A 72089-nucleotide genomic window follows, 5' to 3' on the forward strand; every position below is an offset into this window, starting at 1 on the left:
TTACAAATATATCTCCTTTTTTGACTGGTTGTCAAATGTATAGCCATACTGCACATATTGCGTACCATCATAATATTGAACTGCTATTGATGAAGTTACTCACTGTTCCCACTCATTTATAGGTCACTTCACGGGAGAGAGAGAGAATAATGTGGAAGTATTGTCTCCGAATTGGGGAGTCATGGAATATATAATTTTGGTTTATATTGACATAGTACGGTATCGTTATTATTATTATTATTATTATTATTATTATTATTATTATTATTATTATTATTATTATTATTATTATTATTATTATTATTATTATTACCATCATCACCCCGGCTCCTTGGCTGAATGGTCAGCGCAGTGCTCTTCCTTTCAGAGGGCCCCGGGTTCGATTCCCGGCCGGGACGGAGATTTCAACCTTAAGTGGTTGATTCTCTTGGCTCCGGGACTGGGATTTTTTTGCTGTCTCCAACATCCCTGCAACTCACACACCACGCATAACACTATACTCCACCACAATAGCATGCAGTTTCCTACACATGGCAGATGCCGCCCACCCCCATCGGAGGGTCTGCCTTACAAGGGCTGCACCAGGCTAGAAATAGCCACACGAAATTATTATTATTATTATTATTATTATTATTATTATTATTATTATTATTATTATTAGTAGTAGTAGTAGTAGTAGTAGTAGTAGTAGTATTAATATTATTACCGTACTATTATATAACTGAAGTACCCTTTGCCCTGTAACATTGAGAGTGTTGGTGATGATGGTAAGTAAAACTCCATAATTACTATCCATAGCTCGCTGACGACGAACTGTCCTTTCTGTTTAAGGGATGCACAAAAGGGCGTGCATCAAAGGGCATTACTGTCCAAAAGGAAAGAGTCCACATCATAATGACTGTGTTCCGAATGTTATAAATGGTAACGAACTCCTACTCATATGTGTATGTCAAGTTGCTGTGAGAAGAATTCTTGGAGTTAGCATATTAGCTTCCCTCCCAGTGTGATATGGCTTTCATACTTGCCTTGAATAACATCTGATGAGGGTAGTTCGCTAAACCAGCGCTCTTTATCTTCATAAATTGAAGACTTCCCCAGAATAACAATGTAACCAACAAATTAGTAATTGTTCAGGGGAGAGGAAAATTATTTTAGGGGTTTATTTAATTGCATATACTACTGGAACCAATTTCATATGCACCTGTATAAATGGTTTCAACTATTAAAACTTTTTCAAACAATTTGCTTTACGCCGCTCCGTCACAAGCGACGATGGGATACGAAAGGCCTAGGTGTGGGAAGGAAGCGGCCGTGGCCTTAATTAATGCCTGGCATGAAATTGGGAAAGCACGGGAAACCATCTTCAGCGTTGCCGATAGTGGGGTTTGAACCCACTATCTCCCGGACGCAAGCTCACAGCTGCGGTCCACTAACCCTACTCGCACGGTATTAAAAAAAAACAATATATTATTTTTATAACTTAAAGTTTCAAAAATGATGTATGAATTGGAAGTGATCCAATGGAAAATAATCTGCAACTATATCTTACGTTTTTATACAACAGAAGAGAAAACCTCTAAATGCATTTGGAACACAAATGATAACAAATAATATTAACATAATAATAAAAATAACAATAACAATGATCATGTCAAGAAAATATCTCAAAATATAGTTGTGATTTCGTGTATGGTCTTTATTTGAGTTAGTTATTACACCTGGTGATGAACCAACTCTAGCACAGTCCACCATATTGACTGATGTTTCATCCTTAGACGAAGGAGGACAAAGTTCTGCTGGCAGTAAATCGACTTGAAGTTCAAAAGTAAAACATAAGATGACACCACAGCATAGGGCGTGATTATACACCCTATTTACACTCAAATCTCACCAAAAATGTGGTTACATCCTTATTACGGGGAGGTCTTCAGTTGGTCTCACATTACTTCTTCACATAAACCCGTAACAAATGCAAGAGATGGTGCCCGACCCATGGGCCACGGCCACTTCTAACAATGTTAACCCTACTAGATATTAAATATCACACCATTGCACACATCATGTCAGACATATATTTGGACTTATGAACCGCTGGGTACAATTTCACCTTTACTTCACTTTAAGTAACCGCGACAAATTTCCGTGGTCTGGGCGGTGCAGACCTGAAGAATATGAACTCAGCGGAAGATATTTTTAAAAACCTAGATCGTGAGTGGCACGATAGGCGAGTGGCATTGCCAATGGCTTCTAAAAAATGCACATGGAATTACTGATATGAAATATCGCGTCCCTATGATTCAGATTCCACTCAAAATTGGTGGTCCAGTGGCTATGACTGCAATATCAACAGTCACCTAAAATTACGTCAGTAGATACTTTTGGATGGTTCGGCGGCATCGGGAATCCGGTGGCCCCTGGACGAGGTCTGATCCGGTGAGTTACGTCACAGCGCAGTGCGGGGCTGATAGCTAAGAGGACGCCCTTAATCTCACAAGACCTTACACTCGCTACATTTCTAGGCTTAACCTTAAAGACCCCTGGGTTAGACCCCAGGGCTAAGATCGTTAACCGTACAGACCCAAGTTCGAAGCACGTGTCTAGACTTAACCTCACAGATCCCACGTTCGACCACAGCCCTCAGAGCGTTAACATTACAGATCTAAGTTCGATGCCGAGGCTAACAGCATAACAGTGTAGGTTTAAACTTATGTGATGTTAATGGCTAAAAGTGCGGCATAGTCTTACACTGACCAGGAGTTAGCGTAATTTATCTAGACTAGAAGCCATTAATTTAAATGTATCTAAGAATCGTAATGTTAATCCATTTTCCACAATTTACGAAATGATACATATTTGTCTTCATTATTTTGTATTGCATCAATATCATTTTTATCAATTCTTAATGAATAAATGAACAGCAGAAGTGGCTAAACTAGAAAGGATGGATTTTTATAATTAATATTACAGCTTTCGTGGGACGCTCCCGTAAATTTTCCTGTTAAATGATCATGATCTCGTCTCGTACTCGGTATTCCTCACTTAATGTATCTTCACAGATAAAATATGTTTTCGAAATTTTAAAATTTATTTCATCTTTTTTGTCATTATTAACGGTTTATTTTCTTTACATTTTTCATAAAATACTTGTGATTCTTTTGTAAGCATTTCTAGAAATGTTTAGGAGCATCTTCAACAACATATTCAACTGGAAATTTATAATCACCATTAGCATATTTTATATAATAACTAAAAGATATGGGCTTATGTTTTTGATACTTATTAGTATATTCTTTTTTAGGATTTGGTTGACTAGAACTAATATTTCTTAATAAACGCTCAAAAACAGCACTAACTAGTAACGGAACTCTTAATGAGTGATTACGATTTTTAAGTTTTGTATGTTCTCCTATTTTAGGCATATATATTTTAATTCTCTTTCGTAATTGCAATTGTTTTCATGTTTATCTAATTTTTCTTGAGAATTTTGAAATCTTAAACATCTATCGCAAATAAACACCCAATGTCCATGCGTATTTGTTTGATTTGAAACTAATATAGATACATCTTGGATCCAGCAATAATGTCAGTAGTTTTCATTTTTAATCAAAAGCTAATTAACATGATTTCTTGTTTATTTTTTGTATGATAAAGTGGATATATAACATAATTATCATTTTCATCATAAGTATGTACATTGATTGATATATTTTATTCCTTTTCAAATTTGCTTATATTTGTTATTGCTACAGGAAACTAATTTTTTAGTTTTTCACAAATTTCATCTAATTCTGGAAATTTATTTATATAATTATTACATCTATCTACATGATCTCCTGTTTTACTTTGAAACACATGCGCGAACTCCAATGGAATGTAATTGCAAGTATACTATGTAGTTTTAGGTAATTGTAATGGCGTATCCCCAGAGAGGCCTGGTGCAAGTCTTTTACGAGTGGCCAGCCTATTAGCGACCAGCATATGTGACCATGGGTTCTTACCTATCATGAATTCTAACGTCGAAGACATCACGAACTCCTAGACCCTCAGCCAGACGATTTAACCAATTAAGGTCAAAATCTCAGAGCTAGCCAGGGATTGAACTCGGGACTCCTTGGACCAAAGGCCAGCATGCTAATAATTTAACCATGGATCTGAACGTAAGTAGGGTATTTTGGAGAGTTCGGCCACCGCATCCACCTCCGGCTCCTGGGAGAAGCCTGATCCGTTGAGTGCCGTTACAGCGTGGTGAGGGCTGCTAGCTAAAAGTGTGCCCTTAACGTTATTTGGCTAAGAGCGTGCTCTTAACCTCACATGACATTATGCTGGCTACTGGTCCAGGCTAAACCTTATAGACCTTGGGTTCGACCATAGGCTTAAGGCCGTTAACCTTAAAGACACAAGTTTAGTTACAAATAGTAAAGTTTAACCTAACAGCCAATGTGATTATTGCTAAGAGGGCAAGCTTAACCTTACAGGCATGCCGTGTTTAGACTTAACCTCGCTGATCACGGGTTCTACCCCAGGCCTAAGTCGTTAACTTTACAAACCTAAGTTCGATTCCAAGGCTAACCGCATCACAGTGTAGGCTTAATCATACATGATGTTAGTCGCTAACAGTGGAGGCTTAGCCTCACGCTGAACAGGCGTTAAACTAATCCGTTGCCCTTCCCTACACCCTTGCTAGAATTGCAGGTCAAACGTTACGCTGACCATGCTTAACCTAACCTAATTCACACCCTGGCAAAAGTGTAGGCTTAACCTTGCGCTGACCAGGAATTACACTAACCGGTTGCCCTTCCCTACACCCTGACTAAAAGTGCAGACTTAATCTTCCGCTGACCACGGGTTAACCTAACTTAACCTCCCCGGATTTGGACTGAATTCGGGACAAGATAGCGTATGCTTTATTCATAGGGTCGTAACATTAGAAACCGACCTAAGGGAGCTTTAAGATTAACTTAGAAAAAGATGGCGGCTATAAGGCGCAATACGTATGATTTATTCATAGGGGCGTAATATCGGAAGGTGACTTCGGGGGCTCAGAACTGAACCAGGAGCAAGATAACGGCTGCGCATGGGACTAGGGAGACGTTTTAAGGCTTAATGCGTGTACTTTATTCATAGAGGGTGTAAAATTTGGGAAGCATGTTTGGGGCTCGAAGCTAAACTTTACCTCCCAGGTTAACCACATAAAAGTGCAGGCTTAGCCTTACGCTGACCAGGTGTAAACATAGCCGGTTGCTCTTTTCAACACCCTGGCTAAAAGTGCAGGCTTTATCTTCCGCTGGCCACGCTTTAACCTAACTTAACCTCCGCGGAATTGGAGCTGAACTTGGAACAAAATGGCGGCTACATATGGGACTAGGGAGATGGCGTAAAGCTTAACACATGTGCTATACTTACTGGGGTCGTAACGCTGGAAGCTGAACTCGGAAAAAATGGCGGCTACACATAGGGCTAACGATATGGTGTAAGCCTTAATAAATTTGCTTTATTGATAGGGGCCGTAACGTTGGACGCTGAACTCAGGAAAAGATGGGGGCAGGGGCCTAGGGAGAAATAACTATTTGGACAATCGAACCGTCCTTCGTACTGAATACTCAACATGTATACCCCATTACGAAAAATAATCTTGTGCTGGAATTAAGTCCCGCAGGATTTTGCTTATCATCAGAATTACACAATAAACAAGAAAATCCATGACCCAGTCGGGAATTACAAAATCTAGAATATTTATATCAGCCTGGATTATACACCTACACGCACACACGCGCACATTACTATTTCCCGAAGATGTTTTCCAACTTCGAGCAGCCAATTGTTTCTACTTTCATTGATAGGGCAAGGTTCAAAATTATTTCGGTCAATTTCTGATTACTCATTCTGAAAATATGTTCGTTAAATTTCAAACGTCTCTACCTAAATGTTTCTGAGATTTTCTCTGAGTGTTGCTTCAGGCCATGAGATTTCCTTATCATCCACATTGTCCCTGTACAGAATGGTCCAAAAATGTTCCTGAATATTTTTCATTCTTCCTTTTCTCAATGATCGGCCCCAAATGATCAGTGTTTCAGATGCATATATTATTATTATTATTATTATTATTATTATTATTATTATTATTATTATTACTATTATTATTATTATTATTAATTTCAAATCCAATCAAGAGTTTTCAATACTAAACCATAACCTACCGGACATACATTTTTCCGTTGCACTCTAAATACAGTGCCTTGACTTCACATTTACTTACAGTTACTTTGGTGCTGTCTATCTCACTCTGGAAACACAGTTTTCTTCTCTACGACGATGGCGTTTGAACAAGTTTCCGGCGTTGCTCATTAAACAGTGTATTCCCGTGGTCTATGCAGCGCAGACCTGAAGAGTACGAGCTCAATGGAAGATCTTTTAAGCTGCTTTACCAGTAGACTATTTGCACAAAGACTTTCCACTGCTTTTAATGAGGACTGCATGTGCCGCTCAAACTCGCCATCATCTCCCAGCTCTCCCTTCCATCGCAGATAACCTGAACATGCTAACAACAAGTAAGCTGTTATAAGCTCGTATTACTAGAAGATCTCGCATAGAGATTACAAACAAAATTCATATTTTTCCCTTCATTCAGTAACTGTTTTCAACGAGTAATCAGCAGTACATTATCTGGAGATTGTATGTTACCGTCATAATATATGAATGAGGGAAGTGTAATTTGGAGTCTGTCGGCAGCCCTGAAGATGGTTTTCCGTGCTTTCCCATTTTCTCACCAGTCAAATGCTGGGGCTGTACCTTAATTAAGGCCACGGCCGCTTCCTTACAATTCCTAGGCCTTTCCTATCCCATCGTCGCGATAAGTTCTTTCTGTGTCTGTGCGACGTAAATCCCCTGGCAAAATAAATTGTCAGGCATATGCAGCTATTGGCAGAGGTGTACAAGTATGAATTTTATGCGGATATGGCACCTTAGTAGATGTGAGAGGAAAAAGTAATTTCAACTGAGAGCTGTTTCTGAAAGGTACAAAGGAGAAGTTAGGGAAGTATATTCTAAGTTATTATTAATCCAAGTTTGAATTACCTTTTAAGTCAGTTTCAATCTACTTTGTGCCCACCTCCGTAGTGTGACGGTTAGCGTAATTAGCTACCGTTCTGGCAGGGATGAGTTTAATTCCCATTACTACCAGAAATTTACGACTGGCAGGTGTGCTGTTCTCTGTAGTTTAAAATGTACATGCAGTTCACCTCGATTTTGGGTTTGCATGAAAAGAGCTCCACCAGCTCGAGGAATACGAGGACGCGAGTTTACTTTAGTTCAGTCCACCCGCCGCCTCCATGACACTACAGCCCTAAAGGGCCTTGGCCTACCAAGCGACCGCTTCCCAGCCCGAAGGCCGAAGTTTAGTCTATGTTGGAAAATTTTATTCATGGCTATATAAATCAGTGAGGAACTTAATTCACTTTTAGAGTATGTCATCATTCTTTACATGGATTTCTTAAATATTCACCATTTTACAAAACATCGCACCTCAAATGCAGTATCGAGTAATTTTCTTACATTTTATAAGGTTATTGCTGCCGCATTGCGAAACTAATCCGTTATGTCTCACTGTATGCGTTACCGATCAATTAATACATTATTTAGGTTACAAGCCTCAATTTGTTAGGCCAACATTGTAACTTAGGTTTGAGATTTCATCAGTCGACTGTAATGCGTTCATTGAAGACATAAATTAAGATAATTAAAATATATTTGTTATGTTAATTTATTTACTCATTCATTTAGGCAATACAGTGTTAGAATGAACTCTGACGAAGTACTGCAAAGTGCAACAATTTTATTTTTTCCATGTTCAAAAAAGATCTCGGAAATATAATACTTACATAATCAATATAATTTTTGCCGTTCAACTTTGACATGATATTATTTTACAATGAATTCTATTAAATATGGAGTTGATTTGTGGCATAGTTCACGGGGAAAAGGTTTTTGGCTAGTGGTTTAACGCGTCACTAACACGTTGAAGCGCACAGCCCTAGCATTTGCCTGGTGTGAAAATGGGAAACCACTGAAAACCATCCTCACGGTGCTGGAGGTGGGATTCGAACCCACAATCTTCCAAATGCAAGCACACAGCTACGTGACCCTAACGGTACGGCCAACTGACTGGGTTGGATAATTACAGAGCCAATACAATAATTCATTTGTTTGAAAGAGGTATTGAGTAACTACTTACTGCAACAAGAGAGAGATGCTTCCTTCTAGACAGTGAACATCCAAATATTACTTCATATTCATCGCAATATACAAATATACTCTTCTCAGAGAGGTTCCAGGATTCCCACGGTCATTAACAAAAGAATGTAGGCGTTAACTGCAGTAGACCTGCAATCTAATATTTTCCCGCATATGTGTACAAAACAGAACCATGTTTGTTGCTTTATCTCTGATAACCTTGAATACCCCCACCTCCCCGTCTTACACGGATATCAAGATAACCTAATATAAATTACATATATTCGTATTATTCCTGATAATTCCATTGGTATACTACAGTAATAGATTAATAAGTTATAAGGATTTGCAGTATACCTTGGCAAAATATTAGAAAGCTATCTCTTTATTATTCTTTCTATAGTTATAAATTTACATTGAATGGAATAAAGAGTTCCGTCCCGTAGGATTTCTCTAGCGTGCCAGAAGTCAACGTGCAGTTCTATCTTGCTTGTGAATCCTCAAATAATTCCGATCTCAGCCAGAATCAAACCCACTCTCCTGGTAACAAAAGGATGACGAATAACAGACTGCGCTTGTAAGGTTGTTACCAGAAATAATTTACTGACCAAAAACAAGACACGTAAATCTGCCTACATTAGTTGATATAATGTTCCTCATACTGTTTGTGTGCAACTAGGCTTCTAAAAAGAACAGACTATTCACGCTTTTTAATGTATCATAGTGGAGTATTTAATGAGAGTTTCCTTTCATTCAAGACCAACAAGTACTCTTGATCAAATACGTAACGAGATAAAATGCGCCGAAACTATATCCAGTAGCATATCATACTGTGACAGTAGTAAATTTTTGAGAGACCTGTGGCGACCGGTAACCGGTGGCCGCTGGACGAGGCCTCATCCGGTGAATGACGTCACAGCGCGATGCGGGCTGCTAGCTAAGAGCAAGCTCTTAACCTCACATGACCTTACGCTGGCTACGTGTCCAGGCTTAACCTCAAAGACCCCGAGTTTAACCCAGGCTTTAGGGCGTTAACCGTAGAGACCCTAGTTCGAAGCATAAGAGACTCAAATTTCAACACACAGGCTAAATGTATAAGAGTGAAAGATTAACCTAACAGACCCGGGCTAACTGCATAAAAGTACAGGCCTAACGGTACGCTGACCACGCGTTAACCTAACTTAACCTGCCAGGATTTGGAGCTGAAATGGGAACAAGATGGCCGTTATAATGCTTATTACGTATGAATTTACACATAGGGGCGTAACATTGGAAAGCGACTTAAGGGAGTTTAGATCTGAACTTGGAACCAGATGGCGGCTATAAGGCTTAATACGTACGCTTTATTTATAGGGGCGTAACATTGGAAAGCTACTTAAGGGAGCTTGGAGCTGAACTTGGAACAAGATGGCGGCTACAGAGCTTAATACGTATCTTTTATTCATAGGAGCGTTAACATTGGAAAGCGACTTAAGGGAGCTTGGAGCAGAACCTGGAACAAGATGGCGGCATTGAAACAGGGAGCTAGGCTTAATACATTGCTTCTTTCATAGGGGGTGTAGCATTGGAAAGCGACTTACGGGGGCTTGGAGCTGAACTTGGAACAAGATGGTGCCTGTGCTGACGCGTAACGCCCTGTTCGTTTTTTAGCGTCCGGAACATAATTTTTTTATTTGAACTTTAGAGCGTATAGATTTGAAACTTAGGGTCGTACAGTAGCTTAAAGTATTGCTAATATTACTAGGCGACTAATCGCTTGTGTTCAGATCCGAAAAATGTTTTGCACTACTTACCGGGTACCCAACAATAAAGGTTAGAACTTACCTAATAAATACTAACGACATTTCCAATATATGTAACTAGAACATATATAATAATATTTACCTGTAGCACGTTGCAAAATTATGATACTGGAAGGCTGTGCATATGTTCATTGATGAATGTAGAAAGTATATTGCGGTATTAGGAGTGGTGAATAAAGGCATATAGGCTTACTGAAATAAATAAATAAATACAATTTTATAGTTTATTACATATATATATACGAGGTGGCTCGCGAACGCCGTACTTTCTGCTTGTAAATGACTCGCATGCATAAATGATGAATGGGATGTCTAAAACATGATTTTCACAGGGGCACTACTACCAGCGGGCAGGTTATGTCAGAATATGAAGACATAAGAATCAGCCTGTCGTTCCCAGCATGTTACTCAGCGCTACAGGTCTAATGCACTCCTTGGATTAGTAAATTTCGTTTTCCACCGCATAGTTCTAGTCTGGTGTATGGTACAGCCGCACTATATTTGCTATCTGCATATCGGCAATGGCTAGTGTGTTCAGCAGCGACGTATACACCAACATCATTTTGATCTACTGAGAATCTGGTCGCAATGCAGCCGAAGCTCCAAACAGACATCTGCTTTCTACACACGCATTTCGCCGAACAGTATTCGTTTTTGCTTCATACAAGCAAATCTTTCATCGGGTCGAATGTCTACACGTGTATAAATTAATAAGTTATTACGTTTTCCTTTCTGCATCTTTGGTGTGCTTACAAACGGCAGCGGCGATTAGGGGATGGGGCGAGGAGGGACCGTCACACCCCACGCACTTATATTTTTATTCAACTTTAGCCAGATGGAACTAGACATTATATAAGAAAAGCTATTTGTACATGCCTTTTTGCTTTATCTGCTGATTGTTTCCTTTATTTTCTTTAATTATTAACATAATAATTGGAGGAAATACGCACAAACTACCATTCGTCGCGGCTAACCGATTTGTATAGCACTACAGCAAGTAGGAAAGTTTGTTGTGCTATGAGGAAGGGTAGTAGGGGTACATATTTTTTGCCAAGGTCGTGGATACTGAGTTATAATTCGCCCGCTTGCCTCGCGCACTCGTCAGTCTGGCAGGCTCTTTAGTGCCTGTTAGTTTCTTAGTGTGTATTCAAATACTAAATGATTTTTAATTGCATAATCATGCCTTACTTCTATTTAATTGTACCGGGCGAGCTGGTCATGGGGTTAGAGGCGCGCAGCTGTGAGCTTGCACCCGGGAGATAGTAGTTTCGAATCCCACTTTCGGCAGCCCGGAAGTTGGATTTCCGTGATTTCCCATTTTCATACCAGGCAAATGCTAGGGCTGTACCTTAATTAAGGCCACGACCTCTTCCTTCCCACGCGTAGCCCTTCCCTGTATCATCGTCGCCATAAGCGCTGACTGTGTCGGTGCGACAAAAAGACAATTGTAAAAAAAATTAATTGTAATTGTAATTTCAACGGGAGATAGTACAAACATTGCTTTCACCAGGCTAAATTCTTTCGTTTGTGTTACGTTATTTAGTATGTAAATGTAATTAACCTGCCCCGAGGTTTATTTGTAATAATAAAAAATAAAATTTTCATCAGGTCTCATAAACAAACCACGGGGCAGGTTAAATACATTTACTTAATAAATATCATAACACAAAAGAAGTAATTTAGCCCAGTGAAGGGAAGTTGGTATTATCTCCCGTTGAAATCACAATTATAAATAATTTTTTTACAATTGGCTTTACGTCGCACTGACACAGATAGGAATTATGGCGACGATGAGACAGGAAAGGGCTACGCGTGGAAAGGTAGCGGCCGTGGTGTTAATTAAGGTAACGCCCCCACACTTGCCTGGTGTGATAATGGGAAACCACGGAAAACCATCATCAGGGCTGCCAAGAGTGGGATTCGTAACTACTATCTCTCGGGTGCAAGCTCTCAGCTGCGCGCACCTAACCCTCCGGCCAGCTCGCCCGTTACAATTACTTAAAGTACGGCATGATTATGCAATTAAAAATCATTTAGTATTGGAATACATACTAAGAAACTAACGGGCACTAAATAGACTGCCAGACTACAGAATGCGCGCTACAAGCGGGTGAATTATAACTCAGTGTCCACGACCTTGGCAAAAAAATATGTACCCCTACCACCCTTCCACATAGCACAAGCAAACTCTCCTACTTGCTGTAGTGCTATACAAATCGGTTAGCCACGACGAACGGCATTTTGTGCGTTTTTACGCCAATAATTATGTTAATAATTAAAAATAAAGGAAAAAATTAGCAGGTAAGACAAAAAGGCATGTACACATAGCTTTTCTTACATAATTCCTAGTTCCAGCTGGTTAAAGTGGAATAAAAATGTAAGTGGGGAGGGGGTGGCGACTTGTCCTCCTCGCCCCACCCCCTAATCGCCGTTACTGTTTGTAAACACGCCAAGGATGCAGAAAAGAAAATGTAATAAATTATTAATTCATACACGTGTAGACGTTCCACTCGATAAAAGAGTTGCTTGTATGAAACAAAAACTAATACTGTTCGGCGAAATACGTGTGTAGAAAGCAGATGTATGTTTGGAGCTTTGCCTGCATTGCGACCAGGTTGTCCAGTTTAAAATGATGTCTGTGTATTCGTCGCTGCTGAATACACTAGCAATTGCCGAAATGCAGAGAGCAAATATAGTGCGGCTGTACCATACACCAGCCTAGAAGTATGCGGTGGAAAAAGTGGTTCACTAATGCAAGGGGTGCATTAGACCTTTACCGCTGAGTAACATGGTGCGAGCGACAAGCCGATCCTTATCTCTTCATATTCTGGCGTAACTTTCCCTCTGGCAGTAGCGCCCCTGTGAAAATCAGTTGGTAGACATTCCATTTATCATTTGTGCATGCGGGACATTTATAAGTAGAAAGCACGGCGTTCGAGAGCCACCTGGTATAAACACGTCCGAGATACAGTTTTAGAAGTACATAGCTTTAAAATGCATAGCTTAATTCGCGCATACACAGCCTACAGTACTTAATCATTGGATTTAATCCATTCCAACCGGTATTACCGTTTTTACCTCGATTCTCGTAGTGCTGCTTGCAACGTCTGCCTGCGGCTACCTCTAATGACATCTTACAATGGAAAGGTAGAATTCCCCAAGCGGAATCTATATCGTAAGCAGAGTACGTTGATATAAAACCATATGGTAAATACATAATCAAATGCTGTGGCATACAGCGTAAACGTTTATCTTTATAGGAAGGTTTAATAGCCTCACTTACTAGTGTACCATTAGGTTCAATGCATGATTTGCACAAACAAGATTTTCTTACTTCAACGTCTCTGCTTTCTTCTTTCCTATCCACAATCCTCGATGCAGAAGCACACACACACTAATAAGAATAAAAATGTTATTTTAATAGCCTTTTGACGATATTCGATAGTGGATGGTAAGTGACATCAGTCCTGTGAATAATAAGACAATAGGCTGTAGTGTTACCTGGAATATTTTTATTGTCTCAAATTCTAGACGAATATCGACAGGAGATTCTTTAATAGACTCTTCATGACAAGAGCAGTCTATGACAACAATCGGTGCTTTATTTTTAAATTCTTCAGGAGAAAATGGAGGGCGATATATTTTCTGGCAATATGATGATTGAAATTTACACAACATATAATACAGAAAGCCAAATTTATTTTTCTCGAAATGAATATCCATGTTTTCGTATTGGTATTAGAGTTAGCTCTTGTTTTTTCGTTGACAATAACACGTCTATAGACTTCAGCGAAGTCAAGAATATGTTTCAATAATAACATACCTGTAAAACTACCGTCCTCATTAATCAACCAGTTATTAGTAGCTTTTGGACGCCATCCTGCCATCCGTAAAAGATTACTTTCACCAACACTAAAAGAAGGGGAGAGTTTCATTGCACTTGTAATACCAACATTCTTCGATCGATCAATTTCAACACTATTCGCTTCATGACGTGCCTACGAAGAGAGATAAGCTAGACCGTGGTTGTATATTTGAGATATGCTCGGTCCACTCCCATCAGCTTTATCTATCCGTCCCTCGATATAGATGTAGCTTTCACGAGGTAGGATGCATTAATCTTGCTGATTGATAATCATGCGAATGTCTTCATTGTTATTAAGTCTAAACGTAAAAGTTTGATAAGAATGTAACTCATTTTGTACTAAACTTTCTTGAGTTTCTACTGTGTTCATGATGTCTAGTATCTCTTCAATATTGTTGTTCTTGTAGCGTATAACCTAAGTCTTGGAAAATCAGCCTATGCACATCTGTTAATACGATAAATCCTCGCAAACATACGGTATTTTTCCTCGATGTACAACGTGTTTTATAGATTTGTTTCATATTGATTCAAGCTGAAGTTTGTAAGCTACATACTTGTGACGATCTAAATGAGCTGATTTTGTTGATTCACTAGTCTAAGGGTAATGTTACTGATCTGTTTTACAGTCACTGGATGATAAAGCACAACTGACGGTTTCTCACGAATACTGTAAGCACCTTCTTCTATAAACGTAAAGTCGTGCAGGACGCATGAAATTTGTTGATTAATATACAAGTCTGTAATGATATCAGAAGTGATGCTTACGTGATGATCATCGAAACGTGTTATAGGTTGATCAGACTCATGACGTACGTTCGGTGTTAGTTCTCTTGATGAAAATCCCAGCAACGGTCCAATCTAATCAGGTTGTGATTTAAAGTCAATCTTGAAAGAAGATTCTATTTTTTGCAAGTTGCTTTACGTCGCACCGACACAGGTCTCATGGCGACGATGGGACGGGAAAGGGCTAGGAGTGGGAAGGAAGCGTCCGTGGCCTTAATTAATGTACCTCCCCAGCATTTGGTTGGTGTGAAATTGGGAAACCACCGAAAAACATCTTCAGGGCTGCCGACAGTGTGGTTCGAACTATCTCCCGAATAGTGGACACTGGCCGCACTTAAGCGCTTGCAGCTACCGAGATACAATAACACATTTATGTGTATGTTGCTTACTGAAAGGGAGAACTTGAAATTATTGTTACTAAAACTCTCATCACCAAAGTGTTAAATCAACACACTTTCAATGTATTCATGAATATCGTCTACAGAATAAGTGCTTAACGGTAGGGTTAGGACATACTCATCGTAGTAGAACTTGTTTGCGCCATTTCGCAGTTTTATGGATTTTATTGTAGCTTTCAAATGATACCAGTCCAAGACTATGTAGCCGACGATTGAGTTCACTCAGTGGATTTAAGTAGACAGTTGTTTCAGGCCCTTCTCTGCGTACAGCAAACGTTCTAGCGAAGTTCGTTATCACGTGCACACTAATGCCTTTTGTCTGAAATCTGGGTTTGATATATGAACGCCCACACATGCTTGCATTGAAATTTTGCACAAGGTTTTTATTTTGAACAATGTCTGCAACGCTTCCTAAATATCGTATGAGCTCAAATGGAGGGGGTAAATCTTCATAAGTATCGAAATGCCATACTTTTGAGTTACGTTTTACGTAGGCAACGTAATGATTTTCAGTTCCGCGAGTGTCGTCTACGATGATTACAGTACTCTCAAGGTTCCGTAGGCATTCTGGTAGCTGATCTCGCATATACACACTACAAGAATCGTGATCCTATTTATTTAGCATATGTAGCAACTTCTTCGTGGGTTAGAGCTCGATGTGGCTGTGCATTTATTAGACTCTTTTGGCGATATGTAGATGCCAAGCCCTTTTTGTACGGTACCAGCTTCATGTGCAAACCTTTACCACGCAATGCAATGACGCTCACATTCTATCACCTGCTGCTTCGCCTCTTCTACAGCCTTGACAGTCCATGCTACAACGCTGAAGCCACCTAGCAAAGATCCTAAAGCCGCCAGTCCTGGAAACATCGCTGGGAGGAATCCGCCCCGTTTCTGTACAGGAATAATTTGAGCAAGATTACTAAACATTGCTTTACACTTAGGAGAAACTCTCGCACTAGCTGCGCGTAGTACTTTAGTAATAACTACTCATGGATTGTATTATAATCGAATAGCTCTTCGCGCAGCCTTGATAGGGACCCTTTCTCTCCAACAGTCTTGGTTTTCTTCTTCATAATCTAAGAGTACCGTTGTTTCACCATTCTATACACGACTTCTCTTGCCAACAGCGATTTACGAACCGATAGTTACTTGTTGTTAGGTTATTCGTTATATATTCTTATTATGTGCCACATATTCATTTAGTCAGCATGAAAATTATAAAGCAGCAAGACACACTACCTATTAGTGACATAGTGTCACATCTGCTACCGAGTCCTGCTACAACTACTTAAGGTCGTCATTGAGCATTCTTCAGCTCTGCAGTTCGCTGTGTTATAACTGGTCCATCAGAATGCGGAAAGACAAATATTTTACTTACGCGTATTACCTCATTAAATAGCACACGTAACCAAAACCTTTACATTTTCGCAAAGTCACTCTATCAGCCGCTGTAGACTATTCTACAACTTTGCTGTCAAAAGGTTAAGTGAAAAAAGTTAAAAGAAGAACATAAATTTATAAGGATGTTCTAAAAGCTAAGTTTAGGTGATGTGGACTCATTTGTGGACATGAATTTTAAAAAGGACTTGCAAGTCGTTATTTGGTATGGAGGACGTTGTAATAAGGTATGTTGATACAACACGTTCAGAAGTGAGGAGAAGGAGAACACGCACTCAGCAACAGTAGAACAGCTATGGCTCAGTCAGCTGACGTAGTAGAGTAGGTCAGGTACGAAGTGTTTATAGTATGGACGTAATAGCTGGCTAGCTGACTCAGCCAGGCTGGAGTAGATAGGGAATTTGGCCTCCTTGTGGATCGTGTGTAATTAATTATATTAGTGTGGAGCCACACTACCCTGGGCTAACTCAAGTTGGAAAGAGAGTGATGGATGGTATACTTTCCTATAGTAGTGAGAGGTTATACAGTGAGAGTAGATGTAAATTAGTAATTATGTATGGTAAGAGGTTGTAGGGAGAAATGGGAAGGTGGAGGGCAGGACATAACCGGAAGAGGACAGGATAGGGCGGTTCTAGCCCTAATGTATGTGGTATAGGGTAAGTGTTAATCAGAGGATATGACGGGGGTTGACAATGCAGCTGCGAAAGAATGGTCGAGACATATGTCGAGAAAGGAGAAAGGAAGGCGGGGAACATGAGGAGCTGGATTTCCACCCACATGTTGCCTGCCATGAAAGGAATGGCGAGGAATTAGCATTTTCAGCTGCTAGGGTATGTGAGGTCTTCTTTTGGGGCCCAGGGGGCAGGGCCGGGCTTGTGATACCTGGCAGGGCGGCTCCTTTACTCATCGGAGGGATGACACGCCCGGACAGTAGTTGTAGCGGTGGCGCCATGCATGTGGACTGGTTTTCCAGCCGCCTGGGTGCCACAAAGTTAATTTAGGATTATAGGGTTTAGTTAGATGTAGGAGTGGCCCATACATGTGGTCTGGTTTCCCACCCATGTAAGCGGCAGCATCGTATATTTTGGTTTTTTTTGTTTTTTCAGTGAGAGTGGCGTCTCACATGTGGTCTGGTTTTCCGCTCGTGTTTGTTTGGAAATTGGTATTGGGAACGTGTACTTGGGCGAAATGCCTGTAATATTAAATTATCAATATATATTATTCTACACTTAAGATGCATGATCTCGTGAAAGCTAACATGAGGTATTCTTAATTTAATGCGAGTGAGAAAGATTGCCTCCAGATGGTGTGCTACCGAATTCTCTTATGATCATTGACTATATCGCTACAGAACAGCGAGATGTTATTCGTGCATACTTTAGTATGGGAGGTCATAAACATGTAGATTGTTTCTATTTATGTCAAGCCTGATATGACATTAAAATCAACTTCATGTTCCGTATCGTACTTTAACAGATTCACAATTAATTATTTTTGATTAACCACCTTGTCGATACATTAGCTTCTTCAGGCAATTTATTAGTTGACAGTAGTAGATGTTTATGAAAACATTTACAATGTTTGCACTGCCTTGAGAGAAAGTGTCCTTAAAAATAGTATAACAAGATCAAATGACAGCATTAAAAGCAAAATACCAATGAAAAAGCATATATAGTCACTTTACAATTGAAAGCCTTGTAATCAATCGGTTGTCAAGCAAACACTTGTACAATAGTCCACATAGGACCTTTCCTCAACATATCGGTTACAGACTGCACTTGACATAAAACCGGAATCACGTGGATATCACGCAAGGAGATTACACGACGTATTGCCCGTGCGCTGGGCAATATTCGACGTAAATTTAAAGAACTTAAATGTATTCAAACATATACTGATTTCTTCTTTAAAACGCAAATCGGTGCACCACTAAAACGAGATTCTTAATTCTACGTCATCGTCTGAGTCTACTACAAGTTCTGGTACTATGCAAATATTTAAAAACAATGAGAAGCAAGAAGAGAAGAAGCCTGAAGTAGAAGAAGAAGAAAAGCAAGATGAGGAAGAGGCGAAGGATGGTTACGATGAAGAAGAAGAGGACGAGGAAGAAAAACTTTACCATCCAAGCGAATAAAGATTTTAAATACAGACGTTATTGCTGAAGCACCTACTACACCAAAACACGGTTTACCTTCCTTGTCTGAGGTTCTAATGACAGCGGGGTAACGTCATCAGTTAAAGACTTATTCAAAACACCTACGGCTCACTCTTTGCACCTTATATAGAAAAACTCCTTACAGGACAACCTTCGGTATTCGCTATGAAGAGGACTGATTTCGGATAGGTAATGCAAATATTAAGATTACTGCTAAAAGTCTCATCGTAAAAGGCATAACTTATAAACCTACTAAACGTCTTTTAGAACTCATGTTTCTCTGATACCTGATAAAGATATAATTTCGCAAGATGAACTTAAAAACTATAGAACAATACTTCTTGCTGCTGACGCTACTCAACATAATTACAAGAGGACTGAAGCTATAAATGCAAATAAGAGTCGCAAGTACCGCGATTTTATTTCTGAGCTCTTTTCTCATCAGCTGTCTGCACGTGGTCTTAAACTTGTCTACAAGCCTCCGTTACACTGTGTAGATGTAAGGTACTGGAACGACCCTAACTTACTCGTACAACGTTTCCAACTTCTAAGAGCTTCTCCAGATGCCGGTTACACAGGTCATGAGTCAGAGATTCTAGAAATAGAAGAGGAATTATGTCATGCTGGTATTATTGAGTAATGGCTCCTCAAAGCAAGACCTCGCCTGTATAGCTAAGCATAGCTCACGAGTTACATAAACTAGCTCGTCGCACCTACCATCGCAGACGTATCTTTACAAGTAGAAAGGATGAACTGGCAAGCTGACTTATTAGAAATGATTCCGTATGCCTCTAGCAATAAAACCTGTAAGTATCTACTTACTGTCTTCGATGTGCAGAAACAGTGCGTTCTAAGACAGCACCGCATTTCAAAGTACTTTTCAAAGTATTGTTCAACAATAAAAACGCTGCGCAGGGCTTCTTCAAACTGATCAAGGTAAAGCGCTTTACAACAACGTTCTTTCTACTTATATCATGTCAATTGGTATTCATCTCTATTCAACGTACAGAAATCTCAAAGCTAGCGCTGTAGAACGCTTTAATCGTACGCTCAAAACTATAATGTGGCTAGAATTTACAGTTCAAGGCTCATATCACTGGATTATCTCCTACCTAGACTTGTGTCTACCTACAACGATACTGCCTTATCGAACCATCGGCATAAAGCCAAAGAATTAACCATGCTTAGAGACTATTCATCACATAATCAAAACGGCTGATCCAGGTCACAATTGCTTCCACAAAGGTGATTTTGTTCGTATGAGAAAACACAACTCTGTATCCACAAAAGTGTACACCCCTAACTGGAGCACAGACTTTTTTGAAATCAACAGTGTTAAGCTTAATAATCCAGTTAAATCGTTACTTCACGATCTTTCAGGACGGCCTATCAAAGGAAGATTCAACACCGAATAGGTGCGAAAACAAAACATCCTAATCTCTACTTAATAGAAGGTGTTATTCGTTGCCATGGTAATAAACAGTATGTCATATGGCTTGGTTTTAATAGCACCTTCAATCAATGAATTAATAAAGAGGATGTACTTTAAAACGTTTGTTGATTTTTCTTTTTTTGTTCTAGAACCTCTACCTCTCCTGTATACTATTGCTTAAACTTGTTATTCAGCATTACTATTACTAGTTTAAGATTGCGTAAACTCATTAGCGAACATCACTACTACTAGTTAAGTTAGGAATTGGAACAGTGATGGAGAAGGGACAAGTTTAAAATAATCAAGAAAAAACCGCAGTATGTTTTACAAGTCTTATTTATTTCAGCGTATGTGTACTAATTCTTCTTTCACAAAGTAAATATATTTCGTCCTCAGCTGTTTCTCTGCTGTTTCCGTCTTTTAAGGCCTCCACCAAGCAACAGTTTTCCTTTCGTTGCACCGGACGCGACAAATGCTGTTATATTCTCAGAAACTGTAGCATTAGGTGACGTCACACGCTGCATAGCTTTACGAAGCAGATTTTCATCATCTACACGTCTTAGTTCAGGTGTGTTTTGACGATAAGCAAATTGACGGATGCTCTTTGCAGACAGCATCTACTATATTAATACCAGGATCACCGCATGCCAAACGGACGTGAAGTCGAGTTCCAGGGCCACAGTACTGCTAACTAGGAAGGTGAAGCTCAGAATGAAGAAGGTCAATCACCCGTTTGATGAGTCCATGCCCATCATGCTTCCTCACCTTTCTCCAAGCACGTTCCTTCACCTTTTTTTCTGCGACAGCTTGCTCAATATTTTCGCAGCCATGATAAGTTTTATAAGCGAAGTCAACTCATTAGTTTTAGGTCCTTAATACAGTTTAATGAGTCGATATGTACGGCACTGTCTCACTGAATGTCTCGTAGCTAAATTCACTTGTTCGTGATGTAAACTACACGTTTGAAGCTCTGACAAAACAGCGTCTTGATTCCGCTCATGAGGCACCTTATTCCAGACCTTTTTACAGCATTCGCAGCTACATTGACCAAGAATGCCTTTGGTAATGCATAATCTCTTCTTCAGTAAAAGTGTTTAGTTTTCTTTTTGCAAGCATAAATCTTTACGATTGCATTTTCACCTGCGTTACACTTAGTATCAGATTGAAATGGCAAGATGTCTTTACAAAAATGTTTCTTTATCACTGTCGACTTTTGAACACTGAACTCCGATTATGTAGCTCATTTGCCGGCATGCATTACCAGCGACCAATCAAGAAGCGTACGCACATGACGTAGAGGCTGTTTCCGCGTTTCCACACTATGTTCTTTCAGAAGAGATTTTCATGATGGGCATCCTAATTCATGCAGATCGAAAACTTCACATGTTGATCGTATATAATCGTGCAGCCATTCCTTCTTTTCACAACCCCTTACAAACGCTGGATCTGCTCTTTAGAAATGAGCATTCAAGGTCATAGCTAGAAAGCGATATGGAATTCCTTTCTTCCCACCGAATTCCTATAAGTTTTTTCACCCATTGCGCCTGCCTTTATTCTTCATCCGTTTGCGAGTAGTGAGGGAAAGTTGGACTAAATAATAAACTCACGACTTATGGAGCCCACAACACAGTACAGTCCAACACAGCTACCTCATCGAACACAAATTTGTTTCCGTTTACCTTAAAGCCTTTAGCATCAACTATCGATGTCCTTGCCATGATGAACTACGAAGCGAGCAACTCTTTGTTAGAGTAAATTATCGACTAAGTAAACAATGCCTACTCGTAGCATATATAAAAGTTGAATTTACAAGAGATAGGGAGCCTAATATCGAACAAGTCTAAACATGCATATCCATGACCACGTGATCACTGCGTGTCCAAAAACGTGTGGCCTCATAATGTTACATGCCGAGCCCAGTTAGGTTACGCTACCACTTTTATGTGATTAGTCCGGGTATCGAACTTGTACTCTGTTAAGTTACACTTACACTCTTTCTGCAGTTAGCCTGGGAGGTTAAGTTCAGCTTCGAGCCTCAAAGATGCTTTCTAAATGTTACGCCCCTCTGAATAAAGTGCATGTATTATGCCTAACAATGTCTATTTAGTCCCATTTACGGCCACCATCTTGTTTCTAGTTCAGCTCTGAGCCCCCAAAGGGATCTTTCGCTATTACGCCCCTATGAATAAAGCATACGTATTGAGCCTTATAGCCGCCATCTTATTCAAAGTTCAGCTCCAAGCTCCCTTAAGTCGCTTTCCAATGTTACGCCCCTGTGAATAAAGCACATGTATTACGCATTTTAGCCGCCATCTTGTTCCAAGTTCTTCTCCAAGGCCTGAGAGTTTAAGTTACGTAAACGCGTGGTCAGCGTAACTTTAGGCCTGAAGTTTTATGCAGTTAGCCCAGGTATAGTACTTGAAATCTGTTAGGTTAAGTTTACACACTTATGCGGTTTTCCCGTGTGTTGAACTATGAGTCTCTTAGCTTCCGAACTAGGGTCCCTAAGATTATCGCCCTTAAGCCTGGGGTTGAACCCGGGGTCTGTGAGGTTAAGCCTGGACACGTAGCCATCGTAAGGCCATGTGAGGTTAAGAGCGTGCTTTTAGCTAGCAGCCCGCAAAGCACTTTGACGTCATTCACCGGATCAGGCCTTGTCCAGGGGCCACCGGTTAATGGTTGCCTCAGAACTCTCAAAAAATAGCTACTTGTGACGGCGTCTACCATTTCATTGTACGGGCTTTGGAGGAGGAAGTTAGCCTGCCATGGCCACGAGTGACGTCACCGAGTAGGGCTCTGTTAGCTAGTCACTACGTCATCCAGTCGGGATCAAGCCAAGCGCACAGGGCCAACCCCCTCTCTCACATTTCAGGCCTCCCTGATGGTGGAAGGAAGGACTACAACATTGAACCCAGAGCTTTCCGTTCCTGAGAACGCAAGGGATTTCTCCTCGTCCGGCTTAACTGGAGGGGATTTCCTTCCTATATAAGGCAGGCCGGACGAAATTCATTGCTTTAGTTTCGGTTGAGATCCGTAAGCAACTGAGGCGGTTCAGTTCTGAGTCCAGCTGTGGAATACTGGGTCAGTTAGTTACAGTGTCGGCTCAGTGCTGTTGTGCGTGAACTGACGGTGAATGCGGAATAGTTTAGCTTAGTGACGATAGACTATGGACGAAGACCGCCGCGAGTGTTCTGACTGCGTATCACGTTTCGAGTTGTGAGACTGTGTTGTGGGCGCGAACGGTGAACTGTGAGGCCGCGATATTTATACAGGGAATCCTGAACTGCTCTAGGATCCGAGTGACAGCTGCGTAAGTGAGTGTAGTGCAACTGTTTTATCTTGTAAATATCAGAGTGAGTAAGTAGTGTAACTGAACAGTGAGAACGGACTGAGAGCGCAAACTAGTGTAAATGTGTGTTGTGTGTCTGTGTAGTTGTATAGCAATTAATGTTAAGTAATAATTTTTTTGCTGGGGGCTTTACGTCGCACCGACACAGATAGGTCTTATGGCGACGATTAAGTAATAATAAATTCTAGAATTCAACGCTTCCCTACCCGCCTTTACGTTAAAATACGTTGTCTCTGTGATTATCTCTATTCAAATCCGACAACATTGTACACTTGCTATTTGCCTCTGAATACATTAAATAACGTTCAACGCATCGACCATAGGTCTTGCTCGAGCAACTGAAGGTTTTCTTTTTACACGTTTTTACGACGTTCGAAATGAAATTGAATAAGTGGTTGAAGACGTTGTTAATACTTCGCTGAAATTGACCATGACATTTTCTGCTTTCTGAATTTAAGGAGAAATTGAATGACTTTTCTAATTTACCAAGCTCCCGAAAGATCTTATGGAATACCAACACAATCGGGTTTTTTTTACTATTCATGGGACCTGCAATAGCCATATTTACATCTTCTAATAGCTCCCTTTCTTATCTTTCATCCTTTTTTCCTGTTTTATTTACACCGGTTTCTAGAGATGCTGCGAAAGGGAGGTTTAGAACTTCATTAAGGCACATCCTTATCATTTAACTTGTGTGAAAATGGGAAACTACGGAAAAACATCTCCAGACCTGCCCATGATAGGGGCCAAATTCACTATTCTCCGAATGAAAGCTTCTTTAAATATATTTGTTTTAAGTATTTTTAAGAATTAGTTTTAAGCAAGTTTCCAAAATGTTTCAGCCTTACGGCCAACTATAAAGCACTAGTGTCCCAATCATGGAGAGCACTTTAAAATGTACTTATTTGAATTCGAGGACTCGAATATATGTGTCAAACATCATATTAGGTGTTGCTTTTCAGTGCCGAATTCTGAATACATTAGACTCACTCCATGTCAGTTCACATTCAAACTACATGAACATTAATATGGTTGATATAGTGCGATTGATCGAACTTAAATGTTGTGTTAAAAGAGAGTCTTTTATTTAACCCATCAGGAATCTGGTATTCAGTACTTTTGTACTATTTTCCAGTACTTCATCTTAGCTCACAACTTTAGCAACATTTTTCGCCTGTTCATTCACTTTACCCGTTTCTACTTTTCGTAACGTATCATAATATGTTGAAAATAGGACTGCAAATGGACAACAACTTTTAAACTTCCTTAAGCATGCATTCCTTATGATAATCCAAATTACTCTGATTCATGGATTAATAAATGCTGTTTAATGTAATAGAACAGACCAGTCGTCCAGTTGGAAAACTGAGAAAATCCAAATGATAATTTCTTCCGGAGTGGAAAAGAACTTCTCATATTGTGTCCTTCATCATTCCGAAGCGCAGATTTTAAGTTAATTTACTTGTACCAATTTAATATTAATTGTGGAATTCTTAAATACATTGTTCTCTATTATCCTGACATAACTGAGAAGTATTACTTGCATATAGCATTTTTACCACTGTATTAAGGATATACTGCATTCGCCTATTGGGTGCAATACAGAGCATTATTTCAATGTAAGGGACTAGTGTAAACAAAATTCCATCTACAAAGAGTTAAATTGATTTTAGTTATTTGTTTAATCCCACACTAAAATAAACTTGATTGCATTACAAATAATATCAAGCATCCAATTCAGTGTCTTCGTAAGATTCTTCGAAGTCTGAGTAAATGTTATCATTGTAATTTACATCTCCTTGCTCATCTACAGTGGTCTGTAAAATCAAAAAGTGTCTATTATCTTCCAGTCTCTGTTAAAATGTTTCTGTATTAAGAAATCTAAGTCTCGCACCTTTCTACTCTTCAGTGTTTACCTATGTCATTTGTTGTAATTATTTTCTTGTTTACAGATGCCCTTTCTTCTCAGATATTGGTACTGGTGATGTAGTGAACCTTTCTTGATAACCAATGTATTACCCAGCTGAGATGTTGTGATAATGATAATTTTATCAGAGAAAAATTTAAAGTTACATTATCTTGGAAAAATTATAACATGAGGAAGTGCGTTTTTCCAGTTGCTGTTGTTAAAATCGTGATATGAATATATGCTTGCTAAAATGTTTAAGTGCTCTTGAGGCTCAATGAAGGATCCCTTCTCCAACAACTTTCTCAATTCTCCCCAACACTCGACGAAGAATATAAGACTGACCAACAAAAGGGAAAGTGATGCAAAGGTGGGAATCCGCAATGAGAATAAAAATATCAGCAAGACAGATAGAAAATAAGTATACTGGTGTTAATAGAGTATTCAATGCTCAGACGGAAATTGTCAATGGATTTATTCTCAGCTTCGGTTCAAGACTGAATTTTGCACCGGGTGAATCACTTACATACAGGTCAGTATATTGGATAGCCTAATGTGTTTTACGTTTGAGAATTGCACTTATGTGAGTAAACATTTTAAGCATTTAATCATTTATATTGATGATGATTATGTTTATTATTATTATTATTATTATTATTATTATTATTATTATTATTATTATTACTATTACGTTCTTTGATACCTTGTTTAGCAAGCATGTTCAAAGAACGTAGTATTGCCTTGATTCCGAGTGATTGCTTCAACCAAGTCGATTCATCACAACTTCTACTCGTTGGCTGAATGGTCAGCGTACTGGCCTTCGGTTCAGAGGGTCCCGGGTTCGATTCCCGGCCGGGTCGGGGATTTTAACCTTCATTGGTTAATTCCAATGGCCCGGGAGCTGGGTGTTTGTACTGTCACCAACATCCCTGCAACTCACACACCACACATAACACTATCCTCCACCACAATAACACGCAGTTACCTACACATGACAGATGCCGCCCACCCTCATCGGAGGGTCTGCCTTACAAGGGTTGCACTGGGCTAGGAAATAGCCACACGAAATTATTATTATTATCACAACTTCTGCATGACTGAAACAGTTTGGAACGATTTTATCTTTTTTAGTGATTGGCATGAAGAATAGCACAATTTCCTGAATTTTGGGGTCTAACTCTTTGAGGGAAATAGTATGAGGATTTTTTAGACAACTTGTTCACTCAGTGGGGTCTACATCATAGCCGTAGACATGAAATTCGCAAACGCCCAAGACATTATGCAACCCAACATACTGACCTGTATGTAAGTAATTCAACCTGTATACCAAGTATTGCTTCTGTTCTGCACATGGATATGTCGCCTTTTGCTACATACACGTTCTTTAGAATGAAGGCTATGATGGATAGCCAAATTGCTACTTCAAATTAATATTGCCTTTTATAGCAGAAAATTTTACAACCATAAAATAGCGCCATAATTAAACATTTCTTGGCCGTGAATTTTATCAGTTTTGGAACTGGACATAAATTACACATAGCCGTAAGTGGTCAGAAAGACGTTGACTTCATTCAGTTCAATTTGTGCATAAACCTCTACAATATTAATGTTAATAAAACTAAAGGCAAAATGTTCCCCTAGGTAATTAAAGTCTTTGGAGGAGTAGACGGTAAGATCTACCTTTACCTTTTGCACCTAGAAATCATATGTATTTCTAGTGTGAGCTAATGAAGCTCTGGTTGCTGAGATTATACAGAAGTGGAAGTCTCGTATCTGACCGGTTTCCCGAGTACGACTTCTTAACCTTGGCTAGGCAGCCTCCCAGCAGCGAAAAAAAGAATAACGGAGGAAACAAAAATATTTTCTTCGGATGGATCATGCTCCCTGTGTGCTATATCAGAAAACCTAATACCTTGGAAAATCATTTCTCAACCTGAAGAGAATGAGTTCAAAACCTAGTGTTTACACTAACTCACTTTTCTTTTTAACTAATTACAACCAATTCCTGCCGATTAAGAAATATCCCTGCAAAGTCGCTAATTACACCAGATTAAAAACCAGACCGTAAATAATTACTGCTGTTCCTCACGTATGGGACTTCGAACATCGCAGTCTACAGCCTCGTACACTAGGAGCTTGTGAATTCTGCCATAATCTAGGTAATAATGGTGCCCATATTGTACCATCTCGCCATTCCTCTAGAACTGAAGTCGGATATCATTACAGTCGCCGAGAATGAGATTTAACCAGGCTCTCTTATGTGATTTTTTGAACGTTTTCCACCGTCGAGGCTGTTTTACATCCATGGAAGTGTGGAAGATACCATCCAGGACAGTCAGGAGGGGAGCTAAATCCTTATCCTTAGTCCGCAATGGAGGACGTGAATACGCGTAACTGTTAGTAAAAATGGAGGTTAAATATTTTATACTTTCTTGATATAATATTAAATTTTAATCTTGAGGCAAGGATACTTTAAACCTTATCAAATTATCTACATTATATTGCAGTGTGACTAAATTAGTTTAGACCGAATAGAATGGACTCCCGCTTAACAACGGCTAGTTTTGGCTAGATTGGCAACATTACATTAGGGAGGCGGAGGGAATGGTCTCCACAGTCGATTGTCCTTAGAATGGTTTTCCGTGGTTTTCCATTATCCTGCACTAAGGCGAATGCGGGGTCATTTCATATTTTAGGCCACGGACCCACCCACCTTACCTTCTCAGCAAATCACATCAGCGGCAAAAGAATCCCTGACCTGAGAGGTGGGGTACCGTCTAGAAGGTCCGCCATACCCTCTCAGGGTGAAAATGAAAATGAAAACATTAACCCACCCATCATAGCAGTTTATTCCACAGTGTCGGATATTTCCTTGTAGGTATATTTCACTCTTAAAGTTGTACCCCCACTTTCTATGTCCATACGGTGTAATTGCTTTTATTGCATGGTCCCTTTGCTAAAGGGTCAACATAGCGCCCATCGATTCAGAGGGCCTCAGGTTCCATTCGCGCCCAGATAGGAGATCTTAATCTTCAATGGTTAATTTCAATGGCTTGTATATTGGCCACTTATTCTCTTCCCAACATCTCTGCAACCCACAACACACAAAACACTAACCTTCATCACAATAACATGCAGTTTCCCACACACGGCCAATGCCACTCACCATCGTCGAAGGGTCTACCGTACGAAGGCTGTACCGAGTTAGCAATAGCCACGTGAAATTATTATTATTATTATTATTATTATTATTATTATTATTATTATTATTATTATTATTATTATTATTATTATTATTATTATTATTAGCTATTTGCTTTACGTCGCTTCACACAGATATATCTTATGGCGACGATGGAATAGGAAAGGCCTAGGAAGTGGAAGGAAGCGGTCGTGGCCTTAATTAAGGTACAGCCCCGGCATTTGCCTGGTGTGAAAATGGGAAACCATGGAATACCATCTTCAGGGCTGCCGACAGTGGGGCTCGAACGCACTACCTCCCGATTACTGGATACCGGCCGCACTTAAGCGACTGCAGCTATCTAGCTCGTGATTATTATTATTATTATTATTATTATTATTATTATTATTATTATTATTATTATTATTATTATCTTAAAGCTAACACGTTGCACCAGTATTCGGGCTTGAATCTTCAGTACAGGAAACGAGCCGTTAACTAAATGAGCTATCGCAGCCAGTCTATGACATGTGAATGCATCGACTGGTAATCATTGTGTTAATGATGATGTTGAGAACAACCTATCTTCTTCACAATATCCTTTTCACTTTCCATGACTCTCATTTTCAACATTAACGGCACTGAAAAATTACGACACTCTTAACACAACTGCCTTATTATCCAAGTATCAAAATCATCGTTGTTACGGGAGTATCATGATTATATTAAGGATCTTGAGTGAAGGGAAGGAGAAACGGTCTCTTTAAGTGCACGAATTGTACGAAACTCCACGGGGTAGTCTCATAAGGAGAAAGCAGATTCTCTCCAACGGAACTAATGAGTTCGGATTGTTCGCAATATTCGTTCATCCATGCACACAGTGCTGATGAGGTCACCAGATGTGGAGGAAATTCCCAAACGCTAAACGTAGCAGGACATAAACGGAAAGTAATATAGATAAAGCCAGCTTTCAAGAGGAAACATTTTGTTATACAAGTAGCTTTTGGGAATAGCAAAATCTCTTTTTTTTTTCTTCGTTTAAGGTGAACTGTGTGTGTAGAGGGTTATGCACAACTAACCAGCGCGATAGGATCTTGGTAAAGTTAAAAGTCATTTCAAAGAGAGTAAATTCGAGAGCCCCATAAGTGAGGAATTTCTGACATATTAGTTAATCATTTTAGGGCATAGATTCTGCACTCTGACTGCCCTTAAAATGCATGTATGAAATATAATCAAGATTATATGCGTAAATAATAATAATAATAATAATAATAATAATAATAATAATTTTACGGACTTCTCCGTGGTTCTCAGACGGAAGGAAGCATGAGGGGTGAATTGCTGGAAAAAGCAAAAATCAATGTTTGAGAAGACCTAATAAAATTTGAGAAATTTGTGTTTCCTTTCTTTTCAACATAATAAATTCTTTAACCCCTATATGAAGAGAACAGCAAATTGAGCATAAATATTCGATAATATCTACATACAGTAAGTCGTAAACAACGAAAAGGGAGATCGTCAACTCCGAACCAATTTATACAAAACGGAGCTCGAAACCTTGTTAAGATTATTTAGACATCGAGCTCAAAAGCTCAGGATAACTGATAACGGATGAGCACAAAAGCTCAGAACCATTAATATTCCACGATCAGAGTATTCTGATCTTTACAAGATTGTTACATATTTGGGTTTAGGCTAGCCTGTGCAGTTTTACCTAGTTAAGTTGAAAACCACATATGAAAGAAGCCGAAGCTTCTGGAACATTGACACATCGGGTCTTGAACCCTGAAGTACAGTTTAAAATGTTTAAAAATATGCCCTCAAATGGGCCAGCAGTTTATGCTAACACAGGAAAATCAACAATACACTGCTTGAAAAACAGTTCGTACCTTCGTTATATACAACGACAGGGAAGTACATGAAAGAGGATCTACAGATCCATAGTTAGCAAGGGCAGAAAGCCCACGCTACACGGCCACCGGAGTGAAGAAAGGTTTTTAAAACGTGTATATTTACAAGGCCGAAAACCAAAATGAAATGGAGGCACAACCCCAGCAATCCAAAGATAAATTTACGTGATACCTAATGATGTATCCACAAAGACGCGCACAAAATGCTGTCAGTGGGTACACTTATTTTTAGAACTGTTTATCTACACATGACACATTAACACGCATATAACCTAATTTACTGCCGTCACAACAAAACACCATATCAACAAACCACCATTTTTAACAACTGCCTATCACGGAGCACATGCATAATACTACCTTGAAACAGATGACTGCTTACAAGCAAGTCGTGCACAACACGAGGTCACAAGTACAAGTCCTGTTAAACCATAACTCGAACTAAGCAATAACTCGTCTCCACCATCAAGACCACCTCCTTATGTATGTGCCTGGCCAGGCTTCTAGAAAGATATGCCATAACAGACCTCGTAAATTCTAGAGTGCTTAAAGCCCAGATATAATGTAAAGAATATTCTCCATAGTTCTCGTCTACCTAGTGCTATTCTGGATGTTATAATGTGTTTGATAATACTGTAGTGGACTACAAGTCATATATACAGGTAATAATAAATTATGTACTAGTAATTACAGATTCTTACATTCACTAAACTTATACATATATACAGCACATGTTTCATGACATAACATCACAAATAATCCGATCGTATCGTCTGTACATATGACGTAAAATAATAATACTAAATGGATGTAAACACTTTATAGCCATACATTACAAGTAATAATAATAATAATCATAGTCGTAAAATAATAATAATTCGAGCTCGATACTTGCATTATTTATCCACGAGTGAGAGAATATTGTTTTCAAGTTATATCAGTTTATCACACTCGCATCACAAATAGGGCATAAGGCCCGCGGAAAGAGAGGCTAAGTCATACTACGAGGTGACTAAGTTATGAAAAAGAAATTCAAGGCTGAACAGGACAAATATAATTTAAATATTAGGAAAGCCTAATCACAAAGGAACGAAGTTGAGAGGAAGGTAAACGAGGGTACCCATTTGTGCTTCCTTACATTTTACAAGTTCCCATTAGGGAAATAAATTTGTATGTTGACAATAGAAAACTCTACAATTAAAATTTAATGATACAGAATGCTCTTAGGGTTACAAGCTTAATAAGAATTTAGAAATGTTCCCAACTTTAAACAGAGAATTTCACATGTTTAATATACTGTTGTACTTTTAATTGCTGCCGTCACGATCAATCAGTCCGCCATCCCAACCAACCATACTTCTCCCAAGGAGAGAACTCACCGCCGTAACACACTCAGCGATCTATTGTAGACAGATCGCCGCTCAAGAAACACGCGTTTTATGTAGGGGTGCTGGGGATCCTTCCAGAATAATGACGTAATGTATTTCCTGACTGATTTCAAAGTTAATAGAGAAGAAGAACATTGATTGGCCGAGAGAGGTAAACAACAGTGACGACAACCGAAACCCAGTTGAATGGCAAACTAGGTTATCAACCTTAAAGCAGTTTCTACCAGATAGTTCTTGTTCATAAACACAAGGAGGCGCTACAAACTCGATGTTGGAAACATCTTACCTAAAATGTGCACATTTCTACAATATTAAGTGTTTCAGTGTTTTCTGGATAGGTTACGGTACTGTAGCAATTAGCAGCAGTTTTAAACAGCCGGGGCTGCCCAGTTATGGCACAATAATAATAATAATAATAATAATAATAATAATAATAATAATAATAATAATAGTACTAATAATAATAATTCGTGATGTGGGTTACTGTAGTCACGTCGTAGTTTGTGAAACTTGGGCAACGTTTGAGTGGCTTAGTAATTGGTCCTGAGAGTCGGGAAACCAGTTGCTATGGAATAGAAGTGGGCATCTCGGATATATTTTGTGTCGCGACCCTCGTTTTGCTCAGGCGTCTAGGACTATAAAATCCACTGCTGGTCTCTAACCCATTAGAGCAGAGATCCTCACTGAGACTATGTGTAAATAATGGTAGCATCCTTCTTCACTGAATATTCACCAAGCACATTCAAGACGTTTTAAACAAGCCTCGGGCCTATGGAGCAACTGAGTCCCAGTCCCATTTGAGGGGCAGAAGACTCCTCGGAAACAACTGGGTAAACGACATTGAATTCTATGGGGAGCTATCAGTATTAATGGGGCTTATGGGATAAAAACGTAGAACTGGCTGAGTCAGGAATGGGAATGCGTCTGGATGAGTTAGGTGTTAATGATATACGGGTAAGCAGAGGAAACAATTAAGAGATAGGAGGTTATAAAGTGTACTTGACGGGTGTTAAAGAGGGATGGGCACGGTACGGGGTAGGACTGTTTATCATGAATACTTTAGCAATAAACATAGTTTCTGTTAGGAATATAAATGAGTGAATGATGTGGTGGGTTTTTATGCAATTGGAGAAATTAGGTCGAGAATTGTCTCATTGTAATCACCATGTGAGGGTAAATATGGGAATGAAGTTGAAAAGTTTCATGAAGCATATTAGTCAGGGTCAACAGCAAGGATATACCGGGCGAGTTGGCCGTGCGTGTAGAGGCGCGCGGCTGTGAGCTTGCATCCGGGAGATAGTAGGTTCGAATCCCACTATCGGCAGCCCTGAAAATGGTTTTCCGTGGTTTCCCATTTTCACACCAGGCAAATGCTGGGGCTGTACCTTAATTAAGGCCACGGCCGCTTCCTTCCAACTCCTAAGCCTTTCCTATCCCATCGTCGCCATAAGACCTATCTGTGTCGGTGCGACGTAAAGCCCCTAGCAAAAAAAAAAAAAAACAGCAAGGATAGAAGAGTGCTAATGAGTTATTTCTGTACGAGAGCTGGAAACTGAACCAAAGGATACGAAAAGATAATTGGTAAATGCGGGGAAGGTATGGAAGCTAATAGGAATGGAAAGCATTTGCTGGACTTCTGTGCTAGTATGGGATTAGCAGTTACAAATACATTCTTCAAGCATAAGGCTATCCACAGTTGAACATGGGAGGGTAGAGGCATCAGATCCATAATAGATTATATCTTAAACGAATTTGAATTCAGAAAATCTGTTAGGAACGTGGGAGTTTTCCGAGGAGTTTTCAATGATACGGACCACTATCTGATCTATAGTGAACTAAGTATCTCTACGCCTAGGGTGGAGAAAGTGAAATCTGTCTGCAGTCTGGCCTATGCTGATGGCTCAGTCTTACTGGCAGATTGTGCCAAATGCCTGCAGTCTAACATCTTAGAGTTTGAAAATTGGTGCAATGATTATGGTGTGAAAATTAGCCTTTTCGAGACTAAACTGACGTCAGAAGGTAATAAATTCAAGAGAAATGAATGTCACACTGGGGATACAAACCTGGAACATGTAGATAATATCAAGTATCCTGGATGCGTGTTTTCCCAGGATGGTAATATAGTATGTCAGACTGAATCAAGTTGCACAAGAGCTAAGGCAGTTAGCTCCCGGTCGAAACCATCTTCACATCATCGTTTTTCAGACCAACGTTGCTTTACGAGAGTGCAAGCTGGATGGACTCTGAATATCTTATTCATTAGTTAGAAGTAACAGACATGAACTTAGCGAGAATTATTGCTAGTACAAGCAGGTGGGAACAATGGCAAGATGGTACTCGGAATGAGGAGATAAAGGACAAGTTTTTTTTTTTTTTGTTATTTGCTTTACGCCGCACCGACACAGATAGGTCTTATGGCGACGATGGGACAGGGAAGGGCTAGGAGCGGGGAGGAAGCGGCCGTGGCCTTAATTAAGATACAGCCCCAGCATTTGCCTGGTGTGAAAATGGGAAACCACGGAAAACCATCTTCAGGGCTGCCGACAGTGGGGTTCGAACCCACGATCTCCCGAATACTGGATACTGGCCGCAATTAAGCGACTGCAGCTATCGAGCTCGGTAAAGGACAAGTTGGAAACGAATTTGATGGATGAAGCTGTACCTATAAACAGGCTTCAGTTGTGGGACCCTGTGAGCCGAATGGAGGAGGTTAGGTTAGCTGGGAAAAAGATAGACACTCTTATAGAAGGTAAGAGAAGTAGAGGGAGATAAAGACGACGATAACTAGCCTCAGTTTCTAACGATTAAAATATAATAGGTATACAAATCAACGAGGCTAAGATACTCGACTCCCTTCACTCGCGACTGATCTTCACCGTTCACCTGAATTGTTCCAAATTCTTGTAGATCTGACGTCATATATGCTGTACTCCCTTTGCTGAGGCGCAGACCGTAATATTCCTACGAATTGCTCCTTTCTTGAATCTGACGTTACAGGTCAACCTCGGTCTCAGAGGCCAACGTGGCATCGTCAGCATACAGAAGCGTCCATGGAAAAGGAAGGACGGTACAGATCTGATGTTACAGTGTCCATCACTAGAATTAACAGGGGTGAAGACAGCGCTGAATCAATGTGAACGCCGACGATAATGGGAAAGTCAATGGATGCTCCTGCGGCAGCCTGAACGTACTTCTTTGAGTGTATATAAAGCAGCTACACTCAGTTGACAAGCAATTCTGGTATGGCATGCTCTCGCAATGATAGCCATGTTAGGTTATGTGGTACGCGATCAAGGTCCTTGTCGAGGTCGAGGAAAGTAAGATGAAACGACTTGTTCTTCTCTCGAAATTTTTCAACGGGAGCCGTACTTCATGGATTACATCGGTTGTACCACAACCCTGCACAAATCCAGCTTGGTTTCTGGGAAACTCTACGATCTCGTGAATACTTTTATTAGGAATACGCACGAAGACCTTCATTCCATAGCTCAGAAGTCGTATTCGGTAACAAATGACTCATTCAGCGGGACTCTCCTTTTTCAGAAGGTGGGAACGCTGATCCTCCGTTGCCAATCGGTCGGTGTTGGACATTCTTTGATGATCTGTTTGAGGAGTCGTGCTAATCATCCGACTTTTGAGAGCACCAGAACTCTGCTGGAAGATAGTCCAAGCGATTGTTTTCCCTACTTCATTTCGTTTTAGAGCAACTTTGGCCTCCTCGAAAGTATTTTTATTATTATTGTAATTATTACGTTTTTACGGATTAAATTAGTGCAGTTTCTGGACTGACTCGGTCTTAACTGGTATTCATGCAACTGCATTCATAATTTACACATAATTTCATAGGTACAATACATTTATAGGGGGCCCACGGATATACACTTAGACTATGGCTTGATTCACTTTTACAGCTATATCTCTTGCTAATCACTGGAACCTCGTGATGGCAAGACGTCTGATCAATCGAAGAACTCATACTTAGGAAGTTCCTCATAAAGTGGCAGATATCCAAGAGAGGAGCCTTTGAATTTCCGTATAGGGGAAGGTCGGGAGGTATCGGACGGCGGCTGGTATCGGACAATTCACAGATGTCTTTGTTAGCAGCATGTGGCAGAACCTGTTTAGCTACTCACAGGTCCGCCTGCATGTTTGAAGGGTGGGTACATCCTATTCAGTCGAAAGGCAGGGTCGTTTACGAGTTGTGGTGTATTTTTGTTCTTTGTGTGATTTTCGGCCGGCACGGATTTATTTTTACCAAGAAGTAGCAGCAACAAGGATAAGTTGCATTGAACTTTAAGTACATTAGCAGAAGCAATATTCCTTACTCTGTAATATCGTGGGTTTAGAATCAGTTTCTTTTCGAACGTTCTCGTTCAGTTCCAGTTGTTTCTTAAGGGAGTCATTCGGGCGGTATCGGACACGAAACTGGCGTGCGGTATCGGACACATAGGTTGCAGTTCCGTCCGGGTTAATGATAGTACTATCCTTTGTTTTAGGTAAGCATGGGGAAGATATGAGGATAATGGGAAGAAAGCAATATAATATTAGCCGTGAATAGTGTCAGGGACAATAGAATGAGTATTAGAAAGGCCAGTCAATTTTCCTCTGTTCCACAAAATCACGTTAGATGATAGAAGCAAAGCTCTTGAAGCTGGTAAAGAGATTCCAATAAAAGTGTGTACGGCGAACAGTGAGACTTTTCAGAGAACATTCTCAGATGAAGAAGAGAATGACCTGTACATGCATATCAAGACCCCGACAGTCAGCTCATGCCACTCATCAAAACAGAATTTTTAAAACTTGTGTATCAATTTGCTGAGGAATTGAGAGCTGAACATAGGTTTAATAAAACTAAAATTATGGCAGGAATATGATTTTATGAAGAGGCATTAAGACCTCCGTTTGAGGACGGCTGAGTCTATCAGCTTGCAGCGAGCAGTAGGCTTCATCAAGGAGCAAGTGGACATATTTTGGATAAATTAAATGACCTTGTGACTAAATATTTGTTTAGTCCATCAAGAATCTTCAACGCTAATGAGTGTGATATTTTCAGAATGGCTAAACGTTAATTTGTTTTATTTTGAATGTGAAAACAATAAATTTTTGTTAAAAACGATTGACCGTCCGATACCACCCTCCATTTTTCAAACCTACGAAAGTGTAATGACCTCCTTAATTTGTTAATATTGTCCGTGTTTTTAATTGCGATTAAATATATTCTAGTGAGTACGTTGATACAAGAATATAGATGCTTATAAAATGCATTACATGATTTTTTTCCTATTCCATAAACAAATTATGGCAGAAAAGTTAAACTGTCCGATACCTCCCGACTTTCCCCTAAGTGGACGCGTACAGATTGAGTGTGGCTGATGAACTATGTAGAATCTTAGGAATGACACCAGTGCATGATATAACTGTTGTAAGAGTGGTTCAAAAGTGAAGTTTCCGCAAACATTGCATTTCCAATGCCAGTTATGAGTACTTCGTCTTTCTTGTTGCTATTGTTGTCTGCATGATACAAGTGCTTGGGCAAGCAGTCTCTGAGAAACGAGTCTTCTTGGTCTTAACAACAAATATGACACATGATCTATTGTGAAGGATAGCGGTATAACATCTCTTCCGCAAAGTAGTTTATAGCTTTAGTTTTCAAGCACTGTTTCTGGTGAGTATTTCCAATCGCTAGAGGATGCTGGAAGACGTTTACATTAGAGGGCAAGTTATTAGGGGATAATGCTTTTTTTCGCCGTGTCGATATTCGTAATCTGAATTCAGAAAAGCAGCTCTATTTGTTCTGGGTGATTTCCGACAAAAGAGTAGCGTTACAAAATTGTTGCGAAGTTTGGGCTGGGATGACTTGGGAGAAAGGAGACGAGCTGCTCGACTAAGTGGTATATTCCGAGCTGTCAGTGGAGAGATGGCGTGGAATGACATCAGTAGACGAGTAAGTTTGAGTGGTGTCTTTAAAAGTAGGGAAGATCACAATATGAAGATAAAGTTGGAATCCAAGAGGACAAATTGGGGCAAATATTCGTTTATAGGAAAGGGAGTTAGGGATTGGAATAATACCAAGCAAAAGCAAAGTCATCTCCGTACAGGCCATGAAGGCCCTTGGAGTGGTGAAAGGTAAAGGCTTCCACTATCTGTAACCTCGGCACTTGATGGGGTAGAGTGGTTAGCTCTACGCCCGGCCGCCTTTGCCCCCAGGAATTAACCTGGTACTCATTTTCGATGTAGGCTGAGTGAACCTCAGGGCCATGTGCACCTTCGGAAGTGGAAATCTTGTTTCTTAAATTTTACCACTTCCTGACAGTGATTCAAACACACGTCCTTCCGGGCTAACCGAGCACGCCTTTACCCCCTCAACCAGGCAGCCCAGCTTACCAAGGGAGAGGTTCAATAATTTTCCCACTTTCTTTGCAATCATTTAAGGAAAGGCTTGGAAAACAACAGACAGGGAATCTGCCACCTGGGCGACTGTCCTAAATGCAGATCAGTAGTGATTGAATTCCCTAGATATGGGCAACCTGATTTAATGTCATGAGTGCTTTCTACTGATATCAAAGCAATGATGGTGCCCACCTGACGAAATGGATGAATCGTTTTGAGATATACTTTGGTAGCGACTATAACCAAAATATGAATGGCTAAGTCAAAGTGTTCATTTTGTGAGAAATAGAAAGAGTGAGTTAGCCATGCTCGACGTGCATGCTGGGGCATCCTGAAAGAATCCGTTCTCCGGTGAGATGACCTACCTAGGAACGTTCCCGAATTACGGGGGAAAGTATTTCATTTTTATGTCCCTGCCGCAACATGTGTTCATCAACATATTAGACGCTCTGCATGACCGTTGTGAACAATGCGTGAGACGGGAAGGTGCACGTTTTGAACACATGCTATACAGACGCAGTATATATGTGTTGTCATCGACACCTTGTATGTGATAATGGCGTATATCTATGTTCAGAACATGCTTGTAAGATAAATAATCTGCACTGATCATAATTTAGTCCTTGCTAATACTTGGTTCAAACACCACAATCAACGGCTGTACACGTGGACAAGACCTGGGGTACAGGAAGGTATCAAAGAGACTTCATTATGATCAGGCAGAGATTCAGAAACAAGGTGTTAAGATTGCAAGACGTTCCCAGCAGCAGAGGGAAGTGTGGGCGATTAAAACGGCCAGGACAGTTCAAGGTATGAATGTGAGAAGCAGAATAGAGTAGATGTAGGATGCAGTAGTTATGTAGAAATAAAAGGGTTAGCACAAGATAGGGTGGCATGGAGTACTGCATCAAGCGAGTCTATGGACTGATAACCGAAACAGCAACAAAATATTATTATTATTATTATTATTATTATTATTATTATTATTATTATTATTATTATTATTATTACATTCTTGATGCATAACTATCAGTGTGACTGATTACTCGGTAATTAATAGATCCACAAAAATTTACACAATTGAGAAACTGTGCACACGAGACTGATAATTCTTGATTGTAAAGAGCTTAGTGGATCGAGGTAAGGTGATAGCAATTGACGACTACCATGCAGAACGGAAACATTGTGGATCGTTAGCTAAATCATTCTAGGTCACTGTCGCGATGTTATCATCTGCTAAATCATGAAATATACATACTCTATCCATCGGCCCTCAAAATGAACTTATGTTGTTAGTATTAAACATTTTAACAATCGTGCATCACATGACATCGCATCATATCCCTCATTAAACGGATAACGGAATAATATCAGTCCACCAGCCTGTATCGGCAGCTGGAGAAGAATGTATTCTCATTTTGTCTGTTTTGGAGGCACCAACGATATTCCGTGTTTCGCGTAAATGACTGAAATTTACAGCACATGTTGCCCACGTCAGAACGGAGCACTCTGTGCCATACTAATGGGTACCGGGCGAGTTGGCCGTGCGCGTAGAGGCGCGCGGCTGTGAGCTTGCATCCGGGAGATAGTAGGTTCGAATCCCACTATCGGCAGCCCTGAAGATGGTTTTCCGTGGTTTCCCATTTTCACACCAGGCAAATGCTGGGGCTGTACCTTAATTAAGGCCACGGCCGCTTCCTTCCAATTCCTAGGCCTTTCCTATCCCATCGTCGCCATAAGACCTATCTGTGTCGGTGCGACGTAAAGCCCCTAGCGAAAAAATACTAATGGGTTATGCGCTCAGTGAAATTTCTGGTTTTGAAGATACCGCGTATTCAGACGCGAGTCCACTTTACCTCCTGAGTGACTTTCAGGTAGCCTCTCCACTGTTTGCTTCTTTTGTTTAAGAACGTTCGTGATGCTATTTTTGTTGTTGTTGTTGTTGTTGGTGGTGGTGGTGGTGGTGGTGGTGGTGGTGGTGGTGGTGTTGGTGGTGGTTATGTCAAGGACGCCAGCACTGAGATCACTGTTTTTCCCATGTTCTTTGATCCTCATTCCTTGTAGTTAAGAGGAACGTATGGCCTATGTAACCTCTACGAACCGCCCTCATCATGATTACGCCTGTGTATCATAGAACAACCATTATTCTTTTCATATTATGTTTTGCACTACCATGCCAGAAACATGCATAGATTTAGAAAAATGTTACGTAGACTACATAGATGACTACTTAAGTGTACAGTAGTCTATATGTGGTACATCTCAATAATGAACACTTACTGTAATACTAATTAGTAAAATGCTCAGAGAATTCAGTTTCAAATTTTAGACTTTGAAGGTACTGAGTTGTTCAGAGAAATACACGTTTTTCCTACTTTCACACCAAACAAATGCTGGGGATGTATCCTTATTCAAACCATGGGTGCAATTTTCCAGTTATTTACCAACCGTGCTTCACTATAAAAGTGTTTGTTTAAGTGTGCCGTAAATCCTCTATCAGAAACAAATATATTGTACAAAGTATGGAAATAGTAATGTGGAGGACCAAGAAAAGTATCATATTCTCTGTAAGGCGTATAACAATGACTAGACAAAAGTATGCAAAATATTTATTTGATTCCCCTTCCGGGTTGAACAGTGTTGTTGCTTTCTGTGCATTCAGTACAGTTTGCCGACGTTTCGAACTCGTACTTGATTACCTGCTACGGAGTTTACCTCGGATCAAATAGAGGTATTTCGGTCGCTTTGACAAAGAACACTGCAATGTATTAGAAATGCCGGCAAACTGTATGAAATGTACAGAAAAGAACAGCACGATTCAACCCGGAAGAAGAACCAAATGACTCTACACACCGTGGAAGCGTCACATCTAGAATATGCAAAGTATTTTCTTACTAAAATAAACTGTTACAAGCAAGTTGCTTTCCTGACCAAAAACTTAGGAGCCCTTCAGTGAAGATAAACATTAGTGGAAAGTGAGATTAAGGATCTCTTACGAGAGAAGCTGACTTCGATCGGCACGAATCATTGAGGGGTGTATGCGTAAGAAAAACAGGAATGAATTATAGCACTAGAGAATCACACTAAACCTCCAGAACATAGAATTAGGCAGAAAACCACCACGCTCTTAGTCACACACAAAGTACCTACGGTGGCACTTAGAGAGAGAAGTTGGATACAATAAAGTATCTAGATTTTTGTTTCTTACCGTAGTGGGATTATGGCGAGAGTGATCAAATTACTTAAGTGTACAGTAGTTTACAAGTGGCACATCTCAATAATGAACACTCGCTGTAATACTAATTGGGAAAATGCTCAGTGAATCAAGTTTCAAAATTTTAGACTTTGAAGGTAATGAGATGTTCAGAGACAAAAAAGTTTCTCCTATTTTCACACCAAACAAATGCTGGGGCTGTACCCGTGTGATGAATGTCACTGCAAGCATAAGGAGTTACTGTGGGTACGAACAATAGAAACAGAGTGTTCGCAATGAAGATACCAGCTGTCGGTCTACGACATGGGAAAAGGTACCTCCAGTATAAAATAATTCATATTTCAATTTCGTCGTCATATGATAATGTGATGTGGATAGGAACAGCATTTAAACACTAGTGAATTAGTGACTAGAATACTATTGTTTGAAGTAGGCCCAACAAAGCTGCTTCGAGTAGCCAGAAACATACTTGAACCATAGGAAATCGTTGTTTTAGTGTATCACTTCCTTATAAACTATATTCTTACTGAATATCTTGCACTTCCTTTTCAGAAAACACCTTAACTTTTGCCGTTAAATATTGGACTTTGACCTTACCTTGTCTGCGGAATTCTAAATAACGTTAGTCTTATATCTCTTTCTAGTCTAACGACATTCGCTTTCTTTTGTGGATTTCAGTGACTTGAGTTCTGATTTCCGATCCAGTCATGAGTTAAACGGATATTCTTATCTGAAATCATATCTAATGAACGTGTTGCGCGTTTTCTAAAACAATCCATCAATTCAGGATCTCTTCCCCCATATTATGTATACATTTTGAGAGAAAAGGCGCCGCTTCTTATTTTATTTTTAGAAAATTGGAAGTTATGTTCACTTCACAAATATCACAGCTGGACGGTGCTTTTCCTCATCAAATGAAGACGAACTCATCCATTAAAAATATCACTGGTTAATTTACGTTCTGAACACAAATGTTATTATCAAATAGTGCTGTTCATTGCTACACTGTATGCTGCGAATAATGGCACCCGTTCACTGACTCGGCTATGGATAGAACGTATATGCCTAAACATAAATTTGAAACACCGTGAGTTATGTTCGCTCGACAGTCATACGCATTCAGGCTGTGGTTCAAAGTCATACTGCATTAACCCATTAACCACCAACATTTTTGTTATATTTCATATTCCTGATATAAAATATGGATTGAGTTGGAGGCGTTATAACATAAACTGAAGGGTATTTTAATATTCAGTTTATTCTTTTGAACGAAATTAAAGTTTGAAGGGAAATCCCCACTTGGGAATGACAACAGTACCTGACTATTTCTTTGAATCTCAGTCAAAGAATAATTCCAATGGTCTTGGCAGGAAGGAGACTTCGAAATATTTTTAACAGGAAGATATTATGTGATAAAGTACTACAAATGAAGAACACACTCTGGTGGAGGTGTGTGAGGTGAGTGCAGTCACTTCTTATGCCAGATCTTGAAACATTCCAAGTGGAGGCCAACGCCATACGTGTCACCCTTCTTGCAAATTTCACATTTACGTTGCTTTCCTTCGTAGGTTCGCAGTTGGTGGCCAACAGTTAAAAAACGGACAGACATTGGTACTCGGCTGGGTCCATATGAAGGAATTCCCATTGTTTTTTGATCTGACAAGTCAGATGTGTGTGCCAAATAGGCAGCTGTTACTGACCTTCGGAAGGATAGCAAATGCATTTAACGATTCAGCAAGCCATAGATGATGTAGTAATTAACCAAGGCCATTTCAATGGCACTACCATTCCTTTCACATGATGTTCGTCCTGTATTTATTGACATTCCGGTCCATTTTATCTATCCGCGCCCAGGAACTGATTGTAGTCTGCCGAGAAATCTGGCAGAGGTAATTCATTTCTTTTTTCTTCCAGATCAATTAATTGCAGTCCTGTCTCCTGTAGGTTACTTTCGTTTACCTACTCCACAACCAATATAATATCTACTCCCTCTGGTGCCAACTCTACGATGTCAATGCAAGCAATCTACAGATCCGTCCAATACATCAGCAAGAAGCATATCTGCAATTTCTTGCAAGCAAAGATACTTTCAGGAGTCTGAAATAAATAAAACCGCTATATGAACTGTCAATGTCACGAAATGTTATGATCCCCAAATATGGATCGCAGTTTCACATGCCCTGAGTTTGATAAATTATTTCTGTATACAGTAAAGTAACACATATTCAAATCATGTATGTTGGACCGCATTTAAACATTCTCCGGAGAGTCCGAAAATCTTGGTCCATTAAACGCATCTCAAATAGTAACAGTAGTGTCGGATATGGGGATAAAATTAAATCAAATAGCGAGCACTGTAATCCTTAATGAGTCTAGCGACTACGGTTCCCCTCGCTGAGTCTATATACTATAGATCACTATGCTGAGTCTAGCGAACACGGTTATCCTAACTGTGTCTAGTATTATATCAAGCTGGATAGGGATAATGGTTCTCAACTGAGTGTAGCGACCACAATTGCTTTCGTAACAAAGTCTAATAACTGCCTTTCTCCAAGCCGAACCCAGCAACTACGATACTCCTACATGAATCTTGCATTATCCTACAGGTAGTTTGGATAGTGACTTCCGCTATCGTAAATTAATCTAGATGCCACGGTTCCCCTTGCTGAGTCTAGAGACTCTAGTAGAAATGATTAATCACATCAAAGTTCGGAATTACCTATGAAATGAAGAAGTGTAGAACAGTCATAAAACTGCAGCGCGTATCACAAACAAATGCTGGTGTGTACAGAGGTAATTATAATCCCATAAGACATGATTACTAAACTCAAACTATCTTTCTCTAGTGTTAATAAAATTATATGTGTTCTATACAGTATACTATACTCTTGGTATTACACAAGTACATTCATTACATTTTATTAGTAATGTTTTTCATTGCTCTCGGATTAAAAAACTAAGCACTACAAAAATGCAAGCAAATGTTGGGGGATGTGGGGAAGATAGAAGTGATTAATCGCATCATATTTCGACACTATTTTTTTAAATACAGAATCAGAAGGGCAAAGTATTTTCTAAAACAATGGGTTGTGTGTCAGAATTTTCCCACGCTTTTTGAGTAGTATATATGAAGGCTCTAGGTCATTGACCTAGTAGTGAAGCTATGTATGTACTTACCCGCGTTCAATGACATCTCGGTGAGGTTAAGACGCGGAATAACGCCATGACCTTGTGTACGAGAGCAAGCTTAACCTCACATACTCCCTTGGTGGGGCAAATTGGTCAGGGAATGATCTGGGGTGCTCCTGACACTTACGTGAAGTTATGACGTCATACCAATACGTACGAGGGCAAACCAAACCTCACTGGCCAAGCTGGAGTGATTTTGACCCATAGGCGAGGTTACGACGCCATACCCTTACGTACGAGGCCAATGCTAACCTCACGGGCCACCTTCAAGGAGCCGAATTGAACGGAGCCCCTTGGAGGAGCCGAGTCGGAAAGGCCACGGACCCCTTTGGAGGAGCCGAATCGATCGGGCGCCCTTGGAGGAGAAACAAATCGGTTAGGTGACCTGCAGATGTCGTTAAGACGTCATTCTGACGTGTTAACCTAACCTTGTGCACGAACACTAACCTAGCATCACATACAGGCCCTTTATCGGCTCCCCTTGGAGGAGTCCAGTCGGTTAGGTGACTGGTAGTTGAGGTTATGACGCCATGATGACGTGTTAACCTAACATCGCTACGAGGAACGCTAATCTAACCTCAGACAGGCTATTTACGGGCTCCCCTTGGAGGAGCCGAACTGGTTAGGTGACTTGTAGGTGTGATCAACACGTGTGTTAACCTAACCTTGCGCACGAACGGTAACCTAACCTCACACAGGCTTTTTGCCCTCTCCCCTTGGAGTAGTGACGGAGCTGTGGCGTAATAAGCGGGCACGATTTAAAATGCATGCTTATCTTTACATAAAGGAACGCACAGGCCTTCTTTGACAGAGCTGTGACGTCACAGCGTGGGTGATTTGAAATGGGAACTCCTGACTAAGGGTGCATGACGTTATAACCTAACGTGTACAGGTGGAACCTTACCGGTCCTGGGTTCTATTCCTTTCCCATGCTTGACTTTACAAGGGCGTTAACGCGTCTGCTATCCGGTGGGCCCTAGACGAGGCCTGATCCGGTGAGTGAGGTCACTGCGCGGTGCGGGCTGCTAGCTAAGGGCGTTTCCTTAACCTTACTTAGCTAAGAGCGTGCTCTTAAATTTACATAACCTTACGCTGGCTGCGTGTCTAGGCTTAACCTTATAGACCTCGGGTTCGACCCCAGACTTAAGGGCGTTAACTTTACAGATCATAGTTCGAAGCCTAAATGTGCAAGCTTACTCTAACAGCCAACGTGAGTATGGTTAAGAGGGCAAGCCTAACTTAACAGGCATGACTTCTCTAGGATTAACCTCGCTGATCCCGGGCTCGATCCCAGGCCTAAGGGCATTAACAGTGGAGATCCTAGTTCGAAGCCTAAGAGACTCAAAGTTCAACACACGGGCTAACCGCACAAGAGTGGAAGCTTATCCTAACAGACTTCAAGTTTGATACCCGGGCTAACTGCAGGCCTAATGTTATGCTGACCACGCGTTAACCTAACTTAACCTCCCAGGACTTGTAGCCGAACTTGGAACAATATGGCGGATATAAGGCTTAATACGTATACTTTACTCTAGGGGTGTAACATAATAAGAGAGGTTGACGCAGAGGCTAATACGCAAGCAGGCCGCTATACAAAGGTTCTTATGGCACTAAATCCGAACAATTGCAGCTACATCCTATATCAAGGTATCAGTCAACGCAGGAGACTCGATTTCATCAGAAATATATCAACATATTGCCCATATGAACCATTACGGCAAGGCTATCAGACACAAAATTTCACCAGCTAAAATATTTTTACCCTTTTCCCCATCATCAGATCATCAGTATAAAGGTGCCATTCGAAAGGCCAACCCTTACTTCGATATTTCTATCGAAACAGATGAACCATTTTTGACCCATGGGTGAGGTTATAACGCCATACCCTTACGTACGAGGTCAATGCGAACCTCACGGGCCACCTTGAAGGAGGAGAATCGAATGGGGCCCCTTGGAGGAGCCGAGTCGGAAAGGCCATGGACCCCTTTGGATTAGCCGAATCGATCGGGCGCCCTTAGAGGAGAAACAAATCGGTTAGGTAACCTGCAGTTGAAGTTAAGACGTCATTCTGACGTGTTAACCTAACCTTGTGAACGAACGCTAACCTAACATCACACACAGGCCCTTGGAGGAGTCCAGTCCAGTCGGTTAGGTGACTGGTACTTGATGTTATGATGCCATGATGACGTGTTAACCTAACATCGCTACACAGTATATCAAGGTGTCAGTCAACGCAGGAGGCTCAATTTCATCAGAAATATATCTTCGTCGTCTTCTGCTTCTTTATCTACATGTGAATTTATCTCTGTTTTACAAGTGCGGCTCAATGGCTAAATGATTAGCATGCTGGCTTTTGGTCACAGGGGCCCGGGTTCGATTTCCGGCTGGGTAGGGAATTTTAACCGTCATTGGTTAATTTCTCTGGCATGGGGGCTGGGTGTACGTGTCGTCTTCATCATCATTTCATCCTCATCACGACGCTCAGGTCGCCTATGGGCCTCAAATCAAAAGACCTGCACCTGACGAGCCGAACATGTCCTCGGACACTCCCGGCACTAAAAGTCATACGCCATTTCATTTTCATTTCTGTTTTACAATCGAATACCCTTCTTGTTGCTTAAACACCTACCCGTAAGACTGCGACCAGAGAAAATAATTAAGAAGGACATCTAACCGTACAACAGAGTCAAAACTTATTTCAATTAACGGTTATAACGTAGGTTGATGATCGAGTAGACATCGATCCATAAAGAAAAAACTTAAGTAGGGCATCTAACTGTAAAAGCAGAGCTCGCGTAAGTTGTGAGGGGAAATTCTATGGTATTAAAACTTGAAAATTTTTTTGCAAGTTGCTTTACGTCGCACCGATGCAGAAAGGTCTTATGGTGACGATGGGATAGGAAAAGGCTTGGAGTGGGAAGGAAACGTATTTGGCCTTAATTAAGGTACGGCCCCAGCATTTGCCAGGTGTGAAAATGGGAAACCACTGAAAACCATCTTCAGGGCTGCCGACAGTGGTATTCGAACTCACTGTCTCCCGAATACTGGATACTGGCCGCACTTAAGCGATTGCAGCTATCGAGCTCGGTATTAAAACATGATTACGGTAGAGGTTTGAACTCAAACCACTACCTAAGTACGCTAGATAACTGGTACAGTGTTGCTAGTTCACTTCCCTGAGGGCATTGAGCTAAGGATAGACACCAAACCGTAAAACTCTAACAGAGCTAATACTTCTCTCCATTATTATCACTAGATCCCGATGTTCAAACATTTATTTTGGTTAAAATAGGCAGTCAAATAGGCACTTGAGTTTAGGATAATAGACAGAAAATGAACAATGTTGGATTATAAAAATCACTCAAATGTGTAGTAAAATCACGAATATAACCTACTTGGTAACCTCATTATCGCGTTTGAGTACTTATTATTTTCTTTATTACACGCCAAAAATATGTTTTATTTTTCAAATTTTCAACTGTCACAGAGAACGGTCGTTTCACTTCAACTGAAGTGATTGGAGAATACTATACCCTTCCCTCCTATGAATTGGGCGCCGGCTGCTCATCCCAGGGTCGACAACGGCTAATCCTAGGTGATATTTCGAGATAAAATAAAAGATAACTAATCTTAATTAACTAGGTAGGGAAGGAAATAGAGTTCAAAACTATAAAATAATGAATTAGAACTATCTTTCAATACTAAATTTATTCTATTTTTGGCATTAAAAAATCAACACTTAGACAAATTAAACGGGAACTCAGTAATAATTACAAATCATTAGGCTCTGACACAAATGAATGGACGTACCCCTCGGATAATTAAAGCTCTCAACGTCCTTCAGATATTATTGTCCATCATGGTTAATTCAAAATAATAAATTATTCCTTAGTTCGTTTCACATTTCAGAAACATAAACATTAATTCATTACTTCATGCATTACACTATAGAGAAATCCCTACCTCAATTATGTGTGCACGTACGTCACTTTCAATCTCCTAAACACCATTGCTATTGTTGTATGATCATGGCATTACATTATCTTTATAAATTGTTGTTTGGGGTTTCTTACTGAAGGTAAACATTCAACATAACTATAGATTCCCTACTTTTAAATGTCCTGTGTTAAATAACTTAATTCACCAATAAGAACATTGTTCTGCCAAACCATTCACCCTACTAATCAGCTAGAACTGGACCGCAATCAACCGAGGACTTCACACATAAAATCGGCCCTATGAGCAAGCATCGTCGAAAAATCATTACCAAACAAACGCCAGTAAACAGATGGCATATTTAACATAAGGAACTTCATTTTGATTTGCCCGTATTGAATTGAGGTAACAATTGATTTAAAATCTTATAGGTTGCACCTTTTTCAATACCAATACAATGTTGTCTGATGTTTTTTACAACATATTTTTAATTACAAAATTAGTTCCGGCGTTCATGACGCCATCATCAACTGCGTAACAAGTGAAGAGAAACTTGGCGATACAACAATATGCAACAACATATCAATACAATTAACTCCTTTCTATCCTATACTAATTTCATGATGAGTTAGAAATCTCTAGTTTACAACAAAATAACACTTATGAGTGAAATTTTTTAAAATAATACAAAAAATCTCATCTCAAGATGACGAGTTAACTTCAATTATTTGCTACTATCTAGATTTCTTTTATACACTCGCAAGCATAGAATCTCCAAGTTCAATTGCAACGTTAGTGTTGGACAAATAGATATGAGTCCAGATGTATGTTATTAAAATGTTCATTTCAAAGATACAGTGCTAGACGGTTTTATGGATAAAAACACATTGTGTTCTGTTAAAATATTGTAATAAAATGCGCCGTCTTCTGGAGCTTGTTGAATTGTAGAACCGTAAATCTTTTGTTGTATATCTCATTGGTTAGAACTATGAATATTTGCCCTGAAGATGATAACGGGCCTAGCCTCTCAGTTCAATACCAATCCCTCATCGGCCGTGTACTTGGCGCGGTGACTGTTGCGCAACGAGTGTGTCTGCTCGTGTCATGTGTTGCGCTTCGTCTCATAGACTCGAAATGGACTACCCAAGTAGAGATTACTATCCCTGAAGACCGCTACTACATTTCCAGTCCTTATAGAGAGAAATATTCGCTGTTTTGTTCGTTTCTGCTTGAGCGCCATTGTTCATTTATGGTACACTTTCCTGGCTAATCTGACAACGTTCATTCATTACATGTGTTGCCTCTGGTAACTGCACATAAGTTAATTATAGTACAATGGAATAACTACTGGTCCTCTATCTTCAGTAACTCACTACGACATGACGATTTTTAGCAGCGTTACCCGTTCTGTATAAACGTATTCACTTAGCCTGCAATAATACTACCTGTCTGCATTCACTTACTGAGTACTGAGATTGGTATTTCACATACCGCAACTGTAACTTCATACAAAGAAATGTAGCTGCACTATGACTGCGTTTCGGACTAACGTAGAGTAAGTCTTTGGCTGTCCGGCTCGTGGGATGAATGGTCAGCGTACTGGCTTCGGTTCAGAGGGTCCCGGATTCGATTCCCGGCCGGGTCGGGGATTTTAACCTTCATTGGTTAATTCCAGTGGTTCGGGGGCTGGGTGATGTGCTGTCCCCAACATCCCTGAAACTCACACACCACACATAACACTATCATCCACCACAATAACACGCAGTTACCCACACATGCCAGATGCCGCCCACCCTCATCGGAGGGTCCGCCTTACAGTAAAAGGGCTGCACCCGGGTAGAAGTAGACACACGAAATTATTAATTATTAGTCTTTGGCTGGCACCATACCGAATATACTGAGTATCGTGGGTTCTCGAAGGGTGCCTTTTATGGAAAACAAGGGTCGTCGTCTGTGGAGAGGGAAATTCCACCCTCATTGGAAAAATCGCTCCGCTAATAAGTGTCTCTCAGTGTTAAATAGGTATAACTTTAATAGATCCTGACATCTTCTATTTACTGATTTATTTTCGTTTCAACCGCATCGGAAGTTTACTGGTGATTTCTAAAGCGTCATCTTGCATTTTAGCGTGTGATGGAGGGGGGCTATGGGGACTCCTCTATCCGTGCTGAGATTAGTACTAAAACCATTTGGCTTTCATCACCGCACGTTTGTCTAAATTGCGTCATTAAGAATGCGCTAGATAAGTAATTCATCTTCTTACATTATCAAATACTGCTAATTATGCTGAGTTCATTGATTCCTTACTTGTAAATTTCTTAGGCTTGTACAGAAATTTTCTCATTATTGTTATTATTATTATTTGACGCGCGAAATTTGTGGGTTGGTATCCAAGAATATGCAGGTAAATTGTGAGAATATCCAGTTCTCCAGTTAAAACCCTGTAAACTTAACTCCGCCTCCTGACGTAGACATCAGTTAAGCGTAGCGTCCTAACTCGCGCTCGCTTCCACAATAGAGAGCGCAAAACCAAGACCATGTTGTACTTAGAGCTCTCCCTCTCTTTACACGTACTTAGAGCTTCTGCATTCGAACTCGCCCGGCGTCGTTCGTATCCCGGACCGGGCATGAAATGTTGTTACAACCAAATATTTCATAGAACGATGCGGATAAGGCACATATGTCCTGCTGAGCTTCATGACATGTCTATTAGCATGGTATTGAACGGTTTCGATATCGACAATACATCCCTGCATTGTCACAAAAAGAGCGGTGTGAAAAGAACTAGAATACTGAAGCAGGAATGTGGGTGCAATAATAGAGACACATATAATGGAAGACATACCTTGACATACTTCTCTCGTCCCTTCACCTTCCCTGGTTAAACTCCTATAACCGCGCATTTTTCCAGAAAGGAGGTCTTTGCCACTTACAGATGTTTGTTATGTTATGTAAGGCTGGGATGAGGAAGATAAGTTTACAACTTCTTATAATTTTACTTTAAAAAGTTTAATATATACCACTGAAACAAAAATTATACCAAACAATCTAAAATTGCCAATTTCGGATAAAACTACTCAAAATAAATAATTCGTATTTAAAACATACAAAATAATAATATACACAACAATTTCTAAATTATGGATTGTTTGGAAACATTTAACTTGATGTGTACCATTCATATGTATAAAATGCCAAATAAAATAAATCAAGGTTTGATCAACTGAAGTACACTAGCTGACTAATGGGTTGAGAGTCCGGTCGGTCATAATTCCCTGCGATTGTGTGTGTTTCTTAAATTAAGTGATATATTGTATTTACATCGCGTAAATCTGTATTGAGAATGTCATGCCCCGTAAATACATTTATTTATCTGTTTCCATACTATTATCAAACAGGGAATGCGACTGGGCGAGGTTCAGGTTCACTCACAAACACGCAGCTTACACGCGCGCGCACATTGTCGATATATTTAAACTAGCATCTACACAACAGGAAAATTCTGAGATTGTACCTCAACACAGATTTTTGCGCAGTGCAGAAATCGCTAGTGTACAAAGAAGTGAATTAAACACACTAACTGTAGCTTGGCGGGGATGAAACGAGATTCTTGTATCTTTCCCTCTTTTTTTTTTTTTTTTTTTTTTTACGTCGCACTGACACAGATAGGTCTTATGGCGACGAAGATTATTGTATCACGCACCTCTTTAGTACGTCTCACAAGGCCGTGTCAATATTTTGCTCTAAGATCACTTACTGAGCTCAAGTCAGCAGGTTCGAACTTGACTCACTCCGGTAGTAATTGCAAACGCCCAAATACGTCAGCCTCCTGGCGGTAGATTTACCGGCATCTGCGGGAAAAAATATTGGCTCCTCAAAATCTCAGGCCGCTGAGCTCAAGTTGGCAGGTTCAGTAGTATAAGTGGAGAGTTCGGCAGCCTCAGGCGTTCGGGAGAGGGCTCCACCTCAAAGACTGCGCTGGCTAAGACTGCATGCCTAACCTCACATCCGCCATCTTGGAGGGGCTCAACCTAACTTTTTACGCGTAAGACACCAAGCCTGACATTATGGAAGGGCCTAACCGCAGTCTTACGGCCAGATGCCCTTCCGGACGCCTTAGAGAGAGTGAGCTTAACCCTACAGAAGCTATCTTAGAGGGGATTAACCTTACTTTTTACACACACAAGACAGCAAGCCTAACCTCATGGAAGGGCCTAACCTCAGTTTTACGGCCGGATGCCCTTCCTGGCGCTATTGTGAGTAATAGGGCAATGGGTATTCTCGAGACGTTATTTGAGTAGTAGGGCAATGGAGATTAGCATTAGAGAGCACACTTAACTTCATGGAGGAGCCTAACCTCATTTTAAGGCCGGATGCCCTTCCCGACACAAATTGCACAAGATGGCATCTATACAAAGCTCCTTATGAGACGGCTTAAGAGCGCTTGCGCAAGATGGCGGCCGCAATTTGGCTGCTATACATAGGCTATTATGAGACGCCCTAGGGACGCTTGCGCAAGATGGCGGCTATCTAATTCTACAAGTTGGGGCTATACTCAGCTCCTTATTAGACGGCTTAAGGGCGCTTGCGCAAGATGGCGGCTATACGCAGGCTTTTACGAAGAAAGCTAGCTTTGAGGCTACTGCACAAGATGGCGGCTGCTGTTATGAAGATGCTTATGCATGCGGTGGAGGGCAATTTTAAATTCCACGTCATTTTTAAAGCCAGGTGATTTTTGACAGCGGTCATCTTTAATCAACAGAGCACGTGCTGCCATCTTTAGCTACTACCTTTGAAATGTGGTAGCGGGCAATTTGAAAAATTCCACGTGCTTTTTTGACAGCTGTCAGCCGCCATCTTTAACTACATGCACATGGCTTACTACTACTATCTTGACGGAAGTAAAACATTATAGCGCGGCACTTAGCCACGCAGCAAGCAAGCAAGCTGCCCTTCTTACGATCATAGTTATAAAGCAAGTTGCCCTTCTCAACATATTATTAACTTGGTTTTTAAACTAAGATGCTGTTAGAGATACCGGCCATGGGCGATTGCACAAGTTGGCGGCTATACGCAGCTCCTTATGGGACTCCCTAGGGACGCTTGCGCAAGATGGCGGCTATCTAATTATACAAGATGGGGCTATACATGGGCTCTTATGAGAAGACATAGGGGGCGATTGCGCAAGATGGCGGCTATACACAGGCTCTTATGGAGAAATCTAGTTTAGAGGCTGCTGCACAAAATGGCGGCTTCTGCTATGAAGAAACCTAGCTTAGAGGCTACTATACTACATGACGGCTATACATAGGCTGTTATAGCCTTCTCCTCTTCCTCCTCTGGCAAGGCAGATCTCTATCGAATAAGTTTAAGCACGCATCGCGAAGGCTAGAGTGAGCACGTGCTATTAACCTGCAGCGATGACGTCATCATAGTTGTGCACGTTTAGACCTGATCGTTTTCTCAAGAATGAGTAGGTGTAAAGAGGCAAAGGAATGCAATAAGTACAACATTTTGAATGCAATGTAATATTTATTTACAATGTACAACGATAGTGTTCGTTTTACTGCTGACAAGGTTGTTATGCTCCTTAACAACGTTTCGCGAAGAGGTAGCATGCTTCCGAAATTGTAATGCCTCCTGCAACGTTCAAATTATACAAAATATTTAGAAATGTATTATACTAAGTATGTTATGCTTTACAAAAAATGATAATGCAGTTCTTACATTGTTGTTATTCATGTGGTTTATTCCTTTTCTGAATCATCGTCATCAGGTACTGGAAAAGTTCATCCATACACTGTGTACAGTGTTCAGTCCTCGGATTTGGTCCATCCCAATCATCATCACCATTTTCCTTTCGATGCTTGTAATGACGATGACAGGTTCTGCATAAAGCTACATCGATTGACATCTTAATGTGTAGAGGAAGGATGTCCCAAAAATCATGTACGTAAGGGGCAGCGTACGTAGATAAAAATCCTGGCGGTAAGTATTAAATAAGATGTTTTGGCATCTCATATGAGGTTCTATGTATATAGAACATCTTAATAGCCTCACTTACTCGTGTAAGATAAATAAGATGTTGCGTATGAGCATGCGAAGTTGACATGCTGCATGTCTTTATCCGACAAGACAAAACATGTTGACTATTAAACAGAAAACTTTTATCGCTACTGTGCTTCATCAAGACAAGTTACAATTAGCACACACTAGAATTGATTGTAGAACAAGACGAAACATGTTGGCTATTAGTGTTCAGAACAGAAAACTTATAACGAAAAACATTATAAGATTAATCTCTCTCTGTTGATACAGTCGCACTCTTATGCAATCAATGCGCACACATAGAATTGCAAATGTTGTACATCTCCATCCAACATACAAACATACTGCAGACAAAATAATTACTACATAGCAGAGGATACCTTTGTCCTTAAGGATATGGATTTTTGTGGGATTCGAACCCATGCAACAGAAAAAATCTGTATAGATTTCGAACTCTGAAGGATGAAAGGACTCTTCCTCCTCCTAACCGCACCTTTCTCGTAGGGCTAAGGAGCTAATAATCTAATAGGCTAAAGGGCTAATGGGCAAAAGCGCTAAAGGGCTAAAGGGTTAAAGGGCTAAAGGGCTAAAGGGCTAAAGGGCTAATAGGCTAAAGGGCTAATGGGCTAGGATGCCTCTCCTCTCTTTATCCGGGCTTGAGAACGGCTCTACATTTAGAGGCGGAGTTAACGCCCTAAGGAAGGGTGAATGATGGAAAATAATGTATACGAATATAGCTACTCGATCGACTATATACTACAGAATGATGACATAGGTGAGGGTAAGCCCTGGGATTGTAGGAAGGTGTTGAAGCTGTTTTACTGTAGAGAAGGAGGAAGAGGAGAAGGCTATAACAGCCTATGTGTAGCCGCCATCTTGTGTAGTACCCTCTAAGCTAGGTTTCTTCATTATAGCAGCCGTCTTCTTGTGCAGTAGCCTCTAAACTATCTTTCTCCATAAGAGCCTGTGTATCGCCGCCATCTTGCGGAATCGCCCCCTATGTCGTCTCATAAGAACCCATGTATAGCCCCATCTTGTAGAATAAGATAGCCGCCATATTTCACAAGCGTCCCTAGGGCATCTCATGAGGAGCTACATATAGCCACCATCTTGTGCGATCGCCCATGGCCGGTATCTATAACAGCATCTTAGTCTTTTTTGCTATTGGCTTTACGTCGCACCGACACAGATAGGTCTTATGGCGACGATGGGTGAGGAAAGGGCTAGGACTGGGAATGAAGCGGCCGTGGCCTTAATTAAGGTACAGCCCCAGCATTTTCCTGGTGTGAAAATGGGAAACCACGGAAAACCATGTTCAGGGCTGCCGACAGTGGGGTTCGAATCCACTATCTCCCGAATACTGGATACTGGCCGCACTTAAGCGACTACAGCTATCGAGCTCGGTGCATCTTAGTTTAAAAACTAAGTTAATTGTATGTTGAGAAGGGCAGATTGCTTTATTACTATGATCGTAAGAAGGGCAGCTTGCTTGCTTGCTGCGTGGCTAAGTCCCGCGCTATAATGTTTTACTTCCGTCAAGATAGTAGAAGTAAGCCATGTGCATGTAGTTAAAGATGGCGGCTGACAACTGTCATAAAGCACGTGGAATTTTTCAAATTGCCTGCCACCACATTTCAATGGTAGTAGCAAAAGATGGCAGCACGATGCTCTGTTGATTAAAGATGGCCGCTGTCAAGGAAGCACGTGGAATTTTTCAAATTGCCCGCCACCACATTTCAAATGTAGCAGCTAAAGATGGCAGCACGATGCTCTGTTGATTAAAGATGGCCGGTGTCAAAAATCACGTGGCTTTAAAAAGCACGTTGAATTTCAAATTTCCCTCCACCGCATGCATAAGATCTCCGTAACAGCAGCCACCATCTTGTGCAGTAGCCTCTAAGCTAGCTTTCTTCATAAGAGCCTGCGTATAGCCGCCATCTTGCGCAAGGGTCCCTAGGGGTCTCATAAGAGCCTATGTATAGCAGCCATCTTGTGCGAGCACCCCTAGGACGTCACATAAGGAGCTATGTATAGCCGCCATCTTGTAGAATTAGATAGCCGCCATCTTGCCCAAGCGTCTCTAGAGCGTCTCATAAGAGCCTATGTACAGCAGCCATCTTGCGGCCGCCATCTTTCGGAAGCGCCCTTAAGCCGTCTCATAAGGAGCTGTGTATAGCCTCCATCTTTTAGAATTAGATAGCGACCATCTTGCGCAAACGTCCCTAGGGAGTCTCATAAGAGCCTATGTATAGCAGATATCTTGCGGCCGCCATCTTGCGCAAGCGCCTTTAAGCCATCTCTTATGGAGCTGAGTGCAATTGGCGTCGGGAAGAGCATCCTGCCGTAAAACAGAGGTTAGGCTCCTCCATTAACTTAAGTGTGCTCTCCTATGCTAATCTCCACTGCCCTACTACTCGAATAACGTCTCGAGAATACCCATTGCCTTACTACTCATAATAGAGCCAGGAAGGGCATCCGGCCGTGAAACTGAGGTTAGGCCCTTCCATGAGGTTAGGCTTGCTGTCGTGTGTGTGTAAAAAGATAGGTTAAGACCCTAAAAGATGGCGTCGGTAAGGTTAAGCTCGTTCTCTTAGGCGTCAGGAAGGGCATCCGGCCGTAAATCTGAGGTTAGGCCCTTCCATAAGGTTAGGTTGCTGTCTTGCGTGTAAGAAGTTAGGTTAAGCCCCTCCACGATGGCGGGTGTGAGGTTAGGCATGCAGTCGTATCCAGCGCAGTCAATGAGGTGGAGCCCTCTCCCGAGCGCCTGAGGGGGAGGTGGCTGCCGAACTGTCCACTTACACTACTAGGTTCTATCCTGGTTTAGTCTAGTAGTCTAGTATTTAAAGGTGCAAAAATACATTAGCCACGTTTCGGTGGATTTGCCAGCACGCAAAAGAACTCTTGCAGGACAAATTCCGTTTACCTCGACGTTTCAAAGCATTCGCTTTCTGAACATAAAGTAGCAGTTTCGACTCTCCAGTACAGTCTATTATTATTTGAAGGTTCACAAATGCGTCAACATTGTACATTTATTTAAAAGAACTCCTGCGGGATAATATTCTCACACCTCGGCATCGCTAAGCGCTGAAAATAAATTGGAACTCTCATGAGACTTTCCGAGCAGAAAGCCACGACAATCATTCTGACACCTCGACGTGTCATAGCAATGGCTTTTCTAACTTAAAGAAATAATTTTGATTCTATTTCAGTCTATTGAACAGCTAAATTTCATTGTTTTCGATATTCAGATCGTCATGTATGCATATCTGAAAGTAGTGAGTCTGCACAGACTTTGAGATTACGCTGACCATGCATCACCTCGAAATATACAAGTCTATAAATTTATTATCCTATATCCTTGTTATTATCAGTTCTATCGAGCAATATTACATAACAAAAGATATAGAGATTATTGTTTCCGATCATTAATCTTGTAATGTGCTTTACCGGCACTCGTCATTATATTAAATTTTCATTCACCAAAATCTATGTTATAGCAGTTCTACCGAAAAATGCTACATATTCAAAGTTTACAAATTCTAGTCAATTTAATTTTGAAAACATTTCTTAGTAGGCAAGGTAGGAATACCCGTACTACGTAAAACGTAAATTTAAGCAATTTCCTCAATTGTGCCGAAAGTTGAAGGGATAAAAGGCCCGGAATGGTTTTAAATTGTGAGTTTTCGGCAGCGCTATCAAAGTTAAGAAAACAATTTTGAAAATCACTTCCGGCCAAAATGCAGTTTCGGAAAAACAGCCTTAAATCGCGGGTTTCTTTACTAATACTCTTTTTATTTCAAATCGTACCCAAATTAAGTTATTTGCATAACCCTTTCTGTAATGTGTTCCTCGGTTCAGTACCCTTAGGTGCTTTTGAGGTTTTGAAAAATATCCAGACCGAATGAAGTTATAAGGGCTTAAGTGAAATTCTGCATTGACTCACATCAGCGCTCGTAGTGGTACAGAAAGGCAAACTACTAATCTAATCTACCGGATAACGATGATTAAGAAAAGGATTGTATTTTTAGGAATAAATAAAGTATATATTATCACACTTTATTACATTTTATTTACCTAAAATTCGCAGTTAGGGGCTGCCTGGCCGAGGCTGTAAAGGCGTGCTCGGTTCGCCCGAAAGGACGTGGGTTCGAATTCCCGTCAGGAAGTCGTAAAATTTAAGAAACGAGATTTCCAATTCCGGAGGTGCATATGGCCCTGAGGTTCACACAGCCTACACCAAAAATGTGTACCAGGTTAATTCCTGGGGACAAAGGCGGCCGGGCGTAGAGCTAACCACTCCGCCCCATCACGTGCCGATGTTAACAATGGTGGAAGCCTTTACCTTCCACTCCTCCAAGGGCCTTCATGACCTGTACAGAGGTGACTTTGTCTTTGTCATTAAAATTCGCAGCTCATATCCCTAGGATGCTTTCAACATTGAGTTGTTTGCCTGAAGGACTAGAACTGTCTTGACATGTCTTACCGTAGCCCACACGTTATGATTACAGAGATAATCGTGAATTTAGATTGATGACGAGTTGTAAAAAAAAGGGCTAAAGGGAATGGACTGGAACTCACAGTGTAAAGGTTAGGAGTAAAGCGCTATCGTATAGGACGTGCATAATTTTATTCACGTTAACTGAAATGGTGGTTTAGGGGAACGTCTAAAATGTCATTCTCACATATCTACGTTAGTAGCGGCTATGTAATAAGTTGTAGAATTAAAATTTTAAGTTATTTTTGTCTTGACATATTTTTCCGTACTGGCTATCAAACGGAGATAATCGTTAATTTAGACTTGCCGAGTTGTGAGAAAATGTTGGGTTACTGTAGTCACATCCTAGTTCGTGAACCATGGGCAACGGCTGAGTGGCCTAGTAAGTGGTCCTGAGAGTCGGGATACCAGTTGCTATGGAATGAGAGTGGGCATCTCGGACATATTCTGAGTCATGGCCTCCTTGTGCTCAGGCGGCTAGGACTATACAATTCACCGGTGGTCCATAACTCGTTAGAGGAGAGATCCTCACTTGGAATATGTGCAAGTAGGGTAGCATCCTGCTTCATGAATTTACCGAGCTCAGAACATTTTAAGCAAGCCTTGGACCTATGGGAGTAACGGAGTCCCACTCCCATTTGACAGGCGAGGGGACTCCTTGGAAACAACTTGGAGAACGAAATAGAATTTGATGGGGAGCTATCAATATTAATGGGGCTTATGGAAGAAAGAAAGTAGAACTGGTTGAGTCAGCAAAGAGGATGCATCTGGATGTGCTAGGAGTAAGTGATATTCGGGTAAGGGAAGATAACGAGGAAGAGATAGGAGATTATAAAGTGTACTTGATGGATGTGAGAAAGGGAAGGACGGAGTTTGGGGTAGGGCTGTTTACCAGGCATACCATTGCACGCAACAAAGTATCTGTTAGGCACGTAAATGAGCGAATGATGTGGGTAGATTTGTCAGCTGGAGGAATTAGGACGAGAATTGTCTCAGTGTATTCACGATGTGAGGGTGCAGATGAGGATGAAGTTACCAAGTTTTATGAAGGATTGAGTGACATCGTGGTCAGGGTCAACAGCAAGGATAGAATAGTGCAAATGGGCGATTTCAATGCGAGAGTTGGGAATAGAATTGAAGGATACGAAAGGGTGATTGGTAAATGTGGGGAAGATATGGAAGCTAATGGGAATGGGAAGCGTTTACTGGACTTCTGTGCTAGTATGGGTTTAGCTGTTACGAATATATTCTTCAAGCATAAGGCTATTGACCGCTACACATGGGAGGCTAGGTGTACCAGATCCATAATAGACTATATCTTATCAGTCTTCGAATTCAGAAAATCTGTTAGGAATGTACGAGTTTTCCGGGGATTTTTGATGATACAGACCACTATACGATCTGTAGTGAACTAAGTATCCCTAGGCCTAGGGTATAGAAAGTGAAATCTGTCTGCAAACGAATAAGGGTAGAAAATCTCCAGGACGAGGAAATTAGACAGAAGTACATGGATATGATTAGTGAGAAGTTTCGAACAGTAGACAGTAAGCAGGTTCAGGATATAGAAAGTGAATGGGTGGCATACAGGGATGCTGTAGTAGAAATAGCAAGGAAATGCCTAGGAACAACTGCGTGTAAAGATGGGAAAAGGCGAACATCTTGGTGGAATGATGAAGTGAGAGCAGCTTGTAAACGTAAAAAGAAGGCTTATCAGAAATGGCTCCAATCAAGGGCCGCGGCAGACAGGGATTTGTATGTAGATGAAAGAAACAGAGTGACACAAATAGTTGTTAAATCCAAAAAGAAGTCATGGGAATATTTTGGTAACAACCTGGAAAGGCTAGGTCAAGAAGCAGGGAAACCTTTCTGGACAGTAATAGAGATCCTTAGGAAGGGAGGGAAAAAAGGAAATGAGCAGTGTTTTGAGTAATTCAGGTGAACTCATAATAGATCCCAGGGAATCACTGGAGACGTGGAGGGAATATTTTGAACATCTTCTCAATGTAAAAGGAAATCATCCTGGTGGTGTTGCAAACAGCCAAGCTCATGGGGAGGAGGAAAATGATGTTGGTAAAATTATGCTTGAGGAAGTGGAAAGAATCTATATAAATAAAATTGTAAAGGGTCCGCTGTTTGTTTGTCTGTTTGTCTGTTCCACCTTCACGTCGAAACGGCTAGATAGATCTCAACCAAACTTCATATTTAGAGTATACTCATCCCGGGGAAGGTTTCGATATGCACATCATTTTAAAATATTTGAATACACGGGGGGTTTATAGGAAAACCAGAATGGTTTTTCCCCCATCACGTCGAAACGGCTGGAGAGATCTCAACCAAATTTAATATTTAGAGTATATTTATCCCGGGGAAGGTTTCGACTTGCATATCATTTTAAAATATTTGAATACACGGGGAGTTTATAGGAAAACCAGAATGGTTTTTCCACCATCACTTCGAAACGGCTGGATAGAACTCAACCAAACTTCATATTTAGAGTATACTCATACTGGGGAAGGTTTCAATATGCATATTATTTTAAAATCTTTGAATAGACGGGGGTTTATAGGAAAACCAGAATGGTTTTCCTCCATTTTCTCTTATACTATTGATTTTCTGTAAACTTCGTTTACCGTACGTGAAACGTCTCTTCATTATAAACAACTTTCGTTATGTTCATAATTTAGCTTACTCTTCACATGACGGAGAAATTTACAGTTTTCCGCTGGTATCATGCTCTGCATTGAGTGACCGACAGACCGACAACGAACCTACAGGTTACCATGGCGACGTCTCTGACTGTATGCCAGCAGGGAAGTAACGTATTGACATTTTCCTCATTATGCTTTTACATTCGTGGTTGTTCCTTGGGTAGAAGGCAAGAGAGGCGTCAATCGGCCTATCCGAGGGATATTGGCGGAATATCGTTGGATGTTATAACCGCCCTCGAATAGATTAAGTAATAACACCATCAGTCATCTTATTATTTGTTTACCTAGGAATCAGTGGACCTAAATTTCTCCTCTGTTACCGCTTTATTATATCCATAATTCACACTAGCATAATTTATTGAGGGGCATTTGATTTTCCAATACATTCACTTGGCATTTACATATTTGTCGTTATCCGGGTGTCCTCAGTTATAATCCATTTTCTATTACTTTCAACTTTCTTAACTGTATTATTTTCTTCCTTAATTACGCCGTATGTACGTTAGTGCTACAAACTACTGGATGTATTTCCACCAAGGCTCATATTTAGAATATACACCTGTCCTTGATAGGTTTTAGGGCAAATATTGTTTCTAAATCCCTGAACTGACTGGAGGTTTATACGAAACCGAAAGTGATTTTGCACTTCCACAAAATATACACAACCAAAGTTAATTTAAATCTACCTGCCTTGGTAGAAATTAATTTCTAAACCTTTTTTCTCGTGTGCATCATTTCGATACGAGGATTAATAACGGAGATATCATTAACGGACCGTTTTTCTGTACAGGTTCCATCGGACTTAACTCACGAGCGGGTGCGTGTAAAGCGTATTCCTTACAACTTGAAAACTACTGAAGACATTCAAACCAAAATTTATATTTAGCATCCACCTGTCCAAAGGTAGGTTTTAAACATAAATAAGATTTCATGTTCCGGGATGGACTGGCGGTCTATAGGGAACCGAAATGGTGATTTTACTCTTCCACAATATATACAGAACAAGACCAACCTGACTGGAAATCGACCAAACGTGATGGAATTCCACCTCTAAACCTTTTTTCATGTGCATTTTTTCGTCAGGAGGATTAATAAGGGAGATATCATGAATGGTCAGTTTTGCAGGTTAAGTCCAGCGGACATAGCCCAAAAGGTGTTTTACATGGAGCAGATTCCTTATCAATATAAATCAAATCGTAACGACTGTGTACCTCTACACTGACTATTTTGGCGATATTTTCGTACAGCTTTCCGTTTAAGGGGTAATAATGACCACCTCCATAATTTTTGGTTTAGTTTCCTGAAAGTCCTAATTTTTACCCGCCTCGCCCAAAATCCAGATTGCGGCATAATTTGCCAGAAGAAAAAGAAGATAATTGAAATTTGACAAAATTATACGTTTTAGCCTGTAACGAACGGAAAACAACCAAGATCATTAAATTTTTCACTTTTTATCCCCGAAGAATATCGAAATATGCAGGCAATTTTAATGATGGTGCAGACCTTCGGAAATTCCTATCACATAACAGATTGCACAATCTCCGTTCAATTTGGAATGATCTACAACCTTGGTCTTATGACTTTTTGCCGTATCTGTATACATTTTACGTTTGATTTTTCTCTATTAATCGATGTTAAGTCAATTTGGAATTTTCACAGCATAATTCATACTTTCGATTACTCATATGAAATACAGAATCATCAAACTCTTCACTAAAATTGGCCCACCCAGTAGCCATATGTGAGCCAAATGCTATGCATGTAGCTGTCACATAATTATACGAAAAGTAATGTAATGTGAGATAATCTTACAAAAACGTTACCCTGTTCCACGTTTCTAACTCAATCTGACCCAAGAATAGATGACATATCATAGGACCAGCCATTTAGGCCACTAAATCCGGCGTGTCTTATGGTATAATCCTTTGTCGATATGACGTACGTTTAGTAGCAGTTAATCTGTAAATGAAGGTCTTCAATATTGTAAACACGCATATACTTTCGTATGTCGATCTATATATATTCACTGATGTCGATTTGTAGCGATCGAGAAAGGGTGGGTCTGCTATTATAATCAGTACTCCCCACACCGAATTTGAATGGCAGTTTGAAAGGGTTCCTTCTCCAACTCCTGTGTAACTGTCATTAGTAAGGAAGGCCTACAATAGTAATGAATAGTTCCCTTCTCGATTTGACTTGCAGAAGGCAAGTGAGCATGCAGTTTTGTTTATAACTCCCCTACCCGATTGTGTTTGGCAGTAGGCAAGGGTGCCCGCCATTATAAAGAAATGTCCTCATCTAAAATGTGACTGGCATTAGGCATAGTGGCCCGCTATTTTGATGGAAACTCACCAACTTGGTATGACTGGCAGTAAGGTAGCTGTAAGTAGGAAAATGGACCTGGCATTATAATGATAACTGCACAACTCAACTTCGAGTGATAGTAGGGTAATTGCCTGCCATTATAATAAAAACTCCTCAATTGTAATTTGTCTGGAAGTAGGAAAGGGGGCTGCCATTTTAACGATACTCCCCACATCGATTCTGTCCGCGTAGTAGGCAATGGGGCCTGCAATTATAATGTAAACTTCCCAACTCGATTGTGAATGGCAGTAGACAAGTGAGCCTGCCGTTATATCACAAATACATAACAACCTTTTTACATTGGAAACAACATACAGGGACCTCCCCATGCTCTTTCTCGGATAACGCTAAGAGACATGCAATTTTAAAACAATCTTATTTACTGCATGTACACTATTTACGTCGATATTCGAATACAGTGTAGAATACCGTAGCGAAGCACGGGTACATTCGCTAGTGGTAAATAAATTCCATTGTCATAAGGCAGCAGGAATAGATGAAATTAGACCTGAAATGGTGAAGTATAGTGGGAAGCCAGAGATGAAATGGCTTTGTAGAGTAGTACAATTAGCATGGAGTGTTGGTAAGGTACCTTCATATTGGACAAAAACAGTAATAGCACCTATCTATAAGCAAGGGAACAGGAAGGATTGCAACAACTATCGAGGTATCTCATTGATTATTATACCAGGCAAAGTATTCACTGGCATCTTGGAAGGGAGGGTCCGATCAGTCGTTGAGAGGAAGTTGGATGAAAACCAGTGTGGTTTCCGACCACAGAGAGGCTGTCAGGATTAGATTTTCTGTATGCGCCAGGAAATTGAAAAATGCTACGAGAGGAATAGGCAGTTGTGTTCGTGTTTCGTAGATCTAGAGAAAGCATATGACAGGGTACCGAGGGAAAGGATGTTCGCCGTACCGGAAGACTGTGGAATTAAAGGGAGATTATTAAAATCAATCAAAGTCATTTATGTTGACAATTGGGCTTCAGTGAGAATTGATGGTAGAATGAGTTCTTGGTCTAGGGTATTTACAGGGGTTAGACAAGGCTGTAATCTTTCACCTTTGCTGTTCGTAGTTTACATGGATCATCTGCTGAAAGGTATAAAATGGCAGGGAGGGATTCAGTTAGGCGAAAATGTAGTAAGCAGTCTGGCCTATGCTGACGACTTGGTCTTAATGGCAGATTGTGCCGAAAACCTGCAGTGTCATATCTTGGAACTTGAAAATAAGTGCAATGAGTATGGTATGAAAATTAGCCTTTCGAAGACTAAACTTATGTCAGTAGGTTAGAAATTCAACAGAACTGAATGTCAGATTGGTGATACAAAGCTAGAACAGGTCGATAATTTCAAGTATTTAGGTTGTATGTTCTCCCAGGATGGTAATATAATAAGTGGGATTGAATCAAGGTGTCGTAAAGCTAATGCAGTGAGCTCGCAGTTGCGATCAACAGTATTCTGTAAGAAGGAAGTAAGCTCCCAGACGAAACTATCTTTACATCGGTCTGTTTTCAGACCAACTTTGCTGTACGGGAGTGAAAGCTGGGTGGACTGAGGGTATCTTATTCATAAGTTAGAAGTAACAGACATGAAAGTAGAAGTATGAAACAGGTAGAAACTGGTAGAAACAGGTGGGAACAATGGCAAGAGGGTACTCGGAATGAGGAGATAAAGGCTCATTTAGGAATGAACTCGATGGATGAAGCTGTACGCATAAACCGGCTTCGGTGGTGGGGTCATGTGAGGCGAATGGAGGAGTATAGGTTACCTAGGAGAATAATGGACTCTGCTATGGAGGGTAAGAGAAGTAGAGGGAGACCAAGACAACGATGGTTAGACTCGGTTTCTAACGATTTAAAGATAAGAGGTATAGAACTAAATGAGGCCACAACACTAGTTGCAAATCGAGGATTGTGGCGACGTGTAGTAAATCCTCAGAGGCTTGCAGACTGAACGCTGAAAGGCATACCAGTCTATAATGATAATGTATGTGTGTAGAATATAATGAAATTGGCAATTTAAAAATTACGAATAAGGCACTATCGTATACCCCGTGAATAACTGTATCCATGCTAGCTGAAATGGTAATTTAGGGGAAGTCTATAATTTTATTCTGACATATCTACGTTAGTGGTAGTTCTATAGAAAAATACTATATAACTAAAGTTGTAGAAATTAAAATTTCCAATCAATTGTATCTTAAAGTGTTTTCCCATGCTGGTTATGATAGCAGTGATAATCGCGAATTTAGATTTATGACTAGTTTTGTGGTGGACGTCTACATGTGAGACTCATTCTGCAGATCCACCTGTGTGGACGCGTCTGCATGTGTGGACCACTGGTGCGAACCACTCCGCACATCCACTACGACTAGACCATGATAATGAAATCAACAGGCTTGTAAAACAACAAAATCACAGTTTGGCACAGAAGACCAACCTTTTACACAGTAATTGCCATCCTGACCCATATGTTTCTCATGGTCCATTAACTAAAATAACAATAATAATAATAATAATAATAATAATAATAATAATAATAATAATAATAATAATAATAATAATAATAATAATAATAATAATAATAATAATAATAATAATAATTCAGCAGCGCTAACGTATTAATAGCATACTTAATTGTATTTTCTTACATTGTGTGTGTTCTAGATAATAGCACTCAGGTAAGATGTACGTAGACATGTCACGTTAACTTGGAAATTAAACGTTGCCACTATAGGCCTACTCAATTTGTTCCGCTTCGTAAGATATAACTATGTTAAATAATGAGCAGTCTTATGACCTTATTTACTGGAAGTGAATTTACATAGCGCACTAATTGTTGCCCCTGTCTGAGAAATAATTAATATCGTGATGAAATTATTATTATTGCTATTAATATTATTATTATTATGATTGTCCGCCTCTGTGGTGTAGTGGTTGGTGTGATTAGCTGCCACCCCTGGAGAACCGGGCTCGATTCTCGGTACGAGGGATGGAATGGGGTCCACTCAGCCTCGGGAGGTCAATTGAGTAGAAGGGGGTCGATTCTCACCTCAGCCATCCTCGAAGTGGTTTTCCGTGGTTTCCCACTTCTTCTCCAGGCAAATACCGGGATGACATCTAACATAAGGCCACGGCCGCTTCCTTCCCTCTTCCTTGTCTATCCCTTCCAATCTTCCCATCCCCGCACAAAGCCCCTGTTCAGCATAGCAGGTGAGGCCCTCTGGGCGAGGTACTGGTCCTCATCCCAGTTTTATCCCCGACCAAACGTCCCATGCTCAGAACACTGCCCTTGAGGCGGTAGAGGTGGGATCTCTCTCTCAGTCCGAGGGAATTCTGTCGGTCTAGGTGCCTGCTGATGACGATGATGATGGTAAACAAGGACTTAAATCTGTTTCTAACATTTCTACTGGACTTAGATTCTTTCATTTTTTTTTCAAACAATGTTAATTCTTTTTCAGAAAGTTTCTTTCGTAGCATATGTTATTCATGTTTCCCTAGTTTCTTCTACGTTCTTAAATAAAAATTTGTATCAACGGTGTTCCACATATGCATTTTTCACTTCTCCTTAAAGAATGTTTATTGGCACTTCAATCACATTGCCCCACCACTCTATAGTTATTATATCGGATTAGTCTTGAAAGCTATGAATGTTCAAAATGAAGAAGAATACTTTTGAGAATTTTGGAAATTGAAAGAAGGTAACTACTTACGACGAATATTTTGTAACATGAACCAGAAGTGTTAAGGATAGGTTCCTGTTTTACAATGCAACTTACCGGATTTTTAGGGCTGTCTGTATCATTACATTTCTTCCTAGAATGATTATTATATTTAAATCAACGATTCTTTGACTATCTCAGAGTTAGGCGGAAATGAGGTCCTTCCAGAGGAAATATTTCACAGCTCACAGGCATTAATCAAAAACTATAGCAAGAAAAGCCTCCAAGTCGTCAGAATGGTAAGCTAGTGGTGGTAATATAATTTACTGGTAGGTTAGAGAAACCAAAAAGTACTTCAGAAAGAAGTTTTGAATACTGGTTATTTTTCTGGAGGTCCAAGCTGTATATCACAGTTTCGCGAGTCAACCACGAGCCTCACCCAGTGGAGTGCAAATACTTAAATGGCCTTACCTTAGAAATCATGTAATATATTAAACTTAAAATAACATTTCAGTTAACTACGCAGGTATTCAGTTCAAACCTGTATAAAACTGAATATTGAATTTTTGAAAAGTATTTCAAGTTAACTACGCTTTAACGTAAATGTAATTATGCCTCAACTTTCGTTTGACATATCCGTCGTTTATAATCAGCCTAAAATTCAATCTCCAGCTTCGTATAGATTGCAGTGCACTTACTTTCAATGAATGAAAAAAGATAACCCAGTAACTTCAACACTAGCTTCTCACCCTGGCGCACCCCTTTCAATGCAAATGCGATTCCGACAATGAAGGTCATATTTCGTACGTTCCTATTACTTGTATTATGAACACTGGGCCCCACATTTCTCGCGTAAGAAGTCGGAGAGTTTCCCTTTCTCTAGCTCACGAAATCAAGACAAACCATTTAAACTAACTGTTGTAAAATTACCCGCTTATGACACGTTTAAAGAATCCAGAGGGAATGGGAGAACTGCTTTTAAAACAATGTTGTTTTTCTTCAAGAAGATAATCACTGACTCTAAATTACGCTCTTCTGGCCTCGGATAATGCCGTCCTAATTGAAATATATGAATGCACGGTAGCGCTCACTTTTTTATATTCGCTGCGCAATTTCTTCTCTACAGTCGTTCATCACCATCTTTCCAGGCTTTCGTTTATGTGCCATTGCACAGTAATCTGCACTACAATTCGCTAGGCGGGTTTTATAGGACAGAGAAAGTAAGTTCTGTGACAAAACTGTCAAATTTCATATTGCAATGCCACGTGCTATTTTGATCCCAATACTGCTTTGTGAACGTGACGGCACAATTGCCAGTATGGAAGAGACAAGTTGAAAGTTTCGTACTGAGGATTACTGTATAGGAGAAGAGATGTTTCTCCCAGTAAAATTTTCATATGCCTTAAATACACACACACAAATTTACTCTCAATTTTTGCTAGAATAGTGAGTTCTTCTTCAAGCTGGAAAAAACTGCGTTTAATCCATTTCTGCGAGAAATGTATTCTTCTGACTTCATGTATAGTTTTATATGCACAGACTCATATACGCTTCCCAGAACTTCGGCGTGGGTCATGTATACTTCTGATAGGGAAAATCAAAATACTGGTTTTAGAATTGGAAAGGGAAGGAGTAAACTTTGGGAATATTGGTATAACGGACAAAAGAATCGAACCAAACCCCGTGACTACAGAGAGCGGGTGATCCTTGGTGTACCAAACGACCGCTTTTCAGTCCAAAGGCAGATTAGGGAAATGACGCTCGGTCAGTGCTACGAATCCTCCGGCCACTATTCTTCGCTTTCTAAACCACGGCTGCTATCTCACTGTCAGATATCTCTCAATTGTTCTTACGTAGGCTGAGTGGACTTATAATCAGCCCTCAGATGCAGGTAAACATTCCCGATCTGGCATGGAATCGAACTCAGGTTCATTCGGTAAGAGATGACTCGCTGCCTCTAGACTGCGGTCGGTGATTAGCAGAGAAGGGAGTACGTTCATACTCAGTCTCAGTCATGTCAGAATTGTTCCCTGAGATTCTAAATTCAATATTAAGCCGGAATAGTACCTCTCAGGTAGGTGATGGCACTGCTGTTTAAAATTCTACCTTCAAAATAAGTATAAGTTCACCAGCATTGATATCTAAGTCAAAGTCTGTCCTGTTAATCAGGGTGACCCAAGCTTCAAGCACAAGGCAGAGCAACCTCATCGACTCTTGTTGATCAGTGGAACTCTGACCACAGGTTGTCTCTCTCTCCGTGCGTGGAGTGTAAGATACAAAGGAACGGAAGGAAATAGACTGAAGGGGGGAAGAGAAACGTAAAAGGCGAGAAATTTGATTCGTGTAGAGAACCTCCAGCGACGGAAGTAAAAGAGCATTAGTTCTCGGGAACGGTGAGAGTTCCAATTTACCCAGTACTCTCCACTGCACCACTTGGTGAGAAGTGTTGGGAATATCGTCAATAGGAAGACGACCAGGTACTGATGTGAGTAAAGAACTGAAATCACAGATAATGCTATTAGCGGGTGATGTTATACTCTATATAGAGTAGTAAATGAGTTGAGAGATAGTGAGCAGCTGCAGGCGGACCTGGACATTGCTGTGAGGTGGAGAGTGGACAATTGTTTGATGGTGAACGAGATGAAAAGACAGGTTTCAAGTTTTACCAAGATGAAAAAGTCCCTTCAGTTTTTATCACAGTGTTGAAGGGGTAATAGTACCTCGTGGGGATCATTGTAAGTAGGCTACAGTAACTGGGTGTTAATATAAGGAATTATCTTCATTGAAAGATTACAGATCACTTCACATGGTTATGAGGTTATTTAGGGGTTGTAGGAAGGATGTAAAGGAGAGGGTGTATAAGTCTCCGATAAGGCCCCAGTCAGATTAAGGTTCCAGTGAATGGAACCCACACCAGGACTGCTTGATACGAGAATTGAAATAATCCAAATGAAAGGAGCAACATTTGTCCTGCGTGATTTCCGACAGAGAAATAGTGTTAAGAAAATGTTGCAAACTTTGGTCCGGCAGAACGTGGAGGTAAGATGACCAGATGCTCGACTAAGTGGTATGTTCCGAGCTGCCATTGGAGAGACGGCGCTTAATGACATTAGTACACGAATAAGCTGAGAGGAGCTTTCAGAGGTAGGAAAGATCATATGAATGAAAAGTTGGTATTCAAGTGTACTGCATCCTTCACCCGATGATTTTGATGTCAATCTCTTCATACTGGGTTCTGCCTCGGCTGTACTGAAATAAAAATACTCACCGTTGATGACCCTCATCCTCAGGGGTGACATTGTTTACTCAAAAACAACATTATTCTTTACCATTTACTAAGTATTAATAGAGTTACACATATTCTATAACTCAGAACATTCAATAATTCCTGGAATTAAACAATCCGCTTTACCAATCTCATCTACGTCAGTTCACTGGACTGTCGGGGTGCTCTCGCGATAGGGATGTAAGGTTACTAGGCTTAGCTATACTATTGAAATAAATAAACGATTGGCTCAGACCGAGGTTAAAAATATATATAATTTGTTGTAAAAGAGAAAAAAATGGTGATTAACATTTTTATGACATGAATAAAAATATTAATTAAGTCAAGTGTGTGTGTTATGTGACCAGTGTACGTGACAGAGAAACCAACCACAAACATAAACAAAGGCGAGTGATTCCGTACCAAATGAATTCAAAGTAGGATAACGATGGCTGAAATGACTAATTAAATACACTCAAAAGTAATTAATCAGATGCAAATATCCTCAATGTAATCACATCATTTACAAATGAATGACGCACACCAATCGTCCCCGTAACTTTAACTCAATGGTACTCGTTCATCTGATTCTTGCATTAAAACACTTAATGACAATGATCACTTAAAAACAGCATTATTCTTTACCATTTACTAATTAATAGAGTTACACACATTCTATAACTCAGAACTTGCAATAATTCCTGGGATTAAATAATCCGCTTTACCAACCTCATCTAAAATAAAATTAGATCAATATTTACATTTATTTACTGATCTCTGGTGGCTGAATGTCCCTATCTGACATTTAAAAGTTACTCAGAACAAAAATTGTCAATAAATGGCTACGTTAAGTTTACAAATTTAATGTTGACATCACTGTGTAAAATCATAAGACGGGAGGTCAATTACCTCAAGTTAAATTTGAGTATCTAATCAACTGAACCGCTACTGCATTTAAAACATTTCTACCTGACAAGAGTTGATCATATTCGGTCTCTCAGGGACCCAAATTTAGCGT

This window comes from Anabrus simplex, chromosome 2, assembly GCF_040414725.1.
Source record: "Anabrus simplex isolate iqAnaSimp1 chromosome 2, ASM4041472v1, whole genome shotgun sequence".
In the NCBI taxonomy this organism is placed as follows: domain Eukaryota; kingdom Metazoa; phylum Arthropoda; class Insecta; order Orthoptera; family Tettigoniidae; genus Anabrus; species Anabrus simplex.